The 67,532-nt window shown below is 52.2% G+C and overlaps 3 protein-coding genes across 6 annotated transcripts; 2 read left to right on the forward strand and 1 right to left on the reverse strand.

Moving 5' to 3' along the window:
• The first annotated feature begins 21,553 nt into the window (after nucleotides 1-21,553).
• On the forward strand, nucleotides 21,554-28,498 carry RND1 (Rho family GTPase 1). The gene is made up of 5 exons (XM_077870241.1): nucleotides 21,554-21,792; nucleotides 22,580-22,667; nucleotides 25,341-25,450; nucleotides 26,323-26,457; nucleotides 27,371-28,498. The coding sequence occupies exons 1-5, from the start codon at nucleotides 21,673-21,675 to the stop codon at nucleotides 27,614-27,616; spliced, it is 699 nt and encodes a 232-aa protein (XP_077726367.1). The 5' UTR covers nucleotides 21,554-21,672; the 3' UTR covers nucleotides 27,617-28,498.
• A 3,744-nt stretch (nucleotides 28,499-32,242) lies between these two features.
• Nucleotides 32,243-46,594, forward strand: DDX23 (DEAD-box helicase 23). Of its 2 annotated transcripts, XM_077870237.1 has the most exons (18): nucleotides 32,313-32,394; nucleotides 32,859-32,936; nucleotides 36,846-37,054; nucleotides 37,634-37,744; nucleotides 38,675-38,768; nucleotides 39,074-39,139; nucleotides 39,649-39,787; nucleotides 40,057-40,190; nucleotides 40,321-40,433; nucleotides 40,686-40,829; nucleotides 40,927-41,152; nucleotides 41,450-41,595; nucleotides 42,423-42,600; nucleotides 43,280-43,522; nucleotides 43,942-44,093; nucleotides 44,309-44,417; nucleotides 45,150-45,324; nucleotides 45,674-46,594. In XM_077870237.1, the coding sequence occupies exons 3-18, from the start codon at nucleotides 36,846-36,848 to the stop codon at nucleotides 45,895-45,897; spliced, it is 2,463 nt and encodes an 820-aa protein (XP_077726363.1). In that variant the 5' UTR covers nucleotides 32,313-32,394; nucleotides 32,859-32,936; the 3' UTR covers nucleotides 45,898-46,594. The 2 variants fall into 2 exon arrangements, with proteins under 2 accessions (XP_077726362.1, XP_077726363.1); XM_077870236.1 differs by lacking the exon at nucleotides 32,859-32,936 and having other exon boundaries at nucleotides 32,243-32,394.
• Nucleotides 46,595-47,418: 824 nt separating this feature from the next.
• CACNB3 (calcium voltage-gated channel auxiliary subunit beta 3) lies at nucleotides 47,419-60,620 on the reverse strand. 3 transcript variants are annotated; one of them, XM_077870240.1, is made up of 13 exons: nucleotides 60,600-60,620; nucleotides 52,521-52,643; nucleotides 52,180-52,302; nucleotides 51,613-51,728; nucleotides 51,287-51,351; nucleotides 51,047-51,066; nucleotides 50,758-50,838; nucleotides 50,519-50,577; nucleotides 50,244-50,353; nucleotides 49,794-49,945; nucleotides 49,520-49,615; nucleotides 49,244-49,393; nucleotides 47,419-48,798 (listed from the first exon to the last, which is right to left on the reverse strand). In XM_077870240.1, the coding sequence occupies exons 1-13, from the start codon at nucleotides 60,603-60,605 to the stop codon at nucleotides 48,484-48,486; spliced, it is 1,416 nt and encodes a 471-aa protein (XP_077726366.1). In that variant the 5' UTR covers nucleotides 60,606-60,620; the 3' UTR covers nucleotides 47,419-48,483. The 3 variants fall into 3 exon arrangements, with proteins under 3 accessions (XP_077726366.1, XP_077726365.1, XP_077726364.1); XM_077870239.1 differs by lacking the exon at nucleotides 60,600-60,620 and adding an exon at nucleotides 59,571-59,726; XM_077870238.1 differs by lacking the exon at nucleotides 60,600-60,620 and adding an exon at nucleotides 56,237-56,466.
• Between the last annotated feature and the right edge of the window lie 6,912 nt (nucleotides 60,621-67,532).

Below are 67,532 nucleotides of genomic sequence, written 5' to 3' on the forward strand. Positions count from 1 at the left end.
GCTTGGATGGCTCAGATGGTTAAGCATCTGCCTTCTGCTTGGGTCATGATCCAATGGGCGCCCGGGATCAAGCCCAGGATTGAGCCTGGATTGGGATCAAGCCAGCTATAGCTTCTACCTGAGATCAAGCTCTGCTCAGCGGGGAGTCTGCTTCTCCCTCTCTTCTGCCCCTCTCCCTGTTTGTGCGCTTTCTCTCTCTCTCTCACTCTCGCTCTTGCTCTCTCGCTCACTCTCTCATGTAAATAAATAAAACCCTAAAAAAAAGATGTCTTTCCCTATCTTAAGATTGTCAAGATAGTTTCCTGCCTTATTTTCTAGAGGCTTTATTGTTCTGCCTTTTACATTAATGTCTATAATTCACCTGGAGTTGATTTTTGTATATTGTAATTTTCTATATGCCTTGGGGATAGTTCCTCACTACTCTGCACTGTCTCCTTTGTCATAAATCAAATGTCCATATACATGTGGGTTTGTGTTTCAGTTATTTATTCTATTTTGTTGGCCTGTTTATTTCTGTACCAATACTGCATTGTCTTAATCTTACAGTCTTGTTATAAGTCTTTGTATATGTTAGACCAAGAACTCACATCTTCTTCTTCTTCTTGAAGAGTGTCTTGGTTATTCGTGGCCCTTTGTGTCTCTATATAAATTTATAAATCAGCTTGTCAGTTTCCATTTAAAAACTCTGTTGGGATTTTATGGGGGATTGCAGTGAATCTCTAGATAAGTATCTAGATAATAAAGATAATTTCCATCTTTATAATATTGAATCTTCCAATTCATGGACATGATATATCCCTTTATTTCTTTAGGTCTTTTTAAATTTCTTTTTTTTTTAAATTTCTTTTAATATTATTATATGGGTTTCCTGTTAGAGGTCATGAACACATTTTGTTAGAGTTATTCTTAGGTATTTGATATTACTAATTCAAATGTAAATGATATCATTTATAACTTCTTCTGTTTGTTGCTGACATATTGACATATATGAAACATTAATTTTTGGAAATTGATCTTGTATTCAGCAATATTGCTAAACCAACCTCTTAATTCTTATCAGTTATTTGTAGGTTTCCCTAGATTTCCTAGATCACAATTATATTATTTGTGAATAATGACAAGTTTATTTCTTATTTTCTTCAAATATTTTATTCCTTTTTCTTGCCTTCCTGCATTGGTTAAGACCCCCAGGACAACATCAAGCAAAATTGAATAGAAAAATGGTAGGGGGCATTTTGTTGTAGATTTCCAAGGGAAAACTTCCAACATTTCAGTGCTAAGTGTGTGATGTTTGGTCATGGGATTTTGAAATTATTCTGTATCAAATAAAGAAACTTTTCATTTATTCCTTACTTTATTAGATTTGACTGTTTTATTTTTTTTTAAGATTTTATTTATTTATTTATGAGAGACACACACAGAGAGGGTCAGAGATATAGGCAGAGGGAGAGGCAGGCTCCCTGAAAAGGATCCCGATGTGGGACTTGATCCCAGGACCCCAGGATCACTCCCTGAGCTGCAGGCAGATGTTCAACCACTGAGCCAGGTGCCCCAGATTTGACTGTTTTATTTTATTTATTTTATTTTTTTTTAATTTTTATTTATTTATGATAGTCACAGAGAGAGAGAGAGAGGCAGAGACATAGGCAGAGGGAGAAGCAGGCTCCATGCACCGGGAGCCCGATGTGGGATTCGATCCGGGGTCTCCAGAATCGCGCCCTGGGCCAAAGGCAGGTGCCAAACCGCTGTGCCACCCAGGGATCCCCAATTTGACTGTTTTAAATCATGAATGGATGTTGAATTTTACCACACTTTTTCTGCATCTATTGCTCTACATAAATTAAGTGTCTATATATGTGGACATGATTATTTCATTTTTTTTAAAGATTTGTTTATTCATTAGAGACACACAGAGAGAGGCAGAGACACAGGCAGAGGGAGAAGCAGGCTCCACGCAGGGAGTCCGATGTGGGACTCGATCCTGGGGCTTCAGGATCATACCCTGGGCTGAAGGCGGCGCCAAACCGCTGAGCCACTGGGGCTGCCCTATTTCATTTTTCTCAATGTTTGGTTCATACAGTGAATTACACTGATTTTCAAATATTAAAATAACTTCATTTTTGACTGAGGTGAACATAATCATGAATATTATTTTTTTATAAATGGCTAGCATAAATGTTTAAACTATAAATAAATAGAAGACTCTGCTTATAGGACATTCCATCTATGATCATGAGTCTAATTTCCCTTTCTTAAGATGTCTTTATCAGTTTTGATATCAAAGCCATGCTTGCCTTATAAGAGGAATTGGGGAGAGTAGCCTTTCTCTCTATTATTTGGAAGAATTTGTGTTCAATTGGCATTTTTCCCTTAAATATTTGGTGGAATTCACTGGTGCCACTTGAGGGGCTGGTATTTGATTTGTGGGAATTTTTAAAATAAGAGCTTTATTATTGAGATGTAGTTCACATACAGAACAATTCACCCACTTAGAATTTGCGATTTAATGGTTTTTAGCACGTTCACAGAGTTGTGCAGTCATCACCACAATCAATTTTGGAACAGTTTCACGACCTCTAAAAGAACCCCAAACCATTAGCAGCCACTCCCCTTTTGTGGGAATGCTTTAAATTATGGATTCAGGGGTGTCTGGATGGCTCAGTGGTTGAGCGTCTGCCTTTGGCTCACGACATGATCCCAGGTGGAGTCCCACATCGGGTTCCCCTGTCTTTCCCTCTCCCTATGTCTCTGCCTCTCTCTCTGTGTCTCTCATGAATAAATAAATAAAATATTTTTAAAAAGTAAATTGCGGATTCAATTAAGAGTTTTCTGCTTCCTTCATGGTCAAACCCACTGCCTACATTTCAGAATTAGCTCTTCCCTGAGACTCCTGCTCTGGGATGAGTGAGGAACCAACTCTCCGTGGCACTGTGCTGGGCACAGAGATGCAGAAAGGCAATGAGTGAATAAGGCGATGAACTCAGGCTCTCTAGAACCCTGAGTGACAGCATCAGGTTAGAGCTGAGCCTCAAGACAAGTTTAAACTCTGAATTTGCATCTTTGTCAAGCGGGAGTAATAATCTCTTTTTTTCAGGATCGAGGTGGGACAAATGAGAGAATGTGTATCAAAGCACTTTGAAAATTGTCAAGTATTAAAGTTTATTATTGAAGGGCTGCCCGTTGAGCTAAAGAGATGAGAGACACAAATGATAAATATACGTGCACAACAATAACCATATTTTTGGGTACTCGCTATGTGCTGAGCACTATTTCCAGTGTTGTATCACCTCCTTGGATTCTTGCAATAACCCTGTGAAGTAAGTGTTGCTATTATTTTAATTTTACATTTGCAGATGAGAAATATGATGCTTAGGAGGTTAAGTAAGTCAAGTTCACCACTACAATGGACACTCCCCCCACACACACACCTTGTGGGAAGGGGTTGGTCAGTTTGGACTGACCAGTAGCCCTGGAGGGGACTGCATTTATGGCCTGTCAAGGAAGCTCCCTCTCTTCACAAGCTACAAATTATTCTAATAACCCTCCTTGTCAAGCAATCCTTCCCCCACCCTAATGTCTCTCCCTGTGGCCACCGTTCCTGTGAACGTTATCTCTTTGGCCTTCCTATGCACCCCCCACCCCCCACCCCAATCCGGATTCTTCTCGTAGTTTCACAAATCAGCTCTGGGATGGACGCAGAAGCTCCTGTTGCCATGGTGATGTGGGGAGGCTGGTACACCACACGCCAAGTGTAGGCAGGCGATGCAGAGAATTGGCTCAGGATCCTGTCGGCAGTAGCCAGGCTCGGGGAGAAGGGCTGGATCCTGGAGAAAGCCGAGTGACTGGAGTGACTGGACCTCCCATGAGCTCTAGAAGAACCTGCACCCCCACCGCGCCCCCGCCCTTCCTAAACTCCTAATTTGGGAGAAGATAGGACCTTTGGGAAGGGAAGCGGTGTGGGCTCCAAAGCAGAAGCTACTGCCCGTATTCCATGGAAAATAAAGCCTGGTCTTGCTGGGAAAGACTGCCCAGTGGGGGGCACCCCCTGCCCTAGCCCCCCTGCTTTACCTGGCTCCCCTCTTTCCTGCTCTGACCTCATTCTTTGAGCCCGCGCTGACTGCCAGCAGGGGGCAGAGTCTCCCCAATTCAAAGCTTCTGCAGGACTCCTGCCTCTGCTCGGCCACCCCTGCTCTCACCAGGATTATTTTCAGCTGACAGGCTGCAAAGGCGCAGTAGGTGGATCTCAGGACTGGAGATGGGTTCCGGCAGGGGATGTGAGCCACGGGGACTTTGGTCTAAACCGTGGGCCTCACTGGGGGAGGAGTGTTTAAGGCCACAGAGTTAGGGGGCTGAACTGGCAAAGGTTTCTGCTGAGGTTGTACCTGATCCGTTGAAAATATTAAAGACCCCCTAACCCTGAGGTGGAGCCAAAGTCGCCCATTCAATAACTGTTCGTTGAGTACCAACGACTATATTCATGGATGGATGAATTCAATCAAAGGCAAGTGTTTACTGACGCCTACACTGTGGTTCTTAACCTTTGGGGGTAGGGAGGGGACAGGGGTGTTACATGTCCTTTGAGATTATGATAAAAAGTACAGACTCTCTCCCAGGAAGAACGTACTACAAATCTACAAACATTTTCATATGATTTGAGGAGACTTGTGAACCCTTGGAAGCTCATCCATGGGCCCCAGGGCATAAACTTGTGTCTATAATGGGCGCTGTGCTGGGCACTGAGGATCCAATAGCAAATTAGTTAAATATGATCTCTACCCTGGCTGAGTTTGACAGGCTAGCGGAAACATAGGTAAGTAAAGAGATGCTTAAACTGTAGCAGGAAAGGGCACCTGGGTGGCTCTGTGGTTGAACATCTGCCTTCGGCTCAGGGGGTGATCCTGGGGTCCTGGGATCAAGTCCCACATTGGGCCCTCCACAGGGATCTGCTTCTCCCTCTGCCTCTCTCTCTCTGTGTCTCTCATGAATAAATAAATAAAACTAATATATATATATCTGGGAAATCCAGGTGCTGGGAGACCCCACTGGCCTAGACCAGGGGCCTTATGGAAGGATTCCTGGAGGAAGTGATGGGTGAGCTGAGACCTGAAGGAGTAGGAGCTGGCCAGCAAAGACTGGAGGAGGAAGACTTTGGGCAGGGAGATAGGAAGGAGAGGGAGGAAGAACAGCCATCCCGAGGAGCTGACAGCAGGCCCATGTGGCTGGCCCAGAGATGCCAAGAAGGGGAGAGAAATGGGGCTGGAGGGAGAAGCGCCAGTTTAGGTGGGCCCTGGGGAGCAACAGAGAAGTGGGGGCAGTTGCTGCCCTCAAAGACACACACAAGAAAGCCGGCAGTGATGATGTGGAAGTGTCAGTTCCACACTGGGAATGAACTGAAGGTTATAGGGGAGCAGGGAGGAAGAGCTTTAAATTCAATCTTGGCGGGGGCGGGGTGGCGGGGTGGTGGGTGGCGTCTGGATGGCTCAGTCGGTTAAGCACCTGCCTCCAGCTCAGGCTCAGGTCATGATCCCAGGATCCCAGGATTGAGCCCTGAATGGGGCTCCCTGCTCAGCGGGGAGTCTGCTTCTCCCTCTCCCCCCACTTGTACTCTCTCACTTGCACATTCTCTCTCTCAAATGAATAAAGTCTTTTAAAAATAGAATAAAATAGGGGCACCTGGGTGGCTCAGTCAGCTAAACATCTGCCTACGGCTCAGGTCATGATTCCAGGGTCCTGGAATTGAGGCCCCATGTCCGGCTCCCTGCTTGGCTTCTCCCTCTCCCTCACCCCCACTCATGCTCTCTCTGTCTCTCTCTGCTCTGTCTCACATAAATAAAATCTTAAAAAAATAAAATAAATTCAGTGTTGGGGATCAGGCCCAGGGCCCAGGAAATGGGGCTCAGTGATATATTCAGTGTACCCAGAATACCCTCAGCTTCTGAAAACAGCTGGATGGGGAAAGGCAAGGAGGCGTCAGGAGTGCACCTTGATTTGCCTGTGGCCTACCATTAGGAACACCTTTTATTCTTCACGTGACCAGAGCTGGGCGGAACTGAACTGAGCTTTGCCTTCTGTTTAAAGTACCAAAGCTGTGGCCAGAGGCAGCTATGGCTAGAAAAGCAGAGGAGGAGAGAGAGCAGTAGGCTTGTCCCCTGGCTGTTGGAAGTCTGGCGTGGGGCTGGGTGGGGGCAGTGGGGGGCACACTGAGAGAGCATGGGATGAGACAGGGAAGCAGATGTTGCAATGATATATTACCAGTGATTTTTTAAATTTATTTTAAAAATATTTTATTTATTCATGAGAGACACAGGGAGGGAGGCAGAGACACAGGCAGAGGGAGAAGCAGACTCCCTGCAGGGAGCCCAATGCAGGACTCCATCCCAGGACCTGCGGGATCACCACCTGAGCCAAAGACAGACGCTCAACCACTGAGCCTCCCAGGTGCCCCAACAGTGATTTATTTTATTTAACAAACTCTCATATTGTGCTTTTTACATGCCAGGCACTGTCCGAAACACTTAATAAATAATAACTCATAACAGGCCTAGGAGATAAGCATGAGCATCATCCTCATTTCACACATGGAGAAACTGAGGCACAGAGCAGTTAAGTAACTTGGCAAGATCAAATAAGTGACAGAAAGCCACCGTCTGAATCAGCAAGGCTGGCTCCAGAGTCTGTGCTCCTCATCATTAAACTGTTGCTACCTCTTGAGAAGAAAGGCAATTGCAAGGGTTAAGCATTGAGCCTGGGCTTCCACCTAAGACAGGTGAGAATGCCACCGTTGCAGCTCCAGCTCCAAGGACACCTAGAAATTACAAGGAGCGCCCACTGTGGGGGAGGGCCAAGGGCAGTGGGGGGCGCTATGGGGAATGGTGGGGCTTTGTCCCTGGGGAGAGCTGCAGGAGACCAAGGCCTAGGGACCCAGGACTGGAGAGGGAGGGGTGACAAGTTAAGAGATAAGGCCAGGGGACACCTGAGTGGCTCAGTGGTTGAGCTTCTGCCTTTGGCTCAGGGTGTGATCCCGGGGTCCTGGGATGGAGTCCAGCACTGGGTTCCCCATGGGGAGCCTGCTTCTCCCTCTGCCTATGTCTCTGCCTCTCTCTGTGCGTCTCTCATGAATAAATAAATAAAATCTTAAAAAAGAGAAAGAAAGAGAGAGGTAAGGTCGAGGGACTGGGCCAAATGGAGACTCCTACTGTGGCCTAGGCGATGGAGCTCGCTTCTCTCGTCAACTTCCTCTCTTTCCTTCTCCCCTCACTCACAACTTTCTCACCACACTGTTCTTTCCTGCCCCAGGGCCTTCTTACTTGTTCTTGCCCTGAACAACCCCCCCCAAAAGCACACACAAACACCACCCCCTCGAGGGCAAGGACCCCATCTTATTCTCCACTGTAAACCTTGTTCCTGGCACAGCGCTGGGCACATAGAGCTACTCCATAACGTTTTGCTTAATGAGTTTATGAACTTAGAGAGATCTCAGAGATCCACTTGCCTGATGCTTCTCGCCCTCTACCTTACGCCCAGTAGGTGGTCATCTACCTTCTTCTTGAATACTCCCAGTGACAGAGAACTCACTATTTTACCCAGAGGCCAATTCCACTTTTGAAGAGATTTGTTTGTTATCAAAGAAAAATTGGACTTCCTGTTACTTCTCAGTTCTAGTTTGGCCCTTTGGAGCCATATGAAATTAAAGTAGTCTTCTACACAGTTGCAGAGAGCCACATGCTCACCTCCTCTGCCCTCAATCCTTCTCTGTAGCCTAAACAGTTCTTTCAGTTTTGGTAGACTTGGTTTCTTAGCCCTTCTCTACCCTGGTAGAAACACCCCCTTGGTCAGCACACAGGATGTAGCCTCATTTATTATCATCCTCCCCAGCCACCCCCAACTGGAATACAAGTCCAGCAGGATAAGGGAGAGAACAGGGGGAGAAAGTGAGAAAAGAGAACTGTTTCTTTTTCACCAATGTAACTGGGGATGTATTTCTCCAGGAAACAATGCTATTAGTGATGGTTGGGGCCCCAGGCTAGTCCTGAACTAGATGTACCATTGTCAGCTCCATTCTGGGTCAAACGGTCTTTCTGGACCCATTTAGTACTTTTTCTCTGGGAAAAAAAATGTGTTTGGGTTCCAAACAGCCAAGTTATATATAAACCCTTTAGATAACCAGCTTACGGTTTGGAAACTGCTTCTGTAGAAGTATTTAGGTAACACCGAGTGGGAGAGTGAAGGGATGAGAACAGAGTGGGCTTGCTCAGAGAAGTTTCCAAGAGGTTTTTGGAGCAAAGATGGGGTAAGTGGTAAAAGGCACACAGCACAGGCTTTAGTCAAACCTGGGTTTCAGTTTCAGCTCTACATTTAATGGTTGTGAGACCTGCTGCTTTATTGAACTTCCCCCTCAGGTTCCTCTCTCTAAGGAAGACACTAGTTTTTGGTGTGTGTGTGTGTGTGTGTGTGTGTTAAGATTTTATTTATTTATTTATTCATGAGAGACACAGAGAGAGAGGCAGAAACATAGGCAGAGGGAGAAGCAGGCTCCCTGAGGGGAGCCTGATGTGGGACTCGAACCCAGGACCCCGGAATCACGCCCTGAGCCGAAGGCAGACACTCAACCGCTGAGCCACCCAGGCTCCCAGAAGAGACTAGTTTTTACCCAACAGAGTTGGAGGAGGCATTAGAGAGAGAGTGTTGGTTGGCTTCAGCACAGTGCCCGGCACATGAATGCTGATGAGGGGTAGGTATGTAATGTTTTCAAAATGGGGGTCTTTCCCCTCCACTGAGGTGACAAGCTAAAGTCCCTGAAGCCAACATGCCCCTTCCCATATGTGGGAGTCCAAGCTGATTACAGTGTAGACAATCCTCTGCCTGCCCTAAAGAGACATCCCAAAGGACGGCTTGGAAAGGGGGATCTGGAGAAGAGTTAGGGGGGACAAAGGAGTTGAGGGGGTCTGTGTGTCACCAGAGACCCAGGCTCCAGCAACACACCGTTTCTGGAGAGTGTGTCTCTTTGTGGGTCCCACATGGCTCTACTGACTGTGTCAGGGTGACAACTTGTGCTTCCACTGGTCAGCGGGACTCGAGATCCCCCTCCCTCTGTCGGGCTCCCTTACTCAGCTTTTTGCGGTTCCAGGCCTTATCACTTAGCTGTCTGCCCTCTGGCCTCTTCCCTTTGTTTACCAACTTGGCTGGCTCCCTCCTCTGGGAACAAAGGAGGTGTTCAGTTCTGGGCAGTGCCTGCTCGGGCTGCCCCACCCCCACTGCCTTCCCTTTCCAGGAGCCTTGGCCCTCCCAGTCCTGGTCCTGGGCAGACCCCTTGGTTCTGAGAGGCCCCTTCCCACAGTCCCAGGGAGAGGAGAGACTGAGCTCCTGGCTGGCACCCCCTTTTCTCACCCCCTGGTCCCCATTCTTGTCCCCAGCAAGGCCCCTAAAGCCTCACTTGTCTAGGCTGGAGGCAGCTCCTCTCCCCATTGTCTGGCCAGGATTTGGAAGCTCTGGTTTCCATAGCAACCCCTGGGCATTTAATTAAGGGAGGAGGCCTTCATCTCTTCTAGTCCAGGCAGTTCCAAATCTCTACCCGAAAAGGATACCCTGAGGGGGTGAGGAGAAGCATTGTCCTCCGGTGTAGCACAATCCTGGCATCTGGCAAGCCTGTTATAGCTTTCCCAGCCCGCCCCCTCCCACCTGCCACCCCTGTCCCCACCCCACACCGGAGCAGGCTGGGGAGACCTCCGGAGCCAGCGAGGGCAAACCCCAAGTCCCAGGATAACAGGGGGCTTTGGGGGGGGTGGGCACCCTCACCCATATATCCTATAGCTTTGTTTACTGGTTGGGGATGGGGTGGGTGATACTTCAACATTGGCCCTACTATCCAATCGCTTTGCCGTGGGATGAGTTTGGGGGCTCTTTGAACTCCCCAAAATTGAATGTAAAAGGCTGTAAAGGCTGTACTAAGTTCACTGCAAGCTTTTCCTTGGGTTCTGGGTCCACAGCTTCCATCAGATCCACAGAAGAGATCTGAGCTCAGAGTGGTCCCTAGCTCTGCCATTTGCCAGCTGTGCGACGGGGGCAAGTTACTTAACCTCTCTGTGCCCCCCAAGTCCTCATCTGAAAGGGGGGACAATAATGCTTTATGAGATTGTTGGCACCTGGTGAGCGCTTAGTGAGGGGCTGTTGTTTAGAGTTGTTCTTACTATGAGGGTGAAATGGAAGACCCCGTAGCTCATCCACTCCACACTCAGATCCCCTTCAAGGTGACGGGTCTCTAACCCAGGAGGCATTAACCACCCCCCCCACCCCCACCCCCCACCCCCGGCTCCCCTCCCCGCTCCACCCCACCCCAGGCTGCTGGAAAGTGCTCAGGACTCTGATGGGAAACTGGCAGCTTTCAGGAGCCTCGTCACCGGGTGGAATTTCCATGCTCCGGTCACTCAGATCCCAGTTCCTGAAATTCCTGCCTTTGGCTTCTCAGCTGTGGCCATGACCACTTTTCCCCATTTCTGGTTAGTTTAGTTTGTGTGTGTGTGCTTCCTTTTCACTGTATTTTTAGACTTAGGAAAAAATAAACACAGTTCACACACTAGCACCTTCCTGATCAGTTGGGTCCCTCACAGGCCTGAGGGCGGGCCCTTCTTTCCCTTGACCGCTCTGGACTCGGCCTCCCCCCCCCCCCCCCCCCCCCCCCCCGCTGCTACATCCCTACCTTCTGCTGAAAATTCCCAGCCTTACCCCACCCCTGCCTCGTCCCTCGGCCTCTCCCATCCAGCACCGATAGGTGCAGATTGTAACACAATTCTGAACCCTCCGTGTCTCTGGGGCTTTTATCCTTGTTATATTTTTATCTTGTTTCCCTCCTGGAAACTTCCCCCACTGTTACATTTTTTTTTTTCTCCTTTCGAAAGCGGCAACTCTATCCAGGCAGCCCTTGGCTTGTCCCACTGTGTGTCCCGCTGGGTTCAGAGGAGGAGCTGGGGACGCAGAGGAGCAGGCCTGGCATCCCCTCCCCCCAGTTATGTTGAGGCTTCATCATCACGAAGACAGTGCCAGCCTCGTCCAGCCCGGGGGAGGTCTCGGTGCAGAAGTGCCAGGAGAGCCCTGACCACGGGGCCCTGCAGGGGCAAAGGCCTCGGCCTTGGAGCTCTTACTCCCTGGACCTGAGGGACCCCCGGACGCAGGGCTATTTTGCAGCCCTATTTCCCCTCAATTCGATTCCCCTGGCAGCCAGAGCCAGGACGTGGACTCGGCGCCGCCGGTGTCAGAAGACGCAGGTGACACAGGGAGGTGCCAAGGAGAGATGTGAGAAGGGCTGAGGAGTAGCCTGGGGAGACAGAGGAAGGGACTTTCTCAGCCTGCAGGAAACCAAAGCCGAAGGCTTCCTAGGAACAGCGTTCAGGGCTCTCAGACAATTCTGACTCTCCCTCGGGGAAGAGGAAGTGGGAGGGTTGGGGAGACTGAGGCTGGCCAGCAGAAGAATGTCCTAGCTGTCATGAAACTGCCGGCCCAGGAAATCCGAAGTCCTGGCTGAGAAAGCTGAGGCTCCCAGAGGTCAAGGCTTGTCCAAGGTTGTGGGTCAGCGGGTGCAAGGCTGAGGCTCCCAGAGGTCAAGGCTTGTTCAGGGTCACGAGTTAGCAAGAAGCCAGGCCCTGGATACAGGACCTCAACCTCCCGAGTGCAGAGGCCGGGCTCTCAGCCTGCAAGCTGTGCCCCGGAGGCTGGCAGCAGCATGAGAGCAGGTGGGCGGCGGGCTGAGTGGAGATTCCCACTTTGCTTAAGATGTGTACCCCCTAGGAAGGGCTGGGAAATCCATGCGGTGAGGCCAGCAATGCCTTGCAACACTCAGAAAGCTCAGTGAGAGGTTGGGTAACCTGTCCGAGGTCACACGGCTAGTGAGTGATTATGAGGGTCAGGACTCAGATCCAGGCAGGCCATGTGGCCATGCAGTCGCCACCTGTGCTTATCCTGGGAGTGTTGGAATGAGCCTTTGGATCTGGCCTGGCTGACTCCCGAGCCAGAATGCTAAGGATCCTCTGTACCACCTCTTCTACCCTCGAGAACTGAGGGCTGAGGGAGACGATGCGGGGGGGGGGGGGGGGGGGGGGGGGGAGGGGGGGAGGAGGGGGGCAGAGCACAGCAGCCAACGAGGCTGTTCTCATTTAGTCTGGCTGCCTCCAGCTCTGCCTTCCTGTCATTTGCTCAGTGCCAGGGCTTCTACCCTTGACTTTCGCCAGCCCAGAAGGAGGTCCTCAGTGGGACACAGGACTGCGGGGAAACAGGTGACTGCCTGACTGTGTCTGGGCCGCCTGCTGCTGGACTCTGGCTGTCTAGAGTGCATTCTCTGGTGTATCCCTGAAAACTGACTGTGGGGACAACCAGAAGGGCTCTCAGAGGGCAGGCCCAACCTCGAATGTTGTAGATGACAATACTGGCACCCAAAGGGAGAATGAACCTTGGTTAGAGTCATTCCTTCAGGTCTACAGTTACTGAGCACTGGCTGGGCTCCAGGCAATGTTCTAGGCTCCAGACAAACAGCAGGGAACCACACCGGAAAGGCCCGGCCCCCACGGGGTCCACTTTATCAGAGCGGAGGAGAAAGACTATCAGTAAAAGAAATATCGGGGCGCCTGGGTGGCTCAGTCGGCTAAGCGGTTAAGCATCTGCCTTTAGCTCAGGTCATGGTCTCAGGGTCCTGGGATGGAGCCCCGTGTTGGGTTCCCTGCACAATGGGGAGCCTGCTTCTCCCTCTCCCTCTGCCCCTCCCCTCTGGTTGTGCTCCCCTCCCAAATAAATTTTAAAAAGTCTTAAAAAATATCTGGAAAACAAACAAGGGGTGGTGGAAAGGGAGGTGGGCGGGGGGTTGAGGTGACTGGGTGATGGGCACTGAGGGGGGCACTTGATGGGATGACCACTGGGTGTTTTACTGTATGTTGGCAGATCAAATTCCAATAAAATATATATATATATTATAAAAAAAATATCGGTCAACAAAGAACATCAACCAGAAAATGTCATAGTGACAAAAGCCAGAGAACATGGAAGAGAATGATTGGGTGGCTACTTTAGCCAAGTGACTTCTCTGGGCAGATGACCCTAAACCTGAGATCTAGGGGATGAAGAGGTGCCAGTTGGGACAGTCAAGAAGAAGGGCATTCCTGGCAGAGGGAGAACAGTAATAGGCCTGAACTTAATCGTACTTAGTAAAAGTAAATGCTTTGGAAAACTTTAATTTCGACGTAAATGGAAGCGCGTACGTGTGCCTGTGTGCCATCTGTCCGTATATGTAAGTACACGTGTATGTATGCAAAGCGTGTATATAGGTTTTGGGTTGTGATTAACATGTTATTTCTGACCGTGACTTGACAGAGTTGGAAAGCCATTTTTGGAGGAATCAAAGCAAGTTCAGTGTGGCTGGAGCACAGTGGGAGAGAGCAAGACGGACGGCAGGGGACGAGGCCAGCTGGGGGCAAGGGCAGGTCAAGGGCAGGTCATGTATGGCTCTAGAAGCCAGGATAAGAACTTGGATTTTATTAAAAGTGGATCTGATCTCCTAGGAAGACTTAAGCAGAGGATGGACATGGTCTATGTAGTTTCTTGTGTTTGTTTTCAATCTAGTCATTTAGAAACAGAGAAACCAAGTTTTCTTATAGCCATTGTCCTGCCAAAACTCATTTGCCTCACTTTCACAGGCAAGAGATGTGGGGCGAGGTAGGGGGGAGTTATGTCCATCTTTGCCTGATCAAGAACAACCAGGAGAGGCTCCCCAGGGAGGCTGTAAGAAGGAGGACCAGGGAAGGCAGAGGAGGGGGAAGGAATTGCCACCTAAGAGGATGAACAAGTGGCTGGACTTGGAAGTAGCTCTGGCTTGGGGTCCACATCCTTGTCCCGCTCACTCCCATGTTTCTGAGGTGTTTTCTTCTCTTAGGATTTGCCCCCACACAAGGCCTCCCTCCCACTCACCCAGCAAGGAGCCACCTGGTCCTGCCCAAGCCCCGGTGGTGGCAAGAGAAGGCAGGCAGACCTGCAGACTGGTCTCACCAGTCTCCTGCCCCAAATATCTGCTCCAGGTGTGACTGTGCTGAACTTCCTCTGGCTACATCCTGCTCTCGTGTTCAGACGGAACACAGGCTTCTTCCCCTGTTTCCCCTGCTGCCCTACCCTCTGCCATTGCCATACTTTCCTCCTCAATCTCAGTCCAGCTCACGGAGCTGTGTGTGTGTGTGTGTGTGTGTGTGTGTGTGTGAGCACGCGTGTCTCTTCTCCTCCTGTGTATATCTTTACTCACACACACATACACCTGCATTCACAGGTCCTCTTTCCAGGCCTCCATCTCTTGCTTCCAATCCATTCCATTCCCCTAGAACATTCCCTATCCCCTGGCCTCCTCTCAGCATCCTCTTCTTGTTTTACATCATGACTCGGTGCTAGTTCCTCCAGGAAGTTTTCTCGGGAAATTCTCTTTACTTTTGTTTCTCCATCTACTGTCTCAGCAGATTCCTGTAACAACATGCAGCTCCCAGGAAGGGGAGTAGAGAGCATGAGAAGGAGAAAAGCCCCAGGAATGGGCCTGGCACGCACTGCTAGGCTTTGGTTTTCTCCTGTGGAACTCAAACAATTTCACAGAATACCAACATCAAGCCAGGCCACTCTCTGACCATGATGGATCAAGAACAAGACTTCCCTGCAGTTACATTCAAACCCAGACAAAAACAAGAACGTTGTCCAAGCCACAAATATGAACAAACACCCCTCATCCTAGCCAGTGGCAGTGGTTGCGTTCTCTCCCACCCATCCCACTCTTGGCCCAGTTGTACCCCTCCCATCTCGTAAGATTTATTAAGTTTCCCAATCACAGAAATCCCCAGCCTTCTGACAACAGACTCTCACTCACTTCCTTGATCTCTCCCTCCATCAGTAAATGTAAGTCCAAATACCAAGTCCTTTCTATCACCCTTTCCCTGCATGCCCACAGCTCCACCTCGGTGTGTGTTCTTCTTGTTGAAAGGAATCCTTGCACCAAATTTTGTTCCACTAACACTGTTGCTGGTCTTTGGCTGGAGGTCGTTGACAATCAAGAGCAACATGTAGGTTCACACTTTATGTAATAGTTATTTATTTATTTATTTATTTATGTATTTATTTTTAAAGACTTTTTTTTTTTTTTTATGATAGTCACAGAGAGGGAGAGAGAGAGAGAGAGGCAGAGATACAGGCAGAGGGAGAAGCAGGCTCCATGCACCGGGAGCCCGACGTGGGATTCGATCCCGGGTCTCCAGGATCACGCCCTGGGCCAAAGGCAGGCGCCAAACCGCTGCGCCACCCAGGGATCCCTTTATGTAATTTTTAAACTACAGACTCCTATATCATGGTTTTAAGTGCATTTTATGGTATTTATTTATTTATTTGATTCTTTTAAGTTTTATTCGTTTAAGTAATCTCTACACCCAATACGGGGCTCAAACTCATGACCCCAAGATCAAGAGTCACACACTCCTCCGAATGAGCCAGTCCCTTATTTTATGATATTTCAGCATCAGATTTTCTTTCCTGATCATGTTCCCAGGCAAAATGCCCCCCCACCCCCCAACTCTGAATCATCCTTCTAGTCAATTGGATTGATTCTTCAGTCATTGGGCATGCTTAGTATTTCCCTGCATCTGTACTCTTGCCTCACCAATCTTATATCAGAATTGAGACCCTGTGGATGCTCTGGTAGTTCAATTAAACGTCTGATTTAGTTAAGACTCTTGGTTTCAGCTAAGGTCGTGATCTCACAGTGATGGGATGGATCCCCGAGTCTAGCTTTTAGCTCAACATAGAGTCTGCTTGTCCCTCTCCCTCTGCTCCTCCCTCCCTCTCTCTCTTGCTCTCTCTCGCAAATAAATAAATAAATATTTAAATTTAAATGAATTTATAAATTTATTCCCAGCTGAGCAGAGATCCCAATGTGGGGCTCAATCCCAGGACCCTAGGATCATGACCTGAGTCAAAGGCAGACTCCTAACTGACTGAGCCACTCAGGTGCCCCAAGAAATAAAATCTTTAAAAAAAGGTTTGAGACCCTCTTCCATCACCTTCCAGATCTTGTAGATCTGACCCCTCCCTCTTCCTCACTTCCACTGCACTTGTTTTTTTTTTTTTTTTAAGATTTTATTTATTTATTCATAGACACACACAGAGAGAGGCAGAGACACAGGCAGAGGGAGAAGCAAGCTCCATGCAGAGAGCCCGATATGGGACTCGATCCCGGGTCTCCAGGATCACACCCCAGGCTGCGCCCAACCGCTGTGCCACCGGGTTTGCCCTGCACTTGGTTTTAAATACCCAAAGGGCTCTTGCTTGATTTCACCTCGTAGTTGTAAACTCTCTGAAGGCGAGCACTGAGTCTTGAAAACTTGGTTAGCTCTCCATGGGCTGTTCCAGCTAAAATGCCCAGTCAAAGGTCAAAGGTTCCCAAGTACTTGGAGCCAGAAATCCTAGAGATCAGGAGAAGTTGTGGCTTTAGACTAAGGAAGGAACAGGGTACCCAAGTCCTTTTTTTTTTTTTTTTTTAGATTCTATTTATTTATTCATGAAAGACACAGAGAGAGAGACACAGAGACATAGGCAGAGGGAGAAGTAGGCTCCATGCAGGGAGCCTGATATGGGACTCGATCCCAGGACCCCAGGATCATGACCTGAGCAAAAGGCAAATGCTCAACCACTGAGCCACCCAGGCACCCCGCACCTGAGTCCTATTAAGGGAAGGGGAGAAAGGGCCTTGTCTTGCCAGACTCGTAGGGGATGCAGGGAGCAGGTTGCCTGAGAGCTCTTTGTAACAATCCCTAGAGCAGAGAAAGATTGGGCTTGTGTACCCTCTGGTAGGGATCTGAGTGAATTTGAATTTGTCATCACCCTAAACACCTTTGTGTATTATGTCACTGTCCCAGATAAAGAATTTATCAGAGTAATCAGAGCCAAAAAAAGATAGGGCAGTCCTGAGCTTTCAACACGGTGTACACACACACACACACACACACACACACACACACACACTATCCAGGCTAGTGGTTTTAAAACTGTGTTCCCTGTAGTTTGCTCCTGGGAAATACTCCAAGAGGGGTGGGGAGGCTGACTGAGCCCTACTCCAAGTCCTTCATTCTGATTCAACCAGAGCACTTTGAATTTTCGTCTTTTTTGTGTGTTTTGGGATTCTACGTAAGATTTAATTTGTAAAGGAGCTTTTACTACATGTAAACAGCATGAAGATGCAGTCAGCAAAATCCAAAATATGGAAGACACTGTTGAATAAACAACTTGGTTTTGGGACACCTGGGTGGCTCAGTGATTGAGCGTCTGCCTCCAGTGCAGGTCCTGATCCTGGGGTCCTGGGATCGAGTTCCACACCAGGTTCCCTACAGGGAGCCTGCTTCTCTGTCTGTGTCTCTGCCTCTCTCTGTGTGTCTCTTGGGTATAAATAAATAAAATCTGGGGATCCCTGGGTGGCGCAGCGGTTTAGCGCCTGCCTTTGGCCCAGGGCACGATCCTGGAGACCCGGAATCGAATCCCACATCGGGCTCCCGGTGCATGGAGCCTGCTTCTCCCTCTGCCTGTGTCTCTGCCTCTCTCTCTCTCTCTCTGTGTGACTATCATAAATAAATAAAAATTAAAATTAAAAAAATAAATAAAATCTTAAAAAAAACTTGGTTTCTTCAACAAATAAGTCACAAGAAAAAAAGGAGGATGAACCTATGAAATAAAAGACATTTAAGAGCCATATCAACCAAATTCAACGTGTGGACCTTGTTTTAGATTATATCAATGTATGACACAGTTGGGAAAATGTTAACACTGGCTGGATATTTGATGATACTAAGGAGTTATTATTTATTTTTGGTTGTGATCATGGTATTATGGTTATGTTAATACACTCCCTTTAGAGGTGAGTACTGAATTAAGTGATACAATGTCTAACATGTTTGAAAATCATCCAGTACAAGAGGTGTACGGAACGGGAGTGGGTAGGGAGGCATAGATGGAGCAAGAGTATGTTGAAAATTATTGATGCTGGGTGACAGGTGCGTAGAGGTTCATTGTATTATCCTTTCTCCCTTTTTAAGTGTTTGAACATTTCCACGGACACAAAAAAAGTTTTAAAAAAATAAGCTAAAGGGGACTATAGAAATAAGATTTGGAATTATAACCTATTTATTTATTTCTTTATTTATTTTAAAGATTTTATTTTTTTATTTTTTTAAAGATTTTATTTATTCAAAAAATATATTTTATTTACTCATGGGAGACACACAGAGAGAGGCAGAGACAGGCAGAGGGAGAAGTAGACTCCCTGCGGGGAGCCCGATGTAGGACTCGATCCTAGAACCTGGGGATCCCGCCCTGAGTCAAAGGCAGATGCTCAATCATTGAGCCACCCAGGAGTCCCACTTTATTTTTTAAAGTAACAGATTTATCGAGATATGATTCACATGCCATATAATTCGCCAAGTTAAACTATACAATTCAGTGGGTTTTAGTATATTCACAGAATTGTACAACCGTCACCTGATCAGATTTAGAAGATTTGCAACACCCCTCAAAGAAACCTGGAATCCATTGGCGATCACTCCCCATTCCCCTGGTCCTGACAGCCCCAGGCAGCCACTTACCTACTTTCTGATTCTTCAGTCCATCCATTCGGAACATTTCACACAAATGGAATCAGACAATATGCGGTCCTTTGTGCCTGGTTCTTCCACCTTAAGATAAAGTTTTCAAATATAAGCTTGTCTTAAACTTTTCTGGCCCGGATAAGAAAGAGCTGCCTTGTAAGTTTATTATTCTGTCTATGGATTTTTAAATACAGACCCTTGGAAGAGGTTTAAACAAACTTAGTGCAGGGAATCTGAAAGAAAGAAAGAAAGAAAGAAAAAGAAAGAAAGAAAGAAAGAAAGAAAGAAAGAAAGAAAGAAAGAAAGGAAGATAAAGGCTAAGAACCCCTCCTCTAGTCCAGACTCCTCACATTGCATTCAAGGAATGATCCAGGAGAGGGAAGTGACTTATACAAATGGTCCTAGCAGCTTGTTAAGGGCAGAGCAGGGTCCAACATCCACACCTGCTGAACTTTGGCTCCATCCTCTGTTCAGGTTGCCACGCTGCCTTCTGACCTAACACTCACACACATCACTTTCTCCACCACAACTCCTAATCACATGACCCATAAAATCTCTTTGGGCACATCTTGAGCATCAGCCATGATGGGGGCTGCTTTGTCTCCCAGCTCAGGCTTTCTGCTGCCCTGTCCTGAGATGCAGCCACCCAGGGAAGAAGAACCAGTGTTAGCACCTGCTCCCAGAACTTCTATCTCAGAGGAGCTCAAGAATAGCAATCTTGTTAGAAGCCAAAGGAAGCTGTTGGAATAGCAGGACCAGTTTCTTTGGGGTGGCTGGTGGAGAGAGTTTATGGGGGGGAGGCTGGTGGGAACATGGGAGAGAGAGAGGGCTAAAGCCTTTGGGGCTGCCATTGGAGGGAACCAAGTTAAAGGTTAAAAGGATGTATAGGAACCCCACGGAGCCCTCCAGAACGGAGTCCAGATAAAACTGAAGGTGAAGAAGAGGAGGAAAAGGTCAGGCTGAGGGAAAGGACTCCAGGTTGAGGCAGTCTATGATCATACAGCTGTTCCTGGAACTCTCCCAAACCATGCGTATGGACAGTTTGGAGAGGCTGTCAGCCTGCTGACAAAGGACAAGAAGAGGACAAACTCTACAGAGAGAATATCATCTGAAGGCTGAGCATGAGGCCTCAGGGATGAAGTGGGAAAAAAAGTTCCAGAGAGCCTGGGAGTAGAGTCTATGATAGCACCTGGATAACTCTTAACTACTCTGGAGGTTCCCTTAGGTGATCCTTGATCCCTGAAAGGGGCACCTCAGGAGATGGGTAGAGGACCGTGCACTTAGTCCCAGAGCCCTCAGCCAAGTAACTTGGACTTGGAGGCCACAGGATTTGACCAGAAGCACATGGGCTGGGCGATAGTCTCAAAATACCTTCCATTGTCCTGTCTATAGTGAGCATTGGGAATCTCATTCTTAGAGGCCTGTCCCTTTGGGTCTGGGAAAGGTTTTTTAATTAATATTAATTAATTAATTAGTTTGTTTAGAGCACAGGCAAGGGGAGCTGCAGTGGAAGAAGGAGGAGCAGGCTCCCCACTGAGCAGGGAGCCTGATGTGGGGCTCAATCCCAGAATTCCGAGATCATGACCTGAGCTGAAGGCAGACGCCCAACCCATTGAACCACCCAGGCATCCCCTGGGAAAGGTTTTTAAACATCCTTTATATCAAGGGAAATATCCCTGGCTGGGGCAGCAATGAAGGTAAAGCTCGGATGGGAGAAGACCCAGGGCATGCTCCAGATGTGTGGAGTTTGACAAGGAGAAGAGACCTAAAGATAAACTCTGGGGTGCTCTCATGCCCCAAATCAGCTTTACTCCAATCCCTGATCCCCAGGAAGCCTGATTTAGACTGTCTTCGTTCCTGAACAATCAGTGGGCTATTCAAGCTGTGTATATCCCATGGCTCTGTCTACTGGAGAGGCTCCTTAACATGCAAGGGCTCTGAGGGACAGGGCTGGGAGGCAGTTACGTAGCTCCTCTCAACCTTGGGTTGCCCTCCAGCCTGCTAGTCCCAAAAGTCCCAGGCCCAGTCTTCCAGTCTGGACTTTAACCAGGTGACACACAGAGTGTGTTGGTATTAGTAGGTATCGGCCTGGAGCTGGACCTGTGCCTGATTCACCCAGGAAGCTGAACCCAGGCAGCAGAACAAACACCCTTAAGCAGCTCCTGCCAGGCATGGGGTGAGAAGTTATCTGGCCAAACAGACAGGGACTTTGTTTGCTCTGTTCTCCTTTTTCTCTCAACCCCAGTTGCCAACTCACTCGTTCCTTTCTCTCTGCCCATCTCTGGGTCAGGAACTCTGTGGGTTTTTTCCAGATGATGCAAGAAGACTCTATCTATCTATCTATCTATCTATCTATCTATCTATCTATCTATCTATCTATCATCAATCTATCTATCTAGGTGAAGGTGATTCCAGACTTGGGTGTTAAAAGAGGCACATCAGGGACTGATAAGGGGGTACCTCAGGAGTCTCTGGGAGAGGAAGCCAGAGTGGTTTGGATGAAGATTAGATGGAACAAAGGGGTCAGAGATCTAGGGGGCCACCCTGCCATCCCACCCCGGGTGCCACCTGTCTATGGTTGAGGCAGGGCCTGCTTTTCTCTTGGGACAACGCCAGCTTGACCTCATTTTCTGCCTTCGTGGCCAGTTTGCTTTTGACACTAATTGATGGACACTCGAGACCATTAATTTTGCTTCACGTCCCCTCCCCCCTTCCTCATACAAATGCAAACAGCGTGGGAATCCCCTTGCAGAGGAAGCAACGGTGCGGCTTTAAGAGAAAGGGAAGGGAGGACGAGGGCACTGACTCAGATTCTCCTCCCATTGGCTGCTGGAGGGGATCCCACCTCGGGGATTGGCCGCAGCAGAGCCCGCCTCCTCTTGTGATTGGCTCAGCCGGGGCTATATAAGGCGGCCGTGCCGGCCCCGTTTTCATTTGGAGGGAGGCGAGGCGGCCGGCTGGCTCTCCGCGCCGAGACGCGCCTGGCGCAGCCCTCTCGTCCCTGAACCCGAGTGCGAGTCGTGCGGAGGCGACAGCCATGAAGGAGAGACGGGCCCCGCAGCCAGTCGTGGCCAGATGTAAGCTCGTCCTGGTGGGGGATGTGCAGTGCGGGAAGACGGCGATGTTGCAGGTGTTAGCGAAGGACTGCTACCCCGAGGTGAGCCGCCCGCCCTCCGGCCCCCGGCCCCCGGCCCCCGCCGGCCGGCCGCCTGCGTCCTCCCCGGGGCCAGACCCCCACCCGCCCAGGGGCGCGACCCCGACCCCCGGCCCGCCGCCCCCCAGCCGCCCCGCCCCCCGCCGCCCGCTGCGGGACCGCCCTGCCTCCGCCTCCCCTGAGACCTGTTCCACTTGTGCCGCCCCGCCGGCTCCTCGGCTCCTCGGCTCCTCGTCACCTCTTCACCCGTAGGCCCCGATCACATGCCCCCCCACCCCCCCCCCGAGTCCGCTCCCGGGAGAGGGACCTGGAGGCACTTGAGAGTCTGGGGTGTCTTCTTGACGTAATACCTGCCGGTCTCCTCATCGCATCCTCAGAGGTTCTGCAGGCGGGCTTCTGCCCTGCGGGGCCGGGCGGCGGGAGGACGTGCGGAGCTAGAATTGGCTTGTGGCTCTAAAACTGGGGGGAGTCTGGGGACGACAGAAATCTGTGTGTTTGCCTCCCTGACCACCCACCTAGGGATCTGGGGGCTGGGGGGCTTGCCCCCCGCACCCTGGCTGGAAGTCGCTCAGATTTCTTTTTGCCTTGGAGCAAAGTGTCTATGCCTCTCCTCTCCCCTCCTTCCCATGTGGCCCCTCCTGCCCCCAGGTATCACCCCCCTTCCCTGCCCCTTAGCTCCTTGCACTTCGGGGCCTCACTAGGGTGGGTGGCTCCTGGTGCAGCCGGCACTAACCAGAGGGTTAGGGGAGTAGGTTTGCTCAGAGAGTGACTAGCCCCTCTCTCTTCACAGACGTATGTGCCCACCGTGTTTGAGAATTACACTGCCTGCTTGGAGACAGAGGAACAAAGGGTGGAGCTCAGTCTCTGGGACACCTCAGGTAAGGCTCCTGGCCCCAGATGCCCCCTTCCCGCCCCCACTGATCTGCTCCAGCTGCTGTCTTTAAGAGATTGTTTCCCTCTTTGATGGGGAGCAGCGTGTATGGTGCTGGCCAGGTAACCGACAGAAGGGGACCTGAAGATTCCTTGGTTGGCAGGTCCGGGGGTGCAGAGCAGATGAGCCCCAAGAAGCCACTTCTCTGGCTCTGGCCCCTTCTTTCAGAGGGCTGGGGTGGTGAGGTGTATGGACCCATGAATACAACTGGGGGACAGGCTTCTCTGTTTCCACTCCCTGCCTCTGTATCCCCCCCACCCCACCCACCCGCCTTTACTGCCCCAGAGCAAAGCTAAATTAAGAGGCAGGAGTCGGTGCTGCTGGAGGCAGTTGTGGTTAAGGCCCCGAGACAAGCCTGCTTTGGGGAAATACTGCTCCTGCCTCAGTTTTCTCTCCTGCATTCCATCTTGGGTCACTGCTGTCCGCCTGCCGCAGCTCCGTTCCACTTGTCATACCGCTGCGGCTCAGGGATGAAGCGATGCATCATCGATGTTTTGGAGGGTGGGGGAGATGGCTTTAATATGGGGCACAGTCTCATTGTAGATAGTGGCGGGGGAGGTGGTGGTGGTGACAGTCACCCCCACCCCCACCCCACCCCACCATACCGGGCTGAGGTAGGAGATGCATGGTCTTTCTGGAATGTAGAAAGCAATATTTTCCCTCTCAATCCTAAACCCTCAGTGCAAGGCTGTCCTTTGCTTTGATTCTGATCCCTTCCCATGATCTCTTTTACCCCAGTTCTTTTTTAGTAGACTGGGCTCAGAGTCATAATTAAGGACTAGGATCCAGACATAACAGAAAGAAAAGAAAATCCACCCTCCAAAAATGCAATATTCAGGCTGAGTTTAAAGAGGAACTGTGTAAATCACTAGGGGCTTCCTGTTACATATAATAAATATGCCATCCTATTCCTCCAAGAGCTGTTGCTCCCGTGATCTAATTTTTGAGGTCTGAAAAGATTAGGGGTAAGGGGTAAACAGAAAATAAGACTTCCCCTTGCTTTCCCCCCTCCCCCAAACAAAGCAAAACAAAAATTCCTCCACCTGGTGCGCCTTCCTCCGTTGCAGTTCCAGGGCTTGGAGGCAGGGTTCTGGCTATCCTGGACTGTGCTATGCTGGCTGGATCCGACTGGAATGCAGCTTGGCTGCATGATGTATGGGATTTTGTCTGCCCTCACCCTGCCCACCTCTCAGTCTTCCCAGAATCTTACTGCAGCTCATCTCTTTTTACTACCACTGCCCCAAAGTGCCCCCCAGCCACCCCCGCATCAGACTGCAGCCCTAGAATCCCCTTCCAGATAATGGAAAGTCAGCAAAGTGGTGTCTGTTCCCTGCATCACATCCCCACCCCCCCAATTTCAGAAAGGATGCAGGTTACCAGTCATCCTCAAACTCCTTTCAAATTAGGTGCCCACAAAGAAGGAAGGAGTGGTAGGGGTGTGTGGGATGGGGCTTCCCGACACTGGGGCCAGGGTTGAACCTGTTCCCATTATTCACTTGCTGGTCTTAGGGGAGGGGGATCGCCTGAAGCCAGAATGGAGGCCTCTTGCCCTCCCCACCTCTCCCCTCCCGTCTCCTCTCCTCCCTTCTCCTCCCCTCCCCTCCCCTCCCCCTTCCTCAGTACTGCAGTGCTCCCTTCCCTCAGTGCTCAGTGCTGCCTTGCTAAGACCCCACCTCAGAGAGGGGATGGGGGTGGATTGCCTAAGGGGCAGACAGTTATCACAACTCCTCTTTACTCTTTTTTTTTTTTACAACCAACCCCCCACCCCATCTTGGATTCCCCCCAGTTTCCATGGCGATTGCGGTGCAGGGAGAGGGGCTGCTTGCTATTCTGAGCACGGATTGTCTGGGTTCCAAATCTGCTACTGTTCCTTCCCCAGGGTGGAGGGGGGGAGGCTGAACCCCTAGCATTCTCCCATACTGGACCACCTGGGTCTGCATTGCCTGCTGCCCTCCTAGCGGAAGGACCCTTGCCCCAGCCTCCAAATCCCTAGCTATTGGTGCTGCTCTCTTTGAAACTGCCTCCCTGAGATCTTGGGGGATAGGGGCTGCAGCTTTTTGTGGGGAGAAAGAGTAAGGCACTGGATCCATGATGTTCCTCCTCCCCTCCGCCAGCCTCCTAGAGTTCTGACCCCATGGCAAAGAAGCAGGGCAGCCAGTTATGTAACAGGCAGGTTTGTTTCTTCTTGGAGAGACCCTGGAGCAGAAGCAGGGAACAGAGGTTGGGCAGCAGGCAGACTCTAGAAAAGAGACCTGAAACAAGCCCTGGTCTCTCTGCAGGGGTGGGAGCTTCCTCCTCTGGGACTCAGAAAACTGGTAGACCTTAAATTAAGTGCACCGTAGGAGACCCAGACAGGGCCAAATGATATTCTACTCCCCCCCTCCCCCGCCTTTTATTTCCCCTTTCCCTTTTTCAGGACTAAGGAAGATGGTATTTTTGTTCTGCTTTCTGGCAGGTGGTCAGGTCCCAAGCTTCTAGGCTGCAGCATGTTCCCCTGGGAGATGGGTGTGGCCAACTCACCTAAGGACCGAGAGTGGTATTCCCAGGGCTCTGTGGGCTTAGGCCCATAGCGAAGGGCAAATGCCATGACTCACCATCAGCTCTTTCTCCCACATACCAGGATCTCCCTACTATGACAATGTCCGTCCACTCTGCTACAGCGACTCAGATGCAGTATTGCTATGCTTTGATATCAGCCGACCGGAGACCGTGGATAGTGCACTCAAGAAGGTCAGTGTGGATAACTGTGCCATCTCTAGCTCAGCTTGAGAACAAAAAAGGAATCTCGGGGGCCTTGTTGCCTAATCCCCTCATCTGTAACATGAGGAAACTGAGGCCAGGGAAGGAAGAGATTTGCCTGAGACCATACTGTTAGCTACAGCTCTGGGATGAGAACCCAGATCGTGCCCCCCATGCCTCCTGCCCTCTCCCTATCCTGCTCTGCCAGAGGCCCAGCAAGGAAGGGTGGTATTGAGGACTCAGGAAGTGAAGGATCGAGAGGGAGAACCTTTCAGTGACAGAGTTTGAAGGTTGGAGATGGGGTCTTGTGAAGGCAGCTTCTCTGGAACTTGATCCCAGGCCCATCAGGACTGGGCAAGCCAGGCAGACCCTTGCAGAAATGCTGAGAGGAAATGCCTGGTTTGGGTGGCAAAGTCTGCCCGTACTGAAGAGTCTCAGAATACCTTGTGGAAGTAGTTTCCTAGAAGACTTTGGGATTATCTCCTTTTCTTGGGAAGAGACTGGTTGGCTTCCTCCCTATTCCTCCTGGCTTCCTGGAAGCTTTTTCACTGGGTGGAGGGGGCAGATCCACGTCCCACATGCTTGGCAGAGAGAGGGGAGGAGATTTTGCTCCTGGGCTTCCTTTGGTCAACTGGGCTGTTGAATAAGGGGACAGGCTCTCAGGTCAGTACTCCTGTGGCCCCAAAGGCCTCATGGGCAGGAAGATGATGTAATTCATGCGTCGGTGACGCCATGTGACTCAGGGAGGGCTGGGCTGGTGATAAGCTGGATGGCGTGTATGATGTTGCCAGCTGGGCTTCTCCAGGTACCTGTTAGCCACTGACTCTTCTTCCTTCTTCCTTCCCTTTTACATGGCTCTTCAGTGGAGGACAGAAATCCTAGATTATTGTCCTAGCACACGTGTTTTGCTTATTGGCTGTAAGACAGACCTGCGGACAGACCTGAGCACGCTAATGGAGCTGTCCCACCAGAAACAGGCACCTATCTCCTATGAGCAGGTGTGTGTGTGTGTGTGTGTGTGTGTGTGTGTGTAGACACACATATGTGTATTAAGGGTAGGGTGGGGAATGGTATAGACAAAGGACTGGACATGTGGCCCTTGCTCAAACTCTCACTATGGCAAGGGAGAATTGGTATTCTGGGGGGCTATCTCTAGTCAGCAAACCAGGCATCTCGATAGGGGCGGGAGGCAACTGTTTACCCAGTTTATACTGTAGGTTGGCAGGTGAGCCATTCCTGTGTGCACCAGGATTTCTCAGATTGTTTTTTGTTGACCACTGGCATTAGAATCACTAGAGGTACTTGTTAGAATTCCTGACTCCATACCTAGAGAGTCACTTGGGAGAAAAATACAGAAATTGTGTTTTTAATGAAATTCTGGGATAATCTCTTTTGCACATGGGAACGTATGGATTTCTTTTTTTTTTTTTTAAGATTTTATTTATTTATTCATGAGAGATACAGAGAGAGAGAGGCAGGGACACAGGCAGAGAGAGAAGCAGGCTCCATGCAGGGAGCCCGATGTGGGACTCGATCCCGGAACTCCAGGATCATGCTCTGAGCCGAAGGCAGATGCTCAACCACTGAGCCCCCCAGGCATTCCCGTATGGGTCATTTCTTTTAAGCCAGTGGTTCATGTTAGAAGCATCCGAGTAGCTCTTAAAAATATGAATGCCTCCCCACAGAAAGGCTGATTTACTTGGTCTGGCATCAGTATTGTTTTAAAAGTGCTACAGGTGATACTAAGGTGCATGTGGGCTTCACCTTCAGCAAATTGTCAGCAGAGGGGGTGGTGGGAGACTGGGCCACGGGTCCCATCTGGAGTAGCCCTGGGGAGTGCCACTGGGCATAGAAGGCAGTGTCTCAGAGCCACCAGGGACAACCACATTGATGACTTCACTCCCTCTGCAGGGCTGTGCCATAGCCAAGCAGCTGGGTGCAGAAATCTACCTGGAAGGCTCGGCTTTCACCTCAGAAAAGAGTATCCACAGCATCTTCCGGACGGCATCGATGGTGTGTCTGAACAAGCCCAGCCCAGTGCCCCCAAAGAGTCCTGTCCGAAGCCTCTCCAAGAGATTGCTTCACCTCCCCAGTCGCTCCGAACTCATCTCTTCTACCTTCAAGAAGGAAAAGGCCAAAAGCTGTTCCATTATGTGAAGTGGGGGTTAGAGAAGGGAGGCAACCTCCCACTTCCTCCCTTGGGTTGCAGAGGCACAGGGAGAGGGAGGATGGGACAATTTAGGACACTGGACATGTGTTTTTCAGATGGCCATGGTGAGGGCTTGGAAGGAGACAGGAATGGGACGAGGAAAGAGCCAGGCCCGGCTTGAGGACCTGACACTGAGAAAGAACCATCACACCCCAAGCCAGGCACTAGGTTGTGGTGAGGGCGGCTGCCCCAGTGTCTCCCCCCCCGCCCCCGCTCCAGAGGAAGGAAAGGTGTGGGGGTGTGGGGGGCATGCTGGCCTCATGGGCTTGGGGGCCTACGGGAGCCTCACCTTCAGCATCATGCCTCTTCCACACAGCGCTTCCATGTGGGCCAGGGGATGGGAGGGGTCCCCGAGCCCTTCCCTTCCCTTCTGAGGAAGCCGCAGAGCAGTGGAGTGGGGAAGCCAAGAGGCAGCTCCCTTGGGAGCAGAGCCCAGGTGCTTCATAACTGAAATCAGAAGGGCAGGAGCTGGTCAGAGCCCATGAGAAGGAAACCTCATCTTCGCATAGCCCATGCCTCATGGAGAGGTGACATCATACATCCATATGCTTCTCACCTAAGTCCCCAGGGTCCGAGGGAGAAGCCTCCAGACCCCCTTCTCTTGCAGTGTGGGGGTGGTGGTGCTGCAGGGGGCAGGGCTGGGTGGGGGTCACCAGACTTTTTCTGCCCTTAGGGCAGTATAGCTGGCATTTGTTTTATAGACTCTTGTCTTTGGAATTGGGGGGAGGGGGGAGCGTTTCAATCTGTTATATGTTCTGTGTTTAAAGAAGAAAAACCTATTTATTAATGAAAAATATAACACATATAAAGGAGTTGGCTCTGTTTTCTTAGTTTCTTTCTCGATTTCCTTTGTCTGGTCTTTGATAATGAGGAAGAAGCTATCCTGGGGCCCTTTCTGTGTGGGAGAAGTCAGAGATGCAGAGTGGCTGCCTCCACTGTTCCCTCACGTCTCTAACAAGGGTCTCCCTTTCCCCCGACCTACTACATCCCCCAAATCCTACCCAAGTCCAATAAGCCAATGAAGAGCTCGTTAGCCCCAGGGCAGGGTTCTTCAACCTTGGAACTAATGACATTTTACACTAGATGATGCTTTGTTGCTGGGGCTATCTTGTGCATTGGAGGATGTTTAGGAACATTCTTGACCTCCACCTGCTAGATGACAGTAGCCTCCCACCTCCCTCCCTATTCTCACAACCAAAATGTCTCCAGATATTGCTAAATGTCCTCAGGGGCAAAATCACTCTTAGTTGAGAACCATTGCCTAGATAGTCTAGAGGAGTGAGAGAGACAAGGTTTGGCGAAATCATCGGTAGAGGATCCAAGCCACTGAGATTCTAAACCCTGCAGAAGGTGGGATAGACTGAAGCCAAGGTTGGGGGGAGGTTCCTGGGGTCCTGGTTTCCTCTGACTTCAAGGAGAGGTAAGGTCTTTCACTTTCTTGATGCCCCTCCCCCCCTGCCAGTTCCATTGCCTGTTGATGGCAGCTCAGGGGCCTTAACATCACTTCCTTTCAGTGACTTACAGCTCATTTTTCCCAGTTTCATAGTGTGCTGGAAATAAAGTTACTTTGTATGTATTGAGCACTTACTGTGTGCTCAGCCCCTTGCTGAGAGCTTTCCCTACATTCTCATATTTAACCTTATAATAGCTAACATTTGTTATATGTTTACTATGTATGGGTCAGGGGGCACTTATGAGTTCTTTCTATATTACTTAATCCTGTGATAACCCTATGAGATACTCTACCTCCTTTTACAGACAAGGAAACTGAGGTTCAGAGAAGTTAGTTAATGTGCCCAAGGCCACACAGTTAGAAAGTGATAGAACCTGGAGACAAATCCACCAACCAGACTCCAGAATATGCACTTCTTTTTTTTTTTTGTATTGCTCTCCTATTCTGTGAGGCAAGAAATGTCATTATCCCTATTTTATAAATGAAGAAATAGAGAAGTCAGAGATGCTATATAACTTGCCCAAGATCATACTGCTAGTAAGTAATGGAGTCATAGTTCAACTGGGTCTGGTCTCAATGTTGCTAGCCATGTTGTAAAAGCTGAATAGGAGACTCTACCTACAGTCCTTACTAGAATGTAGTTCCTCTGTCTCCATCTCCAAAGATGCATGTTTGTGAAAGAACTCGCAGGGTAGGACAAAGCGTATGAGTGTCCTTTAAGCACAACGTCTTACGTGTGTCATGAGAAAGCTGTGCACAGAGTAAGGGTGTCTACCACTGTGAACTTGAACAAACTTCATCACCTTCCTGGGTCTCAATGGACTTATCTGTAAAGAAGAGTTGTAGCCTGGAAATAGGGGGAAAGCATGGATGCCCAATTTAAATGAACCTAGAGTTGAATTCTGGTTTCATCCTTTTAACTATATTGCCACTGAAGGCATAATCAATAAAACGGTGATAATACCCACCTCATTTGAGTGTTCTAAGAAATAAGTAAGTAGGGGATCCCTGGGTGGCTCAGCGGTTTGGTGCCTGCCTTCGGCCCAGGGCATGGTCCTGGAGTCCTGGGATGGAGTCCCACATTGGGTTCCTTGCATGGAGCCTGCTTCTCCCTCTGCCTGTCTTTCTCTCTCTCTCTCTCTCTCTCTCTCTCTCTCTCTCATGAATAAGTAAATAACAAGTAAATAAAATCTTAAAAAAAAAGAGAAAGAAGTAAGTAGGGATGCCTGGGTGGCTCAGCGACTGAGCACCTGCCTTCAGTCCAGGATGTGATCCTGGAGTTCTGGGATCAAGTCCCACGTCAGGCTCCTTGCATGGAACCTGCTTCTCTCTCTGCCTATGTCTCTGCCTCTTTCTCTTTGTGTCTCTCATGAATGCATAAATATTATCTTTTAAAAAAGAAGCAAGCAAGTCATAGAAGTTAAGTGTTCAGCACAGAGTTGGGCACTTGGATTCTCAGTAAATACCACTGCGGCTGCTCTTCCTGTGTACACCTTTGGTCTGATCGTTGAAGTTCCATTCTGTGAGTGCAGAGCCCTCTAGTGTTCACTGCGTGAGTTACATCTCGTAGATCTCAGATCTCCTTCCCCTTCAGATCTTTCTAATAAAATAAAACATTTAGTTAAATCATAACAGTATAGGAGATAGAAATTCTAATTGGAGCTATCTAGGGTAAATGTGGGCAAGTCGAAGGCTGTAGTGTTCTAAGAGCAGAAGCCCATCTCTCCTGGGGTTACTTTGGGCTATTGTGTGTGATGTTCAGGATTAAATTTTGGGTCTATCCTCAGGCTCTGTTTGAAGAGAACTGAACATACATTCAGAGAGAGAAGCCAGCCCTACAGCCACGTGGTATTGAAACCCAAAAGCTGCCAATGGGAAGATGACAAGGGAGAGGGCGTTTAGACACTTCCTGGTATCTACCTAAACCTTGCAAAGTTTAGGGTCTGTTTGTTTGTTAAGATTTTCTTTATGAGGGCAGCCCTGGTGGCTCATTGGTTTAGCGCCGCCTTCAGCCCAGGGCCTGATCCTGGAGACCCAGGATGAGTCCCACATCGGGCTCCCTGCATGGAGTCTGCTTCTGTCTCTGCCTGTGTCTCTGCCTCTCTCTCAATCTCTGTCTCTCATGAATAAATAAGTAAAATCTTAAAAAAAAAAAAGATTTTATTTATGAGACACACACACACACACACACACATAGAGGCAGAGACACAGGCAGAGGGAGAAGCAGGCTCCATGCAGGGAGCCCCATGTGGGACTCCATCCTGGGCCTCCAGGATCACACCCTGGGCTGCAAAGTGGCGCTAAACCGCTGAGCCATTGGGGCTGCCCCAGGTCTGGGGTTTTTTGGGGTCTGGGGTGGGGCTGGTGAATGATGAACCATAAGATCAAAGAGAAACCAAGTAAACATACAATTTGGGGTAGAGAAGGCTCGGTGGATGACAAGGAGGTTGGGGGGGGGGGGCTAGGAGGAGGAAAGAAGCAAAATTAGGAAGGTAGCCCAATACCTGGCCAAAATCCCAAGGGCAAGAAAATAAGGAAGCCAGGATCCTATTTGGAATGTCGAGAAAACAGGTGCCACAGCCCAGGTGATACCACCTTGCAGGAAGAACTCTGTAACCCGCTTATGGGCTCATTTTGAGTTGGCACAGTAACTGGGGGTTGTTCCTGCGGGACCAACGTTGCTAAAACGTCCTCCTGAATCTGGGATAGTCCCACACAATGCATTGTCCCACCCTCATTGTGAAATACTAGGCTACTCCTGTAACCGAGCCTTTAGTTTGCCTACCTGTAAAATGGACTTAATGTATCTCGGATTTTTTTTTTTTTTTTTTTTTTTGCAAAAGTCCTTTTCCACAAACGGCACAGTATGTGTTGTTATTGCAGTTGTTAGTTACAATTAAGCGCTCTCGATATCTAAGGAAGCCCCTGAATTCCTTCGGCGGAAGCCCCAGGCCATGGCAGCCTAGGAGCACCGCGCGGCGAGAGCACCTTGGGCTTGGAAGCACACCCACAGAAAACGGAGTCCCGCAGGCTCAGATGTTTGGCGGACCACATTGCCCAGCAGACCCCTCGTCCCGGGGCCGGCGCTCGCGCGGTGCATTATGGCATTCGTAGTCCTCAGGCCTTCGATGTCGGCCCGCCGTCTCGCACCAGGAACTCGCCTTCCCAGCTTGCCGCGCGCGGCCGGGGATGCAGCTCGGCGACCAGGAAACGGGAAAGATGGCGGCTGCTCGGCGACGTTGAGGCCGCGTTGGGCGGTTCAGACTCAGAGTGGTGAGTCCCGAGCGTTGGAGGCGGTCCCCGCGAGCTTGCAGAGAGGGCGAGAGTGGGGGCACGGCGGTGGCCCCTGCCTCCGGGACGAGGCGGGGAAGAACGCTTCAGGGTAGAGGGGGGAGCCCGGAGAGCTCTGGCGGGCTGGAGCGAAGGGGCGCGGGCCCCGGGGCGGAGTATTGGCTCCTGGGGACACAGGCCAGGTCCCTGGACGATGTTACGGGCCAGACCTCTGCCCATGAGCGCGGCCCCTATGATACCCTCTATCCGAGCTTATCCTTCATGTTTCGAGTAGCCCTTGCTCCAGCCAGACCGGAACTTTGGCTTTTCTCCCAGAATCAGTCATGCTTTCCCGCCTCTGCGCTTCCGTATTATTTCTTTTGCTGGGAATGACTTTTCCGCGCCCTCAATTACACATCTTCCAATTCTACCTGCACTGAAATGCTCAAGAGCCACTTCCTCCACAGATCTTTCCAAATCCCCTTTTGTAAATGAAAGGAAACCTCTTTGAATTCCTATAACACTTCATCTGAGCCTTCGTCTTGGTAAGTACCTGGTACCCTCTGTTGTTCTGTAACCTTCCTTTGGACGGGATCTTCCTGATTTATTTCCTTTTGTAACTCAACACGACATCCAGCACAGTGCCTTGCATATAGTAGATGCTTGTTAACTACCTAATTGGGTAAGAGAAAGAATCTGCCCCCTTTATCCTACAAGACCTGAGGAACCCAGAGACCGGGACGTTTGCAAGGAAGGCTGCTGGGAAGGGATGACCCCGGCGGGCCTGCTTATCAGGCCCTTGTGAGAAGTGTAACCTATAATAAAAGTTGCCTATATTTACTGTTTCTTTTATTCTCACTTCTCATTCTCTTCTAAACTCACTGCACTCAGGCTTCTACTTTCTCCAGGCCATCAAAACAGCTCTCGTCAAGGTCACCAACAATCTTAATTTTTCCAAATGCAGGGATCACTCCTCTATCTCCTAGTCTTTTTCTGCTTGGAAAAGTTGATCACTACCCCCCCCCCCCCCCCCCCCCCGCCCCGGCCAGCCAACACACTTTTGGCTTCTGTGATGTCACACTTACTTTTTTCCTGCTTTCTTAACAGCTTTTGCTTCTTCTTCTTTTTTTTTTTTAAGATTTTTTATTTATTTATTCATGAGATTTGGCGGGGGGGGGGGGGGGGGGGCTGTAGAGACACAGGCAGAGGGAGAAGCAGGCTGCATGCAGGGAGCCCGACTTAGGACTCGATCCCAGGTCTCCAGGATCAGACCTGGGCTGAAGGCGGCGCTAAACCACTGAGCCACCCAGGCTGCTCTGGCTTTTGCTTCTTTACAGTCTTTTTTTTCTGGTTCCTCCTTTGCCTGACCTCTAAATGTTACAGTGTTCCAGAGCTTAATCCTGGTTCTCTCCTGTTTCCTTCCTTTAACTGGACTGTCTACTCTGGTAATGTTATTTAGTGTTCCATGGCTTTGAGAAGTTATCTATATATCAGTGACTCAAATTTTTGTCTCCAGGTTCTCCTGAGTTCTAGAATTGCATTTTCAAAATGAAACTTTTGATTTCCTCCTAAATCTGTTCCTTCTCCAGTTATTTCTGGTCGTTAATGACTCCGTGAACCGTTAGTTTGGTCAAGCTGTAAATTTGGGACGTATTTCTGTGTCTCCTCTTTCCCTTTCTCCTTTCATCAGTAAGTCCTATTAGCTCTGTTTCCAAGTATTTCCTGAAGCTTTCTACTTCTTCCCGTCTCCGTTGCCACTTTCCTAGAACAAGCTACTGTCACCTCTTGCCTAGACTACTAAATGGCATTCTCAGTGATTTTGTTTCTACTCTTGCCTCACTATTCTGTACTTTCTTGCCAGTCACCAAATTCTTTAAAAGTGTAAAATTAGATCACATCACTTCCTGTTGAACACCCCTTAAGGTTCCCATTGCTGTTAGATTGAAATTCGAGTTCCTTCCCCCTGGCCTAAAACACATTTCCATGATCTGACTCTGGACTATCTCCCTAAACTCATGTTGAATCATCTTCCCCTTGGTTCACTGTCACTCAACCACACAATTTTTAAGGCAAACATGCTGAGCTAGTTCTTGCCCCAGTGTCTTAATACTTGCTGTCTCTTCTACCCAACAAGATCTTTTCCCTAATCTTCATAGTCTCTTTTCCAGCATTCAAATCTCAGTTTACACGGCATCTAAAAAATTCTTTCCTGAGCCCTCGCTCATTCCTACTTTGCCCCATCATATCCACTCTGTTTTGTTCTGTTTATTAACTGTCATTACTATTTGAAATTCTCTTATTCTGCTTGTTATCTGCTTCATTGGAACTTAAGCGTTATGAGATTAGAGATTGTTTACTGCCATTATCTCCAGTAGGTAAAACAGTTTCTGGTGCCTACCAGGTGCTCAGTGAATATTTGTTGGAAGAGTGAGTGATGTCCAGGATGCTTTATAGAGAAGAGACCTTTCTTCTGGATTGTTTTCTTAGGGTTCTAAGTAGAAGAGATATAAGTATAATTGCATGATGTACTGCTGTAGAACACTCAGTCGTTTCTCAGACAGTTGTGAAACAAAATGGGTTGTCTTCACCTTTTGAAAGTACTACTTGTTCATTTTTCTCTTCTTTATACGTTATCCTTTCTTAAAGGTATATGGCAGGAAATTAAATGAGGAAAGGAGATTGTAAGCAAAAGCCTAGGGAGCTGATATTCCAACTGAACCGCTAGAAGATAAAATAAGTTCTGGGTCTTAGGGATGGTGGTGATGGTGATGAAGTAGAGGTAGATTCAGACTTGGTGTCATTTTGGCTCCTGGCTGAAGCAGATTTTGTAGTCTGAAGGACAAGTGACAGTGGGACATGATGTTCAGTGTCCCCCAGGCAGGAGGGGAAAGGAACAAATTCCTGCTGAAATCTTTCATGGGACGGGGTAATGGTCAAGGCTGTGAGAATCTGCGTAGACTGTCAGGATGTTTGTGACCTTTAGTTTTTGGTAACTTTTTTTCTTTCTATTCTGAAATAAAGATTCAAAAAATAAAAAAAAAAAAGAAAAGGAAGAAAGATTCACAGTAAGTTGCAAAAAAAAAAAAATAATAATGCATACCCTTCACAAAGTTTTCCCGTTGCGAAATGAGAAGTACATTTCTCATTAATCTGGGTGAAAGTAAGTTTGTATCTCCATTTAAATTTAGGTATTCTTTGAGGTGCTGATGATAACCCCAAATCTCAAAGCTAAACTCTTTTTCTTTCCTCTTTTGAGCTTTCTTTACGAGCTCAAGAGAACTTACCTCCCTTAGTCGTGTATGTGTTGACTGATCCCAGTGGACTGGCAGACCGACTAGACTCCTAAAGCAAAGACTAGACTCTAGGAGCAAAATGGGATGCTTCTAGAGGTAGCTGGTATACTGTTCACTCACTAGCATTTCTTTTAATGCTCTTGCCGTTTAATTATAAAAATAAGATATATTCATTGTATATTTATATTTAATTTTTATTTATTTTAAAGATTTTGGTTATTTACTTGACAGCGCGAGAGATCACAAGCAGGAGGAGCAGCAGGAGTAGCGGCAGAGGGAGAAGCAGGCTCCCCTCTGAGCAGGGAGCCCAGTGTGGGGCTCAAACCCAGGACCTGGGACAATGACCTGAGCCAAAGGCAGACACTTAATCAACTGAGCCCCAGTATACCTTTAAAAATGAATATATAGGGGGATGCCTGGGTGGTGCAGTCTGTTAAGCATCTGATTCTTGCTTTCAGTTCAAGTCCTGATATCAGAGTTGTGAGATCGAGCCTTACATCAGGCTCCCTGCTGAGCACAAAGTTGGCTGAAGTTTCTTCCTCTCCTTCTCCCTTTGCCCTTCCCCCCATGCTGGCATATGCATACTCTCGCTCTTTCAAATAAATAAATCTTTAAGAAGAAAACCAGACGTGAATATATACAAAAAGGAATCACAGAGGGACAGTGTAGTATAATGAATGAGTCTCTGAAGCCAGACCACCTAGCACTCTGTCACTTACCACCTGTGTGTCCTCAGGCAAGTTACTTTATATACCTGAGCTTCCATTTCCTCATCTGTTAAGTAGGCATTCTAGTATATCTACCTCATAGGGTTGTTTTGAGATTAATCAGATTATATATAAGCATTATATATATCGATTATACATGGGGCACCTGGGTGGCTCAGTCAGTTAATCTATAGCCTTCGGCTCAGATCGTGATCCCAGGGTCCTGGGATCAAGCCCAATGTGAGCTCCATATGAGCCCACATCAGGCTTCCTGCTCAGCGGGGAGTCTGCTTCTCCCTCTGCTCCTTCTCTCTGCTCATGCTGTCGCTCGCTCTCTCTCTCTTTCTCTCTCTCTCTCAAATAAAATCTTAAAAAAAAAAAAAAAAAAAGATTATACATACACAGTTTAGAATAGTACCTAGTACATAGTAAGTATTCCTCTTATCCATGACAGATGGCAGGAGAGCTGGCTGACAAAAAGGACCGGGATGCATCACCTTCCAAGGAGGAAAGGAAGCGATCTCGGACTCCTGAGAGAGAGCGAGATAGAGACCGGGACCGGAAGTCTTCCCCATCTAAAGACAGGAAGCGGCATCGTTCAAGGGATAGGCGTCGGGGAGGCAGCCGTTCTCGCTCCCGTTCCCGTTCTAAGTCTACGGAAAGGTAAAGTGTAACTTTGTATGTCTTATATGGGAAGGGAGAGTACATTTCAAACGTCTTCATTCTTGGTTCTTCTGATGCCTCCAGTATTAGGATGTTAGTCTTTCATATTTCTCTACCTCTAGTGATCTAGTAGCTCTTAAAAGTTAAGAGGGAGGGGCTCCTGGGTGGCCCAGTGGTTGAGTGTCTGCCTTTGGTTTAGATCATGGGTGCTGCATCGGGCTTCTCGCAGGGAGCCCACTTCTCTCTCTACCTGTGTCTCTGCCTCTCTGGGTGTCTCTCATGAATAAATAAAATCTTTAAAAAAATGGTAAGAGGAAACTTGTAAGATGAAGGTCCAGGTGGTCGAGGAAGATTGTTCCTCTCTTCACATGGGTGATGGCCTATCGTTACCATTAATGCTTAGCAGTACAACCCTGATCTAGAAGACTTTCTTCGAATTCCCTCATAGCTTCTCCTGGACACACCCCAATTTGTAAAATATTACTTTGTGTAGAAAAGAGCATGAGAACCTCTTTAGGGCTGCAGTGAAGCTGGATACTTTTAAAATAACACATGATTTCTTAAACTTGCTGTCTTTAGAGAGCGAAGGCATAAAGAACGAGAACGGGATAAGGAGCGTGATCGGAATAAGAAGGACCGAGACCGGGACAAGGATGGGCATAGACGGGACAAGGACCGTAAACGATCCAGGTACCTGAGGGAATGGGGGTGGGGGTAGGCTTTAGGAGAATGCTCCCATCTCTTCCTCTCTGCCTTGGAGCTGGCTCAGTGTCATAGGAAAGAAAGTTCTTAGTGACTCCTACCGGTAGTGATAACAGCTGGCTTTTTTAGAAGGCATGTATCCTTCGATGCTATAACCAGTTACTGAAGTCACAACTATTTGAGGGTCACCTTGTTCTTAAAGGTTAGAAATTAGTTGAAGAGGCTTACCAGCCTACAAAACATTCTCTTAGCTCCGTTGGATCATTCATTCAGGTTTCTATACAAGATAGCATATATTTGTTAGGATAGCATAATGCCCCAGTACCTTGATCTGTTTCCCTTGGAAACTTTGTATGCAAAGTTTTTATTAGGCTCTGAGTGCGTAAGTTAGAATTCAGGGCAAAGGACACAATTCCCATAACAAATACAGGGGCTTGTTGAAGATCTCTTGTAGATTGGGCTTGTAGCAGTTGTGGGGGAAGGATCACTGGGACTGGTAGGAAGGAAGCATGGGGAGGGAACCTACAGAGCAGTATTGGGGAAGGGTGGATGGTTGGAGGGGACCTTGTAGACTAAATTTATTGTGTATTATAAAATTGAGCAAGATTTTTTTTTCAATGTGTATGTGCTATTTGGAAGAGAGATTTTTGCCCTCAGTAGTGAAGACCCACTTGTGAGAAGAGATTAGTCTTGGAAAAGGAGATTCAGTAGAATGGGGCCAAGCAAGGCCATCATTAGATTTCAGAGCGGACAGAGTGACCATGCCTGCAAAGGGAGCTTCAGGGCATGATGGGTGGCCATGGGCCAGTCTTGTTGAGTCATGGAAAAACTTCATCCTCTTTGGGGCTCAGCCTGACCCTCTTCAAGGAGCGGGGGTAAGACAGTGATATGGACCTCTCCTGTTCCTTTTCTTTAAAGTTTATCTCCTGGGCGAGGAAAAGATTTTAAATCTCGGAAAGACAGAGACTCTAAGAAGGATGAAGATGATGAACATGGTGATAAGAAGCCTAAGGTAATGGGCAGCCCGGGTGGCTCAGCGGTTTAGCGCCGTCTTCGGCCCAGGGTGTGATCCTGGAGACCCGGGATCGAGTCCCACGTCAGGCTCGCTGCGTGGAGCCTGCTTCTCCTTCTGCCTGTGTCTCTGCTTCTCTCTCTCTCTCTCTCTCTCTCTCTCTGTCTCATGAATAAATAAAAAAAAATCTTTTAAAAAAAGAAAATCCTAAGGTAAAGGAGAGGAAAGATTTCTCTCATCTTCCTCTTCAGTTTGTTCTCCATTACTGATCCTTTATGTACTGAAGTCCTGTGTTTCATCTTCAGGCTCAGCCATTATCCCTGGAAGAACTTCTGGCCAAGAAAAAGGCTGAGGAAGAAGCTGAGGCAAAGGTGAGAATGTGGAGGTCTCTGTTAGTTGGCAGAGCTGCTAAAGCATCACAGACTGAGGCACATAAACAGTTCCGGAGGCTAGAAGCTAAGATCATGGTATCCGTAGGGTTGTTTCTTTGAGGCCTTTCTCATTGGCTTGTAGGTGGATGTCTTCTCTGCCCTCACACGATCTTCCCTCCGTGTGGGCGTGCCCCCAGTGTCTCTGTCCACTTAGGAGGACACCCGTCACATTGGTTTAGTGTCCACCCGAAGAGCCTCATTTTACCTTAAGCACTTCTTAAAGGTTCTGTCTCCAAATATAGTAATATTCTAAGGTCCTAGGGGTTAGGGTTTTGACATACAAATTTTGAAGGGGACAGGCCATAGTGGGGTCCTAGACCTATGTGTGTTTTCCATAACAGGTGTAATGCCTGAGCAGATATTGTTGGGCTCCCTGCCAATTCTGCAACAGTGGTGCGATTATACCCTGCTCCTGTGTCCTTTGTTTACAGTTCCAATCTATTTTGTAGCCCAAGTTCCTCTCCAAAGCAGAACGAGAGGCTGAAGCCCTAAAGCGACGGCAGCAGGAGGTGGAGGAGCGGCAGAGGATGCTCGAAGAAGAGCGGAAGAAAAGGAAACAATTCCAAGACTTGGGCAGGAAAATGTTGGGTTCGTTTTCCTCCCCGTGTAGCCCTTGGATGGGTTAGGAGAGGGTGGAGGGGATTGTCACTCTTGAGAGCCAGAAACCAGTTTGCTCTGGAGTTTGGAAAAGGGAGGGTGTGGGAGTTGATGAGAAAAAGACCTTTGTGTCAGGTCTCCATTTCCCTTGTATTGTAAATCTCCCACTTCTCGTTTGGTGTCTGTTGTCTGGATCCTCTCCATGCCCTCTCTTTTCTTGCACTGAGCTCTTCTGCAGCTTTGCTTTCCTTGATCTGCAGAAGACCCTCAGGAACGGGAGCGTCGGGAACGCAGGGAGAGGATGGAGCGGGAAACCAATGGAAATGAGGATGAGGAAGGGCGGCAGAAGATCCGGGAGGAGAAGGATAAGAGCAAGGAACTGCATGCCATCAAGGTGCGGGCCTTGCTTCGGTATTCACTTCCCGCGCCACGCACACAGAAGTTTGGTCTTGTTATTTGGCCATTCTGCTCTCTGCATGTGAGGTCGGGGTGGGCCTCCAGCTTTGCCTTCTGTCCCTGGGCAGGAGCGTTACCTTGGTGGCATCAAGAAGCGGCGCCGAACGAGGCATCTCAATGACCGCAAGTTTGTCTTCGAGTGGGATGCATCCGAGGACACATCCATCGACTACAATCCCCTGTGAGTGGCTTTGGGGCCTGAGCACTAAGTCTTTTACACTAGGCGGTTCCCGGAGAGAACTAACTGGTGACCACAGAAAGAGAAGTAAGATTCTGGGACGGGGACAATGGTAGGCGCGTAGCTGACCAGCTCTCCAGGCGAGGGAAGACTGGCTGGAAAGGTGTTGGTATCGGCACCTGTCCGTAGTCCGCCCTTCCCTCCTGCTGCCCCAACAGCTTCTCTCTTTTTTTTCTTCCTTTGTCTCAATCTCAGATACAAAGAACGACACCAGGTGCAGTTGTTGGGGCGAGGCTTCATTGCAGGCATTGACCTGAAGCAGCAGAAACGAGAGCAGTCTCGTTTCTATGGAGACCTAATGGAGAAGAGGCGGACACTGGAAGAAAAGGAGCAGGAGGAGTGAGTGGGAAGGCTAGGGGCGGTTGGGCAGAGCCCAGAGCCTACAAAAAGGAGCTGGAGGTTACTGATCCCACTTGCTCCTCACGTCCTGCTCCAGGGCCAGACTCCGCAAGCTCCGTAAGAAGGAAGCAAAGCAGCGCTGGGATGATCGGCACTGGTCCCAGAAGAAGTTAGATGAGATGACGGACAGGGACTGGCGGATCTTCAGAGAGGACTACAGCATCACCACCAAAGGTGGCAAGATCCCCAATCCCATCCGGTCCTGGAAAGACTCTTCTCTGCCCCCGCACATCTTGGAGGTCATCGATAAGTGTGGCTATAAGGTAAAGAGAGGCAGACTGGCCCAGAAGATCTGACTTGTTCCTATATTCTAGGGGAATCGTACTTACTTTGGGAACAGGAAGCTTTGTTCCTTTGTTCCTCTGTTTCGTGCCTTCTCTGCCGGGGAGCACTAACGTGATGCTGTCACTTTCTGGTGGGAGTATTAGCCTTTGTTGACTGTGTTTCCTTGCTGTGAACTGGTGTCCTCCTCCTGTGCTGGCTCATGTGCCCACTCTGTCAGCAGTAGCTTGGGTAGCAGAACTCCATCTGTACCTATTACTCCCTCTGGGTCACTGCAGGAACCAACACCTATCCAGCGTCAGGCAATCCCCATTGGGCTACAGAATCGCGACATCATTGGTGTAGCTGAGACTGGCAGCGGCAAGACAGCGGCCTTCCTCATCCCACTGCTGGTCTGGATCACCACTCTCCCCAAAATCGACAGGTGAGGTCAGCTGGCACCAGCTGGAGTAGATTTGGCTAGGTGGGAAGGGTCACAATGGCAAATAAGCATTTGGTTTTCTTTCTTTCTTTCTTTCTTTCTTTCTTTCTTTCTTTCTTTCTTTCTTTCTTTTCTTTCTTTTCTTTCTTTTCTTTCTTTTCTTTCTTTTCCTTCCTTCCTTCCTTCCTTCCTTCCTTCCTTCCTTCCTTCCTTCCTTCTTTCCTTCTTTTCTTTTTTCTTTTCTTTCTTTTCTTTTCTTTCTTTTCTTTCTTTCTTTTTTTTAATGAGTTTTATCTACCTCTGTATTTATTTATTTTAAGTAGGCTCTATGTCCAGCATGGAGCCTAGCATAGGGCTTGGACTCACAACTCTGAGATCAAGACCTGAGCTGAAATCAAGAGTTAGATGCTTAACTGAGTGAGCCACCCAGATGCCCCTATTTTTAAGTAATTTCTACACTCAGCATGGGGCTTGAGCTCACAACTCCACAGTCCGGAGTCACATGCTCTTCCAACTGAGCCAGCCTGGTGCCCCCATTTGTTTTGCTTTTTAAGTTATAATCAGAATCCCGGTTCTTTAGTCTGGGTCAGATATTAGGGAATAATTAGATCATGGTATCAAAGAAGTGTGTGATTTGGTTGGCAAGGACCACTCCCTGAAGAACATGGCTGTCCTGGAGTCTGTGACTTTTAAGTGAGATCTTTGCATCCTTTTCCCACCACCTTTCCCATCTCCATAGCTACCCTTAAGAGTTGACTTTGTCTTGCTCCTGTTTGTGGTTGGATGAGAACCAAAGCTCATGGAACTAAGGGATGCCCCATTTACCACAGGATCGAAGAGTCAGACCAGGGCCCTTACGCCATCATTCTGGCCCCCACTCGTGAGTTGGCTCAGCAGATTGAGGAAGAGACCATCAAGTTTGGGAAGCCACTGGGCATCCGCACTGTGGCTGTCATTGGCGGCATCTCCAGAGAAGACCAGGGCTTCAGGCTGCGCATGGGCTGTGAGGTTCGTTCACCTAGCCGGCAGCCAGCCTGCTGTGTGAGGGCTCTGACTTTGGGGGCTGTGTTTCTAGTTTCTGCCACGGATGGGCTGTGTAATGAAGAAAAGGACTGGCTTATATGTATGTGCTGTTACTTAGAACTTATGCACAGATAGGTAACGTGCACATTAATTCTACCAGCGACCGTATGAGAATAGGTAGGTTACCTCCATTGTACAGATGAGGCTGAGGCTCAGGTCACAGCTGGCGAGGAGAAGAGCTGAGATCCATATCCAAAGCCCGCCAGATCATGCCTTCTCGGGGTGAGGGGAAGATAACTTTTTATAAGAATTCTGATGCAGGAATTGAGTCTTTGCAGACTTTTTGGTATAATCCCTTTATGTAACCTTCTCCGTAGTTGCCCTTGGTTCCTCTTCTGTGTAAGAAAGTTCCTTCTGATTTTGCTCTTCTGTCTAACCTTCTGTACTTTACTCAGAAAACCTATTTATCCCTAAAAAAAATCCAAGGTAACAACAAGGGATTTCATGCCAGTTCTTATGAACCTTTGCTGCCAATCCTAACTGGAGGTTGGGGTCCAAGTTCCTTAGCATTGGAGGACTGTTGCCCAAGGGGATGGATAGTTCACAGGAGGGAGGAGAAAGAGATACATGCTAGGGCTGCATGTGTTTCCACTGTGCCCTCCAGATTGTCATCGCTACCCCAGGACGTTTGATTGATGTGCTGGAGAACCGTTACCTTGTACTGAGCCGCTGTACCTATGTGGTTCTGGATGAGGCAGATAGGATGATTGACATGGGCTTTGAGCCAGATGTCCAGAAGATCCTGGAGCACATGCCTGTCAGCAACCAGAAGCCAGACACAGATGAGGCTGAGGACCCTGAGAAGATGTTGGCCAACTTTGAGTCGGGAAAACATAAGTACCGCCAAGTAAGGCTGCTTCGCTAGGCTGGGAAATGGGGGCGAGTTGCCAAAACTGCTCTGAGGCCCTTCTTGCCCTGGATGGGCCCAGAGTACATTTACCAGCATGTCAGTCCTCCGACAGTCCTAGCTGTGTAGCCATGGGCTGTGCCCTGGAAAATCATTCCAAGGCATTATGCTGCTCCTTACCATGGGTGCCAGCAGATGCTCTCAGCCCTTCCTGTCATCATAGGATGTAAAGGACCTTGGTGAACAGGTACTGAGGAAAGAAGGGGGAAGGCAGAGGACACCGTTTCCTACGGTGGGGTTGTCAAAGCCTACTCAATGGCTCGCTGTAGGTTCTTTAGCCCAGGCTACGCTGGCTGTGCTGATGGGGGATATGTGGTGGTGTCCGCCGGGGCCCAGGGCTGAGCTTCCTGTTTTCATAGACCGTCATGTTCACGGCCACCATGCCCCCGGCGGTGGAGCGTCTGGCCCGGAGCTATCTTCGGCGACCGGCTGTGGTGTACATTGGCTCTGCGGGCAAGCCCCACGAACGTGTGGAACAGAAGGTCTTCCTCATGTCAGAGTCAGAAAAGAGGTACGGGGGCAGCTGAACCAAGAAAAATGTGATGGAGAAGGAGCTTTTTTCAGTACGGGGGATGGACGGTAAATGTTCTGTCGTGTTGGAGAACGGCTGTTTTCTTGTTCGGGGTGCCATGGGTTTAAGGTCCTGGAATTGGTGTTGGTAGATCCAGGTGGGCATCCCACTCAGAGGTACGCCTCTAATGTTTCTCCTCTTACTCTTCTCCCCAGGAAAAAGCTGCTGGCAATCTTGGAACAAGGCTTTGATCCACCCATTATCATTTTTGTCAACCAGAAGAAAGGCTGTGATGTTTTGGCTAAATCCCTGGAGAAGATGGGGGTGTGTCTGGCAGGGGAGAACCAAATCTGCTCTCTTTGGTGGGGCATTCTAAAGATAGAGGGGCCCTCGAAGCCTCTTCCTTTCAGTTCTGTCCCACTCTTTGACCTCTTTAATATTCAAGTCAGGGCCAGAGGGAAAAGGGCAGTTTGATGGGGATGAGGGATGGGGTCTGTTGCTGTGATTCCCTGTCCGGACCAGCAGTGCCAGTCAGAGCTGTCTTGGGTCTTCCTCCAACGGGGCTGAGCCAGGGACAGGTTTTGAGCCACACATCCTGAGGCTGTGGAATAGTGGATCAAAATCCTTTGTGTTGATCTGTGTTTGGGAAAGGGGGTGGCATGGTCAGGAGGGAGATGTGGGTGATCGGTGTCCTTTACTCCTGCCGCTGGTGTCTGAAGGCAAGGGTGTGTCCTCTTAAGTGTCTTGGTCCCCGCTTGCCACCCTCAGCCTCATTCTCTTTGATGACTGCCCATCTCTCTGGCTTCACCTCCACCCGCCCCACAAGCTGCTTTACCTTTGAGCTGACTGACTGCCCCTGTCACCCCACACCCCGCCGTCCCCCTTTCCTTCCCCCAGCCTGCCTATCCTCTTGCTTTCCGTTGCCCTCATTCTCTCTCCTTCCTTCCCCTTCTGCCCTACTGCTCTGCAGCCCTCCCTCTGTGTCTTCACTCCCTTAACTTCTGTGTCTTTCTGTGAGCCCTCTGCTCTTTCCTCACCTCCTCCTTCTTCCAACAGTACAACGCTTGCACGCTGCATGGTGGAAAAGGCCAGGAGCAGCGAGAGTTTGCACTGTCCAACCTCAAGGCAGGGGCCAAGGATATTTTGGTGGCTACGGACGTGGCAGGTCGTGGTATTGACATCCAAGATGTGTCTATGGTTGTCAACTATGATATGGCCAAAAACATTGAAGGTCAGTGCAGGGGAAGCAGCTTCCATCCGGGTAAAGGGAGGCTACTTGTTGGGTGCTCATTCCTCACAGCTCCGAGCCTGGGATTGCTTGTTCCAGTGAGACAAGCTCTGCTCTCTAGCTCTCATGGGTTTGTTGTCCCAGTACCTGGGACAGGTCTGTCCTAGAGGCGGGGGGCTGCTCTCAGCCTGGGTGTGGTGGGACAAGTGCCGTCGGTGGTGGGGAGAGCACTGTGGGTGCTGCAGGGTCAGGTGGCACAAGTGATATCAACCCTGGGGTGGCGTGGGGTGGGTGGGTGATGCCTTCAGAAGGGAGGCCTGGTAGCCTCAGTGGCATTCCTCCCCCTCCCCAGATTACATCCACCGCATTGGCCGCACGGGCCGAGCTGGCAAGAGTGGTGTGGCCATCACCTTCCTCACCAAAGAGGATTCTGCTGTGTTCTATGAGCTGAAGCAAGCCATCCTGGAGAGCCCAGTGTCCTCCTGCCCCCCAGAGCTAGCCAACCACCCAGATGCCCAGCACAAGCCAGGCACCATCCTCACCAAGAAGCGCCGGGAAGAAACTATCTTTGCCTGACACAGCACTCTTCCCATCAGTTTAAGGGCATGTGCTGAAGCCCGTTCGTTCTTCAGGACCCTCACATCTCTCTTTCCAGGTCCTCACTCTTTCGGTCTTAGGAAACAATCAGATACCTTGGCCCACACCCTCAGGTCTGAAGGCCTGAGCATGGGGCAGCAGAAAGAGAGGAAACTGCTGGAGGGGCAGGGAGAACGAAGCAGCACAGGTGCTGGCCCAGCTCTGCCCCTCCTGAGGGCCTTGGGATTGCATTGGACCATCAGCTCTTGCCAGTCATGGGAGCCGCCAGGTGGCATTGCCTCACAGATTTGAACAAAAACCTGGCTGCCAGGCTGGTACCTCTTTGGCACGGACCTGACTGCAGAAGTGGCAGCAGTGTCGTTGCCCTCGGTGACCCCGGGGTGGGGGGGCGTCTGGCACCGTGAGCGTTAAGAACCTTGGACTATGTCATTTCGACAGCTCTTTGTCCTTTCGGATTATAAACAAACAAGTTGAGAGCCTTGTTTAGAGCTTGCACGGCCCCTGTGCCAGGGGGTGCTGTGCACTCTAGGCATCCCTCACCCAGGGAATTTTTTTAGTAGATGTGGGGACAGGGTGAGCTGGCTGTGCCCATCTTGAAGTCACTGAGTGAAATTTTGTTTTTTATTCTCTGAGAAGATGAGTTTGTATGTTCTGCGAATAAACACATGAAGACGAAGGCCGTGTTGAATTCTAGCTACACTCCATCTCCCAGGTTCTCTCCGCTGCCACAGGAGATAGGAGGACAGCCCTTGCCTCGGTGGGTTGACTTGGGAGATGAAAGAAAACCAAGTCCAGAAAAGAGCCTAGGGCCTCAGTTGATGGTCTGAATCGATAGGAGGCCACTTGAGGGCAGATGGAAAAGCCACTGGCCACAGGATCAGAATGCACCCTCCCTGCCTGCCCTAGCCTCACCTAACTTGTAGCTCTGCCTGCCGGGGCACCCTCTCTTTGCACACGGGTGGGAATGGAGAGCAGCCATGAAACCGGCACGTGAGGCATCGGTGGAGCCCGCTGGAGTGTGCCGGATGCCCAGACCTCGGTACCTTTGCTTGTGGCTCCCTGATGGCTCAGCCCACTGCTCATGGGAGGGGCAGAGCTGGGGACCGAGAGCTTTAAGGAGTGATGAGCTGGGGCCCGCTGAGCTCGGTTGTGGGGAGAAGGCCGCAGAGCCGGCAAGTACATGGAGTTCAAGTTACAAGGGCTCTTGGGCAGACTCTTGGGCTTTTTTGTCCCGAGGCAGGGATGGTGTAAGGCTGTGCCTCAGCCTCCTCCTCCCCACCTTCAGAGCAGGTCCTTTCTGAGATGCTGAATGTCTTCCGGCACCTGGGTGGGAGGAAGCACCTGGAGCATAGTGCCTCCCCCAGCTCTGTCCTTGTTCCCATCCCAGTCAGTGACTCCTCCATGAGAGAGAGGGCCAGGATACTTGTTTCCTTCAGGCTTGGACTGCCCGGTGACACACTTGGCCACCTGAGCCAGCACACACAGAACAGGAGCCTGCAGGACTGTGCATGGTGTTTATTAGTGATGACAGTGAGGTGGGGGTCTTGTGGAACATGCTCTGTAGGTCACACGCTAGAGCCATAAGGCAAGGGTAGTCGGGTAGACAGGGCCTCTGGGGGCTGTCCACTGCATCCTCTCTCTCCCCATCTAACCCTAACTTAACAAGCAGCAGTTTATGAATCAGCAAATAAAGTTGGGCCCATGTGCCCCGGGAGGCATGAGGGCCAAGAACAGATATGACCGGATGCAAGAGCGAAAGAATGAGGGGGGCAAGGAGGCCCCCGAAGCTGTTCCATATGTTCTCTGCTATACACGCCCTCCCTTCCCAAACACCCAATCCAGGTTGGCTCCTGTCCGCCGTTTGGCTTGACCATGCTCCCGTCTCTGGCGCTGTCAGGTGTTAAGAAGCTTCCCCAGTAGGTGAAGAGAACCGTTTGGGAGCTTCGGCTGCGAGGCCTTTGGCCCCAGCCTAGCCTGCCTGCTGCTCCAGCCTCGTGTGCGGATGCCCCACCCCAGCTGATGGACAGGAGTGTCACCCTGTTGGGCTTTGATTGTCTCATTTCTAACGTGTGGCAGTGAGGTGAGTGGCGGACCTCGAACCCCAAAGCACAACCCCCAAATCCCTTGACTGTTAGGACTTGTGCCTGCTCGGTAACCTTGCTTCTTCCTCGTGCCATGCTGCCCGCACCCCCACCCTCTTGTCACTCTGAGGGGGCATCCCTTCCCTGAGTCTGGTGGGAAGGCCCCTGGCGAAGGGGTTCCTGGCCTGAGGGCACTGCCCGGTGGGGCAGCTTCTTGTGCAGGAGAGGAAGGTGCCAGGGGTGCAGCACACACAGCTAGTACCTGGAATGGGAGCCTAGGGGGGTCACTGTGCCCAGGAGGTAAGGGGGCTCCCTGCTTCTCCCAGAACCTTGGGACCACAGGCAGCCCTGGAGCTGGGGCTGGGCAGGGGTTGTGGGGGCTGAGCCTAGTGCCAGCCTAATGCCAGTCTAACTCCAACCTGCCTGGAGTGGGCACCCCAGCCAGCTGTGCCTGCGCCTGCCAGGGTAGGGTAGCAGGAGGCTGTCAGTAGCTATCCTTGGGCCAGGGCCGGTTGCGCTGCCAGTTCCGGTCATTGTGGTTGTGCTCCGAGTCCTGGGCTAGGAGCCGGTCTTGGGGGTCGTGCCCGTTAGCACTAGGCAGCCCCGAGGTGTGTTGGCGGTGAGGCTGGTACAGATCCTGGTAGGCGTCTGCATAGTCCTCCTCCAGGTGGCGGGAGCTACGCTGTGAAGACCCTGTCCAGGCTTGGCGGGAGCTCTCGCTGGCCTCATCTGAGGGCATCAGGCTGTCCCGCTCCAGGGGTGAGTGCTCCTCGCCACGTTCCCCCAGCAGCTGCTGGTTCTGGGGACAACACAACAGCTTTAAGTAGACAGGGCCAACCTCACCTTGGCCTCCTTCCCCTCTCTGGTGTGTGTGTGTTGGGGTGGGGGCAATTCTTCCCCCCCTCATCTCTCAGTTCCTGGATACAGGAGATGGTGCAAGGAGGGAGAAGCATCTTCCACTTGAGACATGGAAAACTGGAGCTTTGGACTCCTGCAAAATTCAGGCTCTGCCTTCAAGACAGACTAAAAGAAAGAGTGAGCCTAGAAAAGTAACCTGAGATTACCCATCTCATTGATTTCCTCCCCCTCTCATCAGGAAGTTCTATGCCCATCTGCCCTAGCTCTGTACAGCACAGCTGAGATCTGCAATCCTTCGGCCTTCGAGCCGGAGGCCAAGGGCAGTCCCCTGGGCCAGGAGGGGGCAGTGCTTTGGCTGGTTTAGCCTGAGAACTGGAGATGGGTACCTGAAGTCCAGGGATGGCGCTGGGAGGGCCCAGAAGTCCAGGGCCAGGGGCTGGGTGGTGGGTGGCCCTCCAGTAAACCTCTAGGTACTCAGCCAGGTGCTCACAGGCATCCTCCAGCTGATTCTCATCCAGAATCACATCAAATGACTCCTAGGGAGGAAAGGAAAAGGGGAAAGATTGGCTTCCTCTCAGTAGCAGCATCCCCTCCATCTCCATCACTCCCCCAGCCCTGGAAAAGCAAGAGCGGGCACAGCAGTAGCTGATCCAGGCACTCACCGGTGGGCACTGAACCAGCTTATCATATGCCATCATCTGTACAGTCAGGTGCTTCATCTGTGACTTCCCCCGGGAGCGGATGAGGCGCTGGAGGACCTGAGGGGAAAGGGCAGAGCTGGGCCTAGAAAGAACCGGGCATGTCCCCCGCTTGGGATATGGTGTCAGTAGCCGGTGAGGATGACGGAGGGGCAGCAGGAAAAGGGAACTCGGGAGCCCTGGGGCAGGGACCAAGTAGAGTTGTACCGCCTCGTGGGAGGGCAGCCCTGTGATGTACCTTTGGTGAGGATACTTTGACAAAGACGATGATGGGGGCCAGCGAGGTCTTGGCCAGCTGTGCCGGGTGGTTGATGGTGTCAGCATCTAGCACTACCAGCTGCAGGGATTTGGCCAGCTCGAATATGCGCTCAATCTCACTCTGTACTTCCGCTGTGGAGGGGGCAAGTGAGCCGTGATGCTCACCTTGGGGCTCCTCCTACTTCTTACTCCAGCGGGGCTGTGGGCACTCCCAGATGGTAGATGGGAAGGAATTGGAGGGAGAGGGTATTCCTCAAGGCCCGGGAAAGCAGAGAGACCGGGAGCCGGGGTGGCTGCGGTGGTTCTTGCTGGTGCTGGGGCAGGTAGAGGAGCTGGACAGGACTGCAAGGTGCCAGGGAAGAGAAAGGTAGGAGGAAGGGTCTCACTAACGCTTGAGTGGGCCGAGAAGCAGGAGACCGGGACTTCTCACCAATGCTGGAGCGAGCGGAGGAGCGCTCAATGATGGTCCTCTTGCCGGGGTTGTTGAGCACAGATCGCTTTGCCAACGAGAGGTCAGCGGTGACTCGGGTGATGGAGATCCTAGGGTGGGGGCGGGAATCACAGCCCACCTCTAAATGTCAAGACTTAGGCCTCTCCTTACCCAGGTCCAGCTTTCTCTTTGGAAAAGTCCTCGCTACAGGCATCTGAAGGGAGATGGTGATCTTCTCCCTGGTTCTCATGCCACCTGGGGCCAGAGCCGCTTACCTGCCATCAAACCTATGTTTGAGGAAGTCGAAGAGAGCCTTCTGCATCATGTCTGTGACCTGGGGAGGTGGAAGGGAGGAGGGCGGGTTAGGGCTAAGGCATGGGACTGACCAAGCATCCCTAGGCACGGCCCTGAAGCCTGCCCCCTCCGCGCCCAGAACTCCTGTGGGGGGACACCCCCTCCCACTGCCCCTGCCCCAGTTAGAAGCAACTCTTTGAGGTCAGGGACCTTCTCTCACCTCGTAACCTTTCAGAGAGGGTCCCACCAGCACCACAGGCCGCATGGAGGGCACCACATCATAGGGGGGAACATGCTCTGCCTGCAGAATTGACCTGAGGTCAGGCAAAGCCATGGGGCCCTGTCACCTGTCCTATGCCTGACTGGTGTGGGGCAGATTCAGAAGTTCTGGGCTCCCTCCCTTCTCTGTTCTCCTGCCTTTCCAACAGTGATGGCCCAGAAGCCTGTCCCCACAGCAGTGAGCCATGAGCCATGAGCCCCCCCCAGCCCAGGTCCCTTCCTTGACTCACCTGCTTTTGCTTCTGCTTGGCTTTTTGGAAAAGGAAATAAAAGATTAAAGTTGGTGAAGGGGGAAAAGCCCTGGGCGCACGGTATTCCCTTCCCCAGGGGAGACACTGGGTTTCTCGGAGCTCTTTTGGTCCCTCCGCCAACCCCTTCCCACACGGCTCACCTCACGGGAACAAGCCCTCGCCCCCTGTGTCTTAGTTACCCACCTCCCCAAGACGGGCGGGGCGGGGGGGGGGGGCTACCTAGCGATGGAGGGGGGGAGCGGCGGTTGCCAATGTCAGTCAGGCTGGAGGGGTTCCCAGATCTCCTGAGGGCAGAAAGGGAGGTCAGTCGGCTTGTGTGTGTGTGCACATCCTGCACACCATTTAATAGTCGTAGATGTTTCCTTACATCTTAGCTAGTGAGGGAAGGGTGTGTGTGACATACATGTACTTGCGTGTGCTGGCTCCCGGTTTGCACGGCGCTAATGTGTGCGGCTGGGTCTGAGTGTGCTTGTGGTGACTCGTACTCAGGGGGAAGTGCACGTGTTTGGGGGGTATGTTTACTGTGTCACAAACCCTGCTCTCACCTGGCCTTCTGCTCCTGCTTGAGCCGGATGCTCTCCAGGCGCTGGGGGCTGGGGATGAAGGCGATGTCCCCACCCTCTTTCACTAGCCTCCCGATCCACCAGTCATTGCTGTACTTCTGGGGGAAGGGGTGGTGAGAGGAGGCGCCCAGGCCTCAGTCCCGGCTCCTCAATGTGAAGGAGCCAGGGAGGCATTCAGAGACCTGGTCTGAGGAAGGGAGCACAAAAGGAAGGGGGCAGGAGAAGGCGCCAGCGGGAAGGGCAGTCGGGGCGGAGCCACCCAAGATTTCAGTGTGAGGCATCACTATTGTCAGGGGGAACCTAAGAGGCAACTCATCTGACTGCTCACTTTACGCATATGGAGACTGAGGCCCAAGCCAGGTCTCAGAAGGATGGAGGCCCTGCCGATCGGGTTTTAGATAAGGGGTGTACGGGTATGTGTTCTGGGTGAGAACTGAGGAGTCTGGGGACTTGTTTATAGACTAACACGAAGAAAGAGGCACATGAGCTCGGGCAGGAGCATTAGGGCAGGGATATCGGTGGCTTCTCTTTGGGGTTGGGGTTGGTCACCTCTTTAATATGCAGAAAATCTTTGGCCTCAAAGTTGACTCCAGATCCCTGGACTGGGCACTCCTCGTCCAGTACGCCACAGTAGCTGACATTGGTCCTCACAGCAAATGCCACAGGTTTGTGCTAGGGAATTTGGCCGTCAGCACAAATGAGGGGGGCCTCCCAGCATCCTTTCTGACTTCAGTGCCCCATTAGTAGAGGGCGGAGGCCCCAACAGAACACCCAGGACACACATACTCTTGCACACTCATGAGCATCCTGCCCACTGACCCCTTGGGGACTTAGGACCGACCACAAGTTTCCACCCCAGCCTGGCCTGGCCTGGCCACCCAAGTTGATACCTTGGCCCTTTCAAGCTGCTGCTGAGCCTGGCTCTCCACTTCCCGCCGGGCACTCTCCCGGTCCTCCTCCAGGGAGACGTCTGAGTCCAGGGATGGGCGGCTGGTATAGGAGTCGGCTGAACCCTGGCATGGGGGAGAGGCTGTGACCCCTGGGCTCAGGTGTGAGGGGCACCACAGAGACCCCATACCTCCGACAGCCGTGCCTCCACTAACCCTAGCCTGTCCACGTCCACATGGGCGGCTGGGCCCCAGTGGTCCCTTCCATCTCCCTGAGAAGGGCCCAGTGCCTCTGGGCCTGCAGGAAAGCCAGCCCAATCCATATGTGCTAGGATCTGGGCCCCTCCCCCCAAGCCTATTAATACTGCGGCTTTGAATAGAGCTTTCACTTTCCTCCTTCCTTTCCTCCCCTCTACCCTGGCCTCTGGGGCAGAGTGAAGGGAGATGTGCTGAAGATGATATATTGGAGATGATTCTGAATCTAAAAGACCCAGCCCTCTTGTTCCCATCAGCCTGCAAAGCAGCCTGGTCCTTATCCCTTTAAGATGCGTGGCAGGAGTACAGTCAGCTGGGAACAGTCAAGAGACGCTGGTTGGCATGGCACTGGTCCTGGGTGTCAGGATAGAGCCATCCACCCCCTTAGATCTCCTCTCCCCCAGTGCCTACCCTTGCAGGGTGAAGAGGAGGACAGAGAGCTGCCAACTCCTGGAAGTCACTTCCTCTCCACTCTCCCCACCCCCACTTTCTTTGCTCTCACACCTGCTGGGGCAACTGGCCAGGTGTGGGCAGCAAACAAGACACAGACTGAGAAGGCAACACAAAGCTGTCTCCCTGGGCCCCAGTGAGGCTCGGCCACGCCTACCATCTGGCCTACATCTCCCCAGCCCTTCCCCAAAGGGATATCAGCCCTAGAGAAAGGACCTGTCAGTTCCAGGCAACCCAGCCGAGGACCCTGGGGATGTAGGGACAGGGTCTTTGGCAACCTGAGCCAGGAGAGTCTCCGAGTCCTGCCCACAGGACGGGTCTTTGGGCAGGGGGGGACATTTGGAGGGCTGCGGAGCTCACCGTGAGGAGACTCTGCGGGAGACGCACAAATGAGCAAGGGAAGCTGGACCTCAGGACGGGAGGGTAGAAGTCAGGATGCCTTGGGGAAAGGGAATCTTTTGTTTTCTGCCTCAGTTTCCCCCTTATGATCAGAAGCCTGAAGAGGTACCTCCATCAGTTCTGAGGTGCAGGCGGCAGAGAGAAGATCGGAGTCTAGATGAGGGGTCCACGTGGGAGTGTGTTGTGCGTGTAGGGAAGGGGTTTTAGAATATCCTCCGACTGAGGAACATTCCTTCCAGCTCACCGTGCATGACCACTCACAGAAGGCAGCTGAAGCCAGACTCGCAGTAGGGAACACAAGCTCACGTATCCCAGGCCCTCTGCCCCAGCCCCACCGTCAGCAGGAGCGCTGGTCAGCTTGATGCTAACCCTGGGGCCTGGAGCCTAAGCTAAAGACAGTGTCTGTGGTAGATGGAAGGCATGAAGGTAGCACAAAGGGGGGAAAGTCTTTCGTTTTACAGAGGAGTAGAGTCAGCCCGCTAGTCCCCATCTCTCCTGAGAACAAAGTAAGGCTGGCTTGACAGCAGGGTCAAGAGCCGCTGAGCCCTGGGAAGAACCTCTGGACTGTCAGTGGAGCGGGGGACCTCCTTTCAGGGGTCGGAGCCATGGCAGATGGCTGTCTGAAGTGAACAGGGGCCAAGGGGAAGGAGGCAAGAGAAGACGGGATGACCACTCAAGTTGATAAATACCTACCAGATGCCTCCTAGATGTCCAGGCCTATGCCTGAGGAGGGGTCTGACCTTCACCCTCTGCTCCACGGGCTCTCCGTCTAATTTAGTAATCTTAATGTCCCTGCCTGGGGCGTCTGGGTCACCTGGCCTCTCACCTCAGGACGGAAATGACAGGATCTCCCCCTAAAGGTTTAATGGGTTGTGCTCGGAATGGAACCCCCTCTCCATTATCCCCAAGTCCCCAGAGCTCAGCCATCTCTCATGCTCTGGTATCACCTGGGAGGCCAGGGCTGCCCTGCCAAGTGCGCTCTGGGGTCTTGCCTCCCTCACCCCCTGTTATGCCAAAACAGCCAGAGGCTCAGTACTTCTGGAGCTGCCAGGAGTTGGCACAGTGCCCTGGTGGTGCCCCCCTTGCCTGGTGAGTGTGTGGGCAGGCTGCAGCTCCACTCTTGCCTGGCACGGGGGAAGGAGAGGAGGGAGATGAGCCGGTGGATTTATTTAGAGCCTGATCTCCCTCCTACTGCTTCAGAGGGGGCCTCAGGGAGAGCAAGGAGCCAGGCAAGAGAAAGGGAAGTGGGGGAGGGTGATCCAGGAACCAGTGAGGGGTCGGGAGCCGAGGAGGGGGCAGCAGGCTGCCCCGGCACCATCCCCATGTCAGTCTTTACCTTGCAACAGCCCTCGCCTTCTCACCGGGGATGGGAAGAACATTCTAGGGCCCTCCCATCCCCTCAGAGAGGCTCATTCTCAAGCTCACCTTGGCACCCTGGGCCGTGCCAGCTGTCCCTTCAACTGTCAGAAAGAGGTGTCCACCAGAGCCTTGCAAATCATCTGCTCTAGCTGCAATGTAATTAGCCCCAGAGGCCCAATGGGGAATTGGGCCCAGCAGGAGCCCAGTCCCAGAAAAGGACGGAGAGCCGCCCACTCGGAACCCCAGAACTCCTGTACCCTGGGCTTGGCAAGAGTCTGAAGAAAACGCAAATACTCCCCTTTTGACCAGAGCGCTCTACGCTCCACACCTATCAGGGAGCCTTCCAGGCCACCTAGTGGTCCTCTCCAGAGGAGGCCTTCATGCAGGATGTTTGAGACAAGGGACAGAGAAGCTGCTCCCCATCCTTGCCCCATCTTTCCAGGCACTTTCCCTGCTCTCTGAGCTCCGGGAATCACTGCCTAATGAGCTGATTTGTCTCAGTGGGTCAGGAGATAAAAGCAAAGAGGAGAATTAAATATTTATCAGTTGCCTGGTTCTGGGAGGCAGCGCTTCCTCTCCATCCCCAGGCCCTGGGCCCTCCATGCTGAGCAGGAGCTCGAGCCCACTGCTCTGAGGATGCCTGGGCAGGAGGCGTGGAACGCATGGGGCTTAGTCAGCTGGCCCATGTGCTGGGTGCCCAGCTTCCAGCCTGCCAGAGGAGCTGGGCCAGGCAGGGCGAGGACGCGAGGCAGTGCTCGGGCAACCGAGGGAATAATGGAGGTCCCCAAGTTTATGATCCTCCTGGGGCTGGTTCCTGACTCTCTGAATTGTCCTTTACTTGAAGCACAGGAGGTCTGAGCTGTCGCCCCCCTGGAGAGAGACAGAGAGCCCGGCCTCTCGGTAGCTGCTGGGTTCGGCCCGGCCAGCCCCCTTGGGGACCTCGGGGCGCTGCGCCGGCCTCCCGCGGCCTCCCGCCCTCAGTCCTCCCTCCACCCCTCGGTCCTGGGCGCCCGAGCCACCTGCTTGCGCCTTGCCCCCCTCGCTCCCCCCGCCGGGCACACTCCCCGTGCCCCTTGCTCTCGGACTGGGGCCCTGGCAAGCCCTCGGCAGGAAGATCGCCCCCCCACTCTCCTAGGAGCGCCCCCCTGCACGCCCTGCCCCTGCACTGGGGCGTTTTTCGGAGTCCTGACCCGGGGAAGGGTCCGAGGCAGAAGAGGAGTCACCCCAACTCCCCCCCCCCGACCGTGGGCACTCACCGCCTCCGAGTCCTCAAACCCGGGCACGTAGGAGTCGTCATACATGGGGGAGTCCGGGCGGGGGGAGCGCGCGGCGCCGGGGCGGGAGCAGCCCGAGCAGGGGCGAGGACAGCGGGCCGCGCCCGAGGTGCCACCGAGCCCCGCAGCCCTGCGGGCGGCGGCGGAGCGAGAGCGCGAAGGAGGGAGCGAGCGGCGAAGACCAGCTGCTCGGAGCTCCGCTCGCCGCTCCCCTCCCCACCCCCCGAGCCCTGCCGGTCCCACCCCGAGCGCGGCTGAGGAATCTGGCTCCGGCTCCCACAACAATAGTGCCCGCCCACCTGACCCCTCCCCGGAGCGCGCGGCGGGGGCGCGGGGGGCGCGGGGGGCGCCGCGGAGCCCGCGGCCGGCGGGGCGAGGGGCCGGCGGCGGCCGGGGGAGGTGGGTCCCCGGGCACCTACGGGGCACCGGGGCGGCGGGGAGGAAGGGGAGGAGAGACTGCGGGCGGGGCGGACCCAGGCTCGGAGGAGGCGGGGCGAGGAGGGATGCGGAGACAGGGACGCTCGGCAACCCAGGAAATACTCCGCCGGGAAACAAAGGGCTGGCGCGGGGGAGGGGAGCAGGGGAGGGGGCGCCCGCGCCGGGGACGCGGGGGGCGCAGGTGGCGGGAGGCGGCGGGCGGAGGAGGACGGGTCGAGGCCGGGGGAGGGAGGGGGAGACAGGAAACCGGGGAGACCGGGGGAGCGCGGGGGCGGGGGACGGGCGGCGGACGGGGGAGGGGCCCCAGGTGACCGGGCGGCCGGCCTGGGCCCTGGCGGCCCCGAGACTCCGAGGGCACACCCCGCGATGGCACTGGGGACGGACGGGCTTGGCGACCCCAGGCCACTGCCGTGAAAGTGGCCCCGGCCCGGACAGGTGCTCGGCCCCCTCCTTGCTGGGACCCTGCAGCCAAGGACCAGGTCGCCCACCCCGCGCAAAGGGCGAGGCTTTGGGTCCCGCCGCCCCACACCTGTTGCGCGAGCAGATTCCCTCCTAGTCTGGCCAGGATGGGGGTTCCCTTCCTCCCTTCCTCGCCAAGGACTGTGCCAGGCATTGCCAAGGCATCCGTGGGAACTGGGGGAGGGAGGGGCTGTTTTAGGGGAGCCTGAAGGAGGAGGGAAGAACCCGGAGGGTGGAGGTAGGGGGACTGTGGGAGCCGTGACAGAAGGTGGGACCCCGGCCGCCCTGGGGTTGGGAGGGGGAAGGAAGGGCAAGACGACCCAATCACTAGTGTCAGGCCAGATTCCCTCCTTAGAGAAAGGATGGGGGTGGGGTGCCCGGATCCTGGTTGGAGCCTCAGTACCGCGCTGTACCAGTCAGTCTCCTTCCAGGGAGCACTGAGATGTGGGGTTAGAGACCGAGCAGCAGCCCTTATCTGGAATAAACTTCCCCAAAGATCCACCCATTTGAGCTCCCTCCTTTCTTCCATCTCCTGAGCAACACTGTTCCTTTGAATGTTGATTACCCACCTGCCGCACTCCCCCGCCAGAGGAGGAGGTGAGACAGAAAGAGGGTTCCACTTGGAGCCCCTCTGAGCTCAGGCCTTCCCCACTCCCAGTTTCTCACACCCAGGAGAGTGAATCGGGAATCTGCTCCTCATCGCTTTACCTTCCTGACTACAGGGGGGAGTCAGAAGACCAAAGTGCACGCGGTCGGAGGGGCTCTATGGGAGAAGCCCAGCGCTCGGGAGAGAGGAAGACCACCCAACCCAGCTGGCGTCCCCCTTTATGGCACGTTCATGTTCCATTGACAAGAGAGAAGGAGAGAAGGGGCCTAACCTTAAGACCGGCTTTAGTCTGTCTACCCCTGTGAGTGGTGCAGCCCAGCTCTGCTTATCATCTTCCTCCTGCTGCATTTGGCACAACTTTGTGGGAGCCCTAGGCCGGGCAGGCGCCTGGCAAGCGCCTGGCAAGCAGGGCCGAGGGAGGCGGTCGGCTTTCACGGTGCCCTCTCCTGAGTCCGGCACCTTTGGGGGGTGGTTACACACTGGCTTCCTTGGTAGCCTTGGCTCCCAGACACTGTTCTCTTCACTTTCGTGCCCTCTTCCAGTTCCTTAGGATTCCTCCAATCCTCCTCTGTTATTCCCTGCCACTTCGGGTCCTTCTGTTTTTCCAGAAGGGCAGAAAAGAGGCATGAGGTGTGAAAGAATAAGGCCTTCAGGGCGCTCTCTCCTGGAAGATGATTCCAGGGAAGACAGCTGCCGAGGCATCTGCTTCTCTTCCCATCTCTGGATCTACTCTCCTGGTCTCTCCTTTGGGGACTCTTTCCACCACCGTGGGGGCCTAAGGATGGTAGCGACACGGTGGCCCTGCCATCAGCTTCACTCCTTCCTCACACACCTTGTTGTCTTCGTCCCCGTCTGGGACAGTAGTGTCCTAGTCTGCTTCTGAAGCCTGAGTTGCCATGCCAACCGCCCCCAGAGGATGGGTTCAAGTTTTTCAACCCTGGATCCATCCCTTGGGTCTTGCAGGAGCCTCAGAGCTGCTGTCTTTCCCTTATCTCAGTGTCGCTACTCAGTGCCCCCTTCCATTTCTCATCTCACCCACACCTGCCTGCTCCAGTTCCCCTGCCAGCTTCCTGTCCTGAAACCAGCCACACGCCCGGCAACATCCGTGCGGCCCCAACCCCTTTTCTTTTCCATGGCTGAGCATAAGGTGAGAGAGCGAGTGCACAAAAAGGATTCGGGGAGAGGACTCCTGCTCTCCTCGTTCTGGGTGTTAGACTGGCAGCTGGCCGGTACCCAAGGCATGGAAGCAGGACATGGGGGGCGCGGAGAGGGGAGGAGCCTGAATAACCAACCAGGTTTGGGAGTTGGAGTTCTTGGGAGCCTCCAGAAGACATTCCAGCTTCTCCTAGAAGTGCACAGGAAGCTGGACAGATCCTAATCCCTCTACAGTGAATGGGGAAACTGAGTCAGGAGCCAGTCCTGAGAAGTCCTTTTCCCCAGCAGTCTTTAAGATCAGCACCAGGCCAACCACCCGCAGCACTCCAGCTGCTAGGCTGCCCTCAGGGAGCCTAGAGAGGAGCACCGGGGGGTTAGTGGAGGCCTCTCCTCTCCGTCTTTTCATCTAAGCCCCTTACCTGGCTCCCCAGGCAGTCCTCCCCTCCCCTCCCCTCCCCTCCCCTCCCAATCCCAGTGCTCCGAAGCCGCCAGCTCTGGTCGCTCCCTCCCTTCTTGCCCACCCCGTCCACCCTCGGCCTCACCTCCTGCATCTTCCCCCCTCCCCATCACTGCAGTCTCCCCCAGATGCGGGCCCTCTTCCTAGCTTGGAGCGGGGCTCCCCTCCCACCCACTGGGGAGGGGTCCCCCCGCGTTTACCTCATTCAGCAGGAAGGTTGCACTGGAGTCAGAAAAAGACATAGACCGGGCTGGCGGCCGGCCCCCCTCCCCCGGGCCCGGGGCTCCGAGGCGGGAGCAGGACCGGCCGCCGCTCCGCACGCGGGCTCCCGCCTGCGCGCCCGGCCTCGCCCCACGCCCGCCCGGCTCGCCGCCGGCTCGCGTCCCTCTCCCGGGCTCCCTCCCCCTTCCCTCCCCCTTCCCTCCCTCTCCCTCCCTCTCCCTCCCTTCCTCGCCGCCTCTGTCACTGCCTCTCCCGTCGCCTTTCAGCCCCGCTCTCTCCGTTTCCGCCTCGTCTTCCTCCTGTCCAGGTCCGCGTCCTCTGTCTGCGCGCCTCCCACTGTCCTTCATCCGCACGTCTCGCCTCCCCTCCCTCCTCAAGCCCCCCCCGCCAAGAGGCGGGGACCCCGAGCTCCCACCGCCGCGGCCACGAGGGCCGCCCGGGCTCCGGGGCTCTAGGCGGAGGCTCTGGTCCGCGCGGGCCCCTGCGCCGTGCGCCCCGGGAGCCGGGCGGCCGCGCTCGACCCCGAGCCCCGCAGGGAGAAGGATCGGGGGGAGCAGCGCCCGTGCGCGCCTCTCTAGCCTCCGCGGCGAGGCGCCCCCTCCGTCCCGGGGAAGCCGCGCGGCCGCCGACCCCCACCCGGGCCCCGTGGCCGCAGCGCGCGCGGTGTCTCCTGCGTCCCGGCTGTGGCGCCGCGGGGTCCGACCGGCTGCAGCGCCCCCTAGGCTCCCTCCAGGCGGCGGCGCCCGCGGGGGTCCGGGCCGGGGGCGGGCGGGGGCCGGGGCCGGGGCCGGGGCCGGGCGGCCAGCAGGAGGCGCTGCCCTGGCCGGAGCCGCGGGCGCCGCGGGGAGCCAGCCCCCCACGGACGCCGGGGCGGACCCCGCTGCTCTCCTGGCCCAGCACTGCGGTCCCCCCTCCGCCCCGCCGTGCGGGGCTCCAGCCTGGACTCGGTCTCCACCCCCTTGGGGTTCCTTTGAGACACTCGGCTCCCCTGGGGCCTTAGCTCCTACCTCCATGCGGGTCTCCAGGGGCGCCCCCGGCGAGCCTGGCCTGGGCCGCGGGGAGTACAGCTGCTCCGGTCGGTACCCCCTCCGTCCCCTCGGCGGGCACGTCAAACAGGACAGGCCCAAGTTCTGGCGGGGGAAGGGGGTGCGGGGGTGTAGCCCCAGCCAGCTCTCTCCCTGCACCCGTCTAAGCGGATCAGCCTCTCATTGGTCCCTCCACACCCCCAATGCCCCCAGGCTGGACTCTTCTGTACCAAAGGCCGGCTCGAAAGGGGAGGGGGCGGCGAACCCCTGGAGGAGACCCACGCACCCTGAGGCTGAGTGGCGGGCGTCCCTAACTTCCCCTCACACCAGTTAGAACTCGTCCCCTTCGGATGGAGGGCGCTCTACCTGCCTCCTCAGTCCTTTTGACTCTCTTCCCCTGGGGGCTCCTGGAAGCCCTCCCCCAATCCTCCCATCCCCCCAGGGATCTTGGAAGAGTTCTTCCCTCTCTGTTCAGCTGACCGTCCACCTGCCCCCATTCCAGAGGGAGCTAAACTGGGGAGAACCAATTTCTCCTCTCTCCGCCCCTAGCTCCTCCTCAGGCTGGACTTAACCTGGAAAGTGCTTTGCAGGGCGCCGCCTCCCCTCCCTCTGTGGTCTAGTCCAGTGGGTGCAAGGATCTCGGACCCCCCACCTACCCCCAAGTTACTCAGCTTCAGCTATTCAGAGGAGATAAAGAGGTTGTGTGTGTGTGTTATTAAAATGTGCATGGAGGTTTTTATAGGTTTTGTTTTGGGGCTTTAATAGAGGGAGCAGAGAGCTTTGCTTTTCATTCGGCAGTGAGACCCGGAGGGAGAGCGATCCCCCAGCACACACACACCCCTGCTGACCACAGCTAATGGACTGGCTCCTCTGGGCCTTGGGGCATCTTAAGTTTCCATATGGGGAGGAGGGGTGGGGGTGCTGGCCAAGGCAAGCAATTGTCCCTGGCTTCCCCATTCCCCCCCCCTCCACCCTCCCAGAACCTACTGCCTAGAACACCATCTCTCTCTCCACCCCTTATTTTAAAATAGAAATATCAATGGCTTCTCTCTGAGCCTATCAGAGGGACTCTGGGGTGCATCGGGCCAGCTCTGTGCTCTTCACTTTTTCTTGTTTTCATTCCAGCTGCCCGACCACACCCCTCTCCCTTCTGCCACAGGGAGAAGGTAGGAACCTCAGAGCTAGAGCTGGGAGCCCAGCCTGCAGGCCCCCAGAACTGTCCTCTCCCCACCCGTCTGTGTGAGATGACTGGCAGGATCATCGGGGCCGTACTGGCCTGGCCGCACAGCCTCTTGCTCCTCCATCTCTGGCTCTGACCTCACAGCGTCTGGCACCTTGCTAAAGGGGGACCCTAGACCGGATGCACTTCTGGGAGCAACCCCTGAGTTGGGCCCTTCAGGTCCTCAGCTCCCACATACGGCCCCTCGGGGCTTCACAGGCAGCCTTGACCCCTTCTCTCTGGGCTTAGCTCACCGTATTCTGTGACCTCCAGACTCCCAGGGCCTCAGGACCTCAAGATACCTGGCAGGGCCTCCATTTATTTATTTATTCATTCATGAGAGACACAGAGAGAGGCAGAGACACAGGCAGAGGGAGAAGCAGGCTCCATGCAGGGAGCCCAATGCGGGATCCTGGGCCCAATGCGATCCTGGGACTCCAGGATCATGCCCTGGGCTGAAGGCAGGCGCTAAACCACTGAGCCACTCAGGGATCCCCTCCATTAACCCTTTTGGCTAGTTTTTGTGCAGATACCTTCTGTGCCAGGGGCTCGCCCTCCTGATCTAGAGTTGGATTTCAGTTACCGCTTGCCTCCCCAGCAAGGCATAACCTGCACAACTAGACTTGGTGGCCCTGGCATTTGAAAATCTGTGTATCATGGGGATAGCAAACAAATATCACCATCTCCATCCCTTTATATCTATTCTATTGAGACCAAAAAAGGTCTCCCCAGCTCTTCTGAGAAAGCTCTGTGGAGGTAGCTGCCACAGGGAATCCCCACTGCCAATTCTGTGTATTACCCTGGGGAAGTTCTTCCAACATGCAACCTCAATCCCTTTTGCTGCAACCTCTGTCTTCTTTTCTGGGTTCCATCTCTAGGTCCATGGTGATATTCGATGCGTCTAGGCACTTCTAGTCTCCAGCCCCTGACGCAGCATTTGCTATAAATATGTCTCAAGAGTTTCTTGCTGACAGTGCCCGGCAAGATTGCACCTTCTTTCCCACACTGGGCCTCTCTGGAGGGACCGAGCTCTCAGCTATGGCTTAAAGACCCAACTCTTGCCAGCTCTGGCACAGGCAGTGTGACTGCTCTGTGCATTTGGGGGTTCCTTCTGGCACCCGGGAAGGAGGGAAGGTGAGAGTGCTGAGAAGCTGGGCTCTCATTCTCTTGCTGCCCAGGCTCAGCCTGGCACGTAGTAGGTGCTTGATATGTGTTTATTTTAGTCTTCGGTCTCAGTTTCCCCTCACACTGCATGTGATTGGTGATTCCAATTTCCCAGGATGAACTGGAGTGGGGGAAGAGGAGGGGACAGGAGCAGAACTGTAGGGCTGCCCCAGGTGGAGGAAGGAGTATTAGCAGCAGAATCCCTAGGGTGGCCTGGAAAGGGGGGGCCTGGCCTCCACTACACGGGCCTTCTCTCCTTCTCTTGCCAAACCCTAAATACTTTAGGACTCTGAATCACGGCACTGCTCAAGGGGCCAGCGCAAGTCCTTCCTTCACTCCCATGTGTTTACAAGCTTTGTAAACATCAGAGGTTGGCCAGGGAAGCTGGGGCTGAAGAGAGCTGGGTGGGGGTGGGAATCCCTGGGAGGTGTTCCGAGATGTTTGAGTCAGATTACTGGCCTAAGTGGTCAAGGCTCTTTGCTGGGGCGGGTGGGGGGGACTGGGGAGGAGTCCCCAAGCAGGGGCCGCTGAAACCTCCCAGGGCTTCCAAAAGTCTGGGACAAAGGGGACTCGGGGCGTCGTTTAGGAGGTGGGGCTGCTGGCGAGAGGCCTGGGAGGGCTCTGCAGGTACCCTCCTGCTTACCCGGTTTAAGCATCTGAGTGGGGAAGCCGTGGCCGCCCCGAAGCAGGGCCTGGTGCCTGCAGGCGCCCCGGGAATGAATTATTGACGAGAGCCGCCGTGAGAGCTGTGCGCAGCTGCTGCCCGCGCCCACCGTGGCCTCGGCCGGCTCCTCCCTGCTGCTTCCCGGCTCGGCTCGGGGCTGCGGAAGGGGCTCAGGGAGCCGCAGGGACTGGGGGGAGGAGAGCAAGGCCTGGGGACTCAGGCCCCGGGGAGAAGCCCCTGGGCAGCGGGGAGCCGGCCATGGCCTGATCCGCCAGGAATCGGGTGGGCAGAGCCAGGAGCGACGGCCACCTGGGGCTGGCTTGGGAAGTGACACAGGGAGACTGTCCCCCGAAGCGACTGCGGTCGTTGGAGGGCAGGAGTGCATCTGGGTAACCCCGAGCCAGAGGGAGTCTGGGGCCTTCTTTGACCTGGAGTCAGCACCAGTGAGGGTATTGGGTCACTGGGGGATGCTGGGGCCCAGCCCTCCGTCCCTCCCTGGGAAGTGACATCCTGCTGCGAATGGAGAATCCAGAGCTGGCGGGGGAAGGGGGGGCGGGTGTCAGGTGCCGGGTCGGGGGTGGGCTGGCTGGGGCCATGCAAAGAGCACGGGACTTGGAGTCTGAAAACCAGAGGGACATCCTAATTCCATCCCTCACTAGTTGTGGGCGAGCCACTTATCTCTGAAACAGAGGGAGGGGGCTTTGTTTTTTGTTTTTTGTTTTCTACCTCTACAGCGGGAAAGGACAGTGCTCACTTAACCTGGGGTGCTGTGAGAATGGACAGGAACAACTGTTTCATAAATGAAAATTGCTACATAAATGTTAGCTGTGGGGCGCCTGGGTGGCTCAGCGGTTGAGCGTCTGCCTTGGGCCCAGGGCATGATCCCAGGATCCTGGTTCGAGTCCCGCATCGGGCTCCTTGCAGGGAGCCTGCTTCTCTCTCTGCCTCTCTCTCTGTGTCTCTCATGAATAAATAAATAAAATCTTAAAAAAAAAATGTTAGTTGTTCTTGTCAGGCGGTGGACAGAACCCGTACAGAGTCATGGCCTGGGTTTTGGTCCATGCCCTGTGACCCACTCTTACTTAGCTTTTCCACTTCTGAGGGCCAATGACTTCCCAGAGGTTACAATCAGTCCATGGTTGAGTGAGATTCAGACCCAGATCTTTCAGATTCTACATCCTGGGTTCTTTCCGTTACACTGTGTGGGCTGGATGCTTGGTTCCACTCTGACCCGTCCCTGGCTCAGCGCTGCGGGCTTCCCTTGAGCAGTACGCCCCCCCCGCCCCCCCCCGCCCCCCCCGCCCCCCCCCCCCCCCCCCCCCCCCCCGCCCTGGATGCCACAGTGATTAGGACTTCATTCCTTTGTAAGTTGTGTGGCCACACCCCTCTCTCCTTTAGGAATAATGCAGCCAGTACATCTCATGACCCCCCCCAACCTCCTCACCGGACAGCATGAATAATATTATCGTCTATTTGGAATGCAGTTTAAGAAATAGTATTACAGAAGGAGTTCTTATGTGTTGTAGAAAATAAATTTTTTTAAAAAAAAGAAAAAGAAAATAAAATTACAAAGGAACAACAAGATAAAATAAATCCAAACACTATTCCCCCCACCTAGAAATTACCACCATGAATACTTTTTATGTAATCCTTCTGGATTTTTTTTCTTAAATTTTTAAAAAAGATTTTATTTATTTATGTATTTATTCATGAGAGACAAAGAGAGAGAGAGAGAGAGAAGCAGAGACATAGGCAGAGGGAGAAGCGGGCTCCCTGCAGGGAGCCCAACGTGGGAAGGGATCCCAGGACCCTGGGATCACGCCTTGAGCCAAAAGCAGATGCTCAACCACTGAGCCCCCCAGGTGCCCGTCTTTAACTTTTTTTTTTAATTGAGATATAACAATTGTGTAAAATGCACAAGTATTAAATGATAACTCAATGATATTTTTGGCCTATGTATCTCTATCTGTGTAAGCACATTCAAGTCAAGGTTTACGACGTCATGCCCACCCCAGGGGTTTTCCTCAGGCCCTATCATAGTATCCAGCCTCCGTGGATAGTGGCAATTAATGTTCAGTCTCTTATCACCATTAATTGGATTTGCCTGTTCTTGAATTTCATATCAAAAGGATCATACAGTGTGTACTCTTTTGTATCTGGCTTCTTGCCTACAACATTATGTTTTTGAGATTCATCCTTGTTGCCTTTATCAGCAGTTTGCCCTTTTTTATTGCTGTGTAGTATTCCATGGTTAGTTTATATCATAATTTATTTATCCATTCTCCTGTTGGTGGACATTTAGGATGAATCCAATTTTGTCTGCAATGAATAAAATTGCTATGGACATTCTTTTTTAAAAAAAGATTTTTATTTATTTATTCATAAGAAATACAGAGAGAGACAGAGACATAGGCAAAGGGAGAAGCAGGTTTCACATGGGGGGCCCGATGCGGAACTTGATCCCAGGACCCCTGGATCAGGCCTTTAGCCGAAGGCAGATGCTCAACCACTGAGCCACACCCAGGTGCCCCTCTCGTCTGTCTTCTTAACTTACTAATGTATCCTCAGTCCCTATAAACGTGCCATTAATGCCAACTAGGCATTAATGAACATTTGTGGAAAGGATGAGTATGTCTTGAGATTTGGCCAAGTCACATTCTAACCTATTGGCATCCAGGTCTCTGTGGCTTCACGCAATCCACCACACCGGGAAGGAAAAAGGTGGTGGTGGGGTGAGACAGAGAAGGGAAAGGCCAGGAGGAGCGAAGGGAAGAGAGGAGGATTTGGACAAATTTTTGACAAAACACACTGGCTAAGGGGGCAGCTCAGGAAGGCTCTCTTTTCCCCTTAGAGCTTCGTCCCAGAGGGAGCATAATTCCCTTGTCCTGGATCTTCTCAACATGGTTGAGAGAGGCTCACATTGGTTTTAAGCAAACAAAAACCTTTACCTAATGTTAAGGAAGAACAAAAAGAAAATAAACAGTGACAATGCATGAACCATAAAACAGTCCGGGGTAGACTGGAGTATAAAGTTTCCATTCACATTGCAGCTAGCTTTATCCCCGGATTCCCAGACTCGGGCTCTCTGCCTACCTTGCTACCCAGCTCCAAAGGGCTTTATACAATTTTTCAGTCCCCTTGAATGCCTGCCTGCCTTCCTGGTTCCCCTGCCTCCCAGCTCCCAGGCTGTTTGCCTTGGTGGGTGTGTGGGCATTAAGATGCCCTATGCATGAAAAAGATTATGACGATCTTGGGCAGTGAGAAACAATTCAACTGTAACAAAATTTAAGTCTGACAAAATTCTGAAAATTTCCATGACAAATCTCATGTGTAGAGGAAAATGACAAATATCAAATTCTTTCTTTTTTTATTTTATTTATTTATGAGAGAGAGAGAGAGAGAGAGAGCACAAGCAGGGGGAGGGGTAGAGGGGGAGGGAGAAGCAGGATCCCTGTTGAGCAGGTGTGTGTGTTGGGGGTGGGGGTGGGGGGGAGGACCCGAGATCATAACCTGAACCGAAATCAAGAATTGGCCTCTTACCTGACTGAGCGACCCAGTTGCCCCTCAAATTATTTCTAAATAAATATTTTTCAGTGCGTATGCTGGGCCGCACCTAGCATTCAGTGAGCCTCTTGAGTGAATACTCACTGTTGCACACCCCCTCACCCCACCTCTGTGGGAAACATGAAATTTAGAGGAACCACGGTACATTGTCACTTTCCTCATTTGGAGTGTTTTCCTGCTGGCATTAAAACTCTGAACTGGGATTTTCCCAAATGGTTATTTTATTTTTAAAGTTTTACTTATTTAAGTAATCTTTATAACCAATGTGAGGCTCAAACTCATGACCCCAGGACCAAGAGTAGTA

Source organism: Canis aureus, chromosome 25 (genome assembly GCF_053574225.1).
Source record: "Canis aureus isolate CA01 chromosome 25, VMU_Caureus_v.1.0, whole genome shotgun sequence".
In the NCBI taxonomy this organism is placed as follows: Eukaryota; Metazoa; Chordata; class Mammalia; order Carnivora; family Canidae; genus Canis; species Canis aureus.

Bases quoted from the DNA above. Each gene is read 5' to 3' on its own strand.
- RND1 (XM_077870241.1), top strand. From the start codon at position 21,673: ATGAAGGAGAGACGGGCCCCGCAGCCAGTCGTGGCCAGATGTAAGCTC. The intron at 21,793-22,579 runs GTGAGCCGCCCG...CTCTCTTCACAG, and splicing joins CGAAGGACTGCTACCCCGAG to ACGTATGTGCCCACCGTGTT. The intron at 25,451-26,322 runs GTCAGTGTGGAT...ATGGCTCTTCAG, and splicing joins TGGATAGTGCACTCAAGAAG to TGGAGGACAGAAATCCTAGA.
- DDX23 (XM_077870236.1), top strand. From the start codon at position 36,846: ATGGCAGGAGAGCTGGCTGACAAAAAGGACCGGGATGCATCACCTTCC. The intron at 40,191-40,320 runs GTGCGGGCCTTG...GTCCCTGGGCAG, and splicing joins AGGAACTGCATGCCATCAAG to GAGCGTTACCTTGGTGGCAT. The intron at 43,523-43,941 runs GTAAGGCTGCTT...CTGTTTTCATAG, and splicing joins GAAAACATAAGTACCGCCAA to ACCGTCATGTTCACGGCCAC.
- CACNB3 (XM_077870238.1), bottom strand. From the start codon at position 56,281: ATGTATGACGACTCCTACGTGCCCGGGTTTGAGGACTCGGAGGCG. The intron at 51,067-51,286 runs GTAGCCCCCCCC...TTTTCCAAAAAG, and splicing joins CTCCCCCCCTCCATCGCTAG to CCAAGCAGAAGCAAAAGCAG. The intron at 50,354-50,518 runs GTAAGCGGCTCT...CCCCCACCCTAG, and splicing joins AAACATAGGTTTGATGGCAG to GATCTCCATCACCCGAGTCA.